Genomic DNA, 69294 nt, shown 5'->3' on the forward strand with positions numbered 1-69294 from the left:
GTAGGCGTGATCCAGGAAGTACCGATCGCTACTTGGTTATCGGTCAGCGCGGGTGGTGAGCAATTGCATTGTGCATCATTCATTATGTATATTTTATCATTATCATTATTATTTTCCCTTTTCTGTTCTATTAAACTGTCTTTACGTCAACCCACAAGTTTTTCTCACTCTTACCCTTCCGATTCTCTCCCCGTCTCGCTGGGGTGGGGGGGAGTGAGTGAGCGGCTGCGTGGTATTTGGCTGCCTGCCAGGTTAAACCACGACACTAATGTCCAATCTAAACGTCCCTTGGCGCAACTTGAGGCCATTTCCTCTCGTCCTATCGCTGTTACTTGGGAGAAGAGAATGACCCCCACCTCGCTACAACCTCCTTTCAGGTAGTTGTAGAGTGCGATGAGGTCTCCCCTCAGCCTCCTCTTCTCCAGCCTAAACAGTTCGAGTTCCTTCAGCCGCTCCTCACCAGACTTGTGCTCCAGACCCTTCACCAACTTCGTTGCCCTTCTCTAGACACGCTCCAGCACCTCAATGTCCTTCTTGTAGTGAGAGGCCCAAAACTGAACACAGGATTCGAGGTGCGGCCTCACCAGTGCCCAGTACAGGGGCACGATCACCGCCCTACTCCTGCTGGCCACACTATTTCTGATACAAGCCAGGATGCTGTTGGCCTTCTTGGCCACCTGGGCACACTGCCGGCTCATGTTCAGCTGGCTGTCAACCAGCACTCCCAGGTCCTTTTCCTCTGGGCACTTTCCAGCCCCTCTTCCCCAAGCCTGTAGCGTTGCATGGGGTTGTTGTGAACCTCATACAATTGGCCTCAGCCCATCGATCCAGCCTGTCCAGGTCCCTCTGCACAGCCTTCCTACCCTCCAGCAGATCAACACTTCAATTGCAATGACCCTTCAAAAACAATCGGGAGTGGCCTCTTCCAGAAGTCCTCCTTGTCTGAGTGCTTCCATGAGCTGGCAGCAGGGAGATGGCTTGGGTATCTGCAAGGGAGCTCCCTGCTACCTGAGTACCTGATGGGCCAGAAACCAGAAGATCCCTTGGATATTGACTGTGAGGTCACTTCTGGCTCAGCAGGTGATGGGTCAGCCACAGGAACACTGCTTGCGCTAGGTGCTTGTCTTCATTCCATAGTGGATAGCACTGCATGGTATATCTTTTTATATCTGAACACTTCTTGGTCCAAAGGAAAAGGACAGCCCATCAGAGGGAGAACTGAGACCATGCGGTTTTGACAGTGTCAGAAATGGCCGTCAGGCAATCACAAAGCAATATGAGAACCCATGGGGAATGACGCTGTCAAAAGTTGCCTCTTTGCACATTTAGTGAGTGGGGGCTTCCTTGCCTGATGTGCTTCTGGGTACACGGGTAGTGGTGGCTGGTCCTGACAGCCAATCACAGGTCTGCCTGAGAGTCGGTGGGTATGATGAGGTCAAGAAATGGCTGTCAGCCAATCACAGAGCAGTATGAAAACATCTTAGTTGCGGTGTTTAATAAGAAAATAGCAGCTGAAAGAAAATGGTACTCCCCGTGTCTGTAGGCAAAGGTAGGTCCTGGTTCGATGTACTTCTTCATTCATCAGTGCTGGCATGGGGATTCACCAAAGCAATCATCCACCACCAAAACCAGTAGCAGCACAAGGCAGATTTTAGCCCAGGAACAGGTAATGGGTAGAGCCCTGCAAAGCAAATTACTTACGGGCCTGCAACATGGAATGCAGCAGATGCTCTTATCCAACCAAGTTATATAGAGCAAGAAACCTGAGCTAGAAATGATCCACCTGCCCTATTTGCACATTATACAATAGGAATAATAATCATTATCCTAGCGTTGCCTGCTTTTCACTCACCGATTGCTGAGCTAATACTAGACAAGTGTATTAGATATGGACATATCCAGTGCCTTAGACGAAATCCAGGCTAGTTGTTGTGCCTTTTTAAGTCCACCAAAGCCCACACCATACAACCACACGTTAGCTCGGGACAACGTGAACGTGCCTCCGTCTGGGGCAGGTGGAGACCTGTGTTAGCTCAGTGTTATGCCCAATGGTATTGCCAATGGGCACTGTATTGGCTACACATGGCAAGGTGTTGGTAGTGGAGGGGTTAGGGGGTGCTGCAAAGTGGCCTCTGTGAGAGGAGGTAAGGGTCTGCCCTGTGTCAGACACAGCCAGTTCCAGCTCCACAGTGGACCCACCGCACGACACATCGTCAAAGTTTGTGGTCCCTCTGTGAAAACATATTCCAGAAAGGGCAGAAATTGCCGGGCAGAGAGAGGTGGAAGGAACAAAAAGAGTGGGAAAGAGCAGAGGGAAGATGCACCCTGCTTGGGCAGGTAAAAGGGTCTAGGAGTGAAGGAGTAAAGTTGAGCCTGGGACAGGGGAGAGGAAAGGTGGTGGTTTATGTTTGTCTTTTTGTTTCTCACTACGTGAATCTGTTTTAATTGGCAAAAAATTATTTGTTCCCAAGTCAAGCTTGCTTTGCTCACAACAGTTTTTCCTAAGCCATGTCCTTGTGTTTATCTTGACCCTGGAGCTTTGTCGTCCTATTTTCAATGCACTGTCCCCCACTGAAGGTGCGGAGAGTAGTGAGCAGCCGGGTGGGTGTTTGGCTGTGCTTATACCACCACACAAACGCACCTACACTTGCATACTACATGCACAGCTGGCACACGTATGAACGCAGATGGGGAGCGGCACCATTACCAACACCCAGCAGCTTGAGATTCCCTAGCCAACATCTCACGCACAGAGAAGCACACACACATCCCAGCAGCTTGATGTCATGTGTGTGCAGAGGCTGGAAAGAGGAGGCTGGCCAGTCTGTGAAGTAGAGGAGCAGGAGGCAGGCCAGTTTGTGAGCTGGAAGAGCGGAAGGTAGGTGAGGTTGGGAAGTGCAGGAGCAGGAGCGAGGCCAGGCTCTGGGCTGGAGGAGCAGGAGGCTGCAGTGCATCCAGGAGCGTTGGTGGTATAGTGGTGAGCATAGCTGCCTTCCAAGCAGTTGACCCGGGTTCGATTCCTGGCCAACGCAGACAAGCTTTTCTTCAGCCGGGCTCCACAGTGCCTTGCCTCTCCTGCTCCAAAACAGCCCAGCTTCCCTCAGCAAGTTCAGCTCCCTTAGGGCAGTCGAGCCACTCCCCTTGGCTCCCCCTGCAGCCTTGCCTCATGGCCAGGCCTTGGGGCACCTCCAAACCCAGCAGACACAGGCCTGGTTTTCAGCCAGGCCAGCCTTGGCAAAAGCAGACTGCGGGTGCTGCTTTGGGCCATACAGAGATTCTCAGGGAGTGTTGAAGCACTGGAGCAGGTGCCCAGAGAACTTTGGGATTCTCCATGCCTGCGTATCGCACTCAAGTTTCAATGGGGCTCAGGCACTGAGCAGCCTGCTCTAGCTTTGGGGCTAGCCCTGCTTTGAGCAGGCATTTGGACTAGTGACCTCCTGAGATGCCATCCATGAAGCAACAAGTCCCAGAGAGAGCTGTGCCCTCCTTCCTCTGCACCATGGGCAGTAAGTGAGCCTCTTCCCCACAGCAACTGGAGCTCAGCCGTTGCTCAGCACTTGGCGCATCTCCTGTCCTTTCGCCTTGACTCTCCAGCCCTTTTCCCACACACTGGCTCCTTGAGACTGGCACAGTGCTCGCCCAGGGGTTGGTGTGGCAGAGACCTCCTTGCCCAGCCTTCCCGGCCCCAGGCAGGGAAGAAGGAAGCACCCTTGTTGCCCCAAGGAACCATCCATGAGGCAGCACTGCCGACCAAGTGCTTGGCTTGCATATCCTGGGGCTCTGTAGGGAATGGAGGAAGTCATGGGAAAGGTACACGTGTGCCTGGAGCCCCTTGACCGGATGTTGGCAGGTGCAGAGCCGTAACTTGCTGACGGTTCCTTTGGTTGCTCCCGTGAAGGATTGCCTTGGGCTTTGTGAGACACATTGGAAGTGTGCTGCCCCTGCGCTGGGTACTCCTGTTCCACGTGGCCTGAAGTGCCTGGAGGTGCTGTGGTCACCTGCCAGCAGCCCTCGGTGGGGGTGGGCAAGGGTGCTCCCAGGCGCAGCTCCCCCTGCAGCAGTGCCAGGAGGAGGCTGGCTGAGCTGGGCTGGCTCTGGCAGCTGCAGGGGGAGGAACGGCAGCAGCCGAGGCAGCGCTAGCAGCAGCAGCAGAGGGTCAGGATGGCCGAGCGGTCTAAGGCGCTGCATTCAGGTTGCAGTCTCCCTGGGAGGCGTGGGTTCGAGTCCCACTCCTGACAGGCTCCTCTCTCTTGGTTTCCTGCCCTTTCCCTGCCTTGCTCCTCTAGGCACTCTGGATCAGGCCTTGCTGCATGTCCCAGCCACCACTAGCAGGGGGACTTAGAACAGAAACGTGGGTGGACAGGAGACTCCCTAGGCAATTCCACTTTTCCACTCTCCCCTATAAAACTCACATTCTGCATGCCTCTTGCTCTCAAAGGCGGCTCTTTGCATATTCTTCAAACACTCACCCACAAAATCCTCTCTCCCTGCTTCCACTTTACCCTCCAACGGTGGGCGGAAAGCATTTCAGGGTGTCTGAGAGTGCGTCCTCCTGCTCCAAGCAGGCTCACACCAGCTGACCAGTGCTTTGTCCTTTCAGGTCATAAAATACCTTGAGGACAGACGTTTCACAGCCTCTCTGGACCCCTGTTCCCATGCTTAGGCACCCTCAGGGTGATCATTTTTGTCCGTTCTGCTGGTTTTGGCTGCGGTAGAGTTAATTTTCTTCATGGTAGCTAGTATGGGGCTATGGTTTGGATTTGTATTGGAAACAGTGTTGATAACACAGGGAGGTTTTAGTCACTGCTGAGCAGGGCTTACACAGTCAAGGCCGTTTCTGCTTCTCACCCCACCCCACCAGCGAGTAGGCTGAGGGTGCACAAGAAGGTGGGACGGGACACAGCTGGGACAGCTGACCCCAACTGACCAAAGCGATATTCCACATCATATGATGTCATGCTCAGCATGTAGAGCTGGGGGAAGAAGAAAGAAGGGGGGACATTCGGAGTTATGGCATCTTGTCTTCCCACGTAGCCGTTACGCGTGATGGAGCCCTGCTTTCCTGGAGATGAGATGGCTGAACACCTTCCTGCCGAAGGGAAGTAGTGAATGAATTCCTTGTTTTGCTTTGCTTGCATGCGTGGCTTTTGCTTTACTTATTTAACTGTCTTTATCTCAACCCACGAGTTTTCTCACATTTACTCTTCTGATTGTCTCCCCCATCCCACCAGGGGGGAGTGAGAGGGCAGCCGTGTGGTGCTTAGTTGCCGGCTGGGGTTAAACCACGACATTTGTGTAGTCAGTCACAAAGTGCCTGTTCAATTTCTGACCACCGACTCTCATCCTCTGGCCATGGCAGTAATCTCCTTGTAGGCACGGGGAGGCTCCCATTAGATCCACACTAGGCCTTTTCTTCTGCCGGCTAAGCAAGCCTTGGGTGCTCAGCCTCTCCTCACAAGGCCAGAGCCCCCGGCCCCTGTCTATCCTAGGGATCCTGCGCAGAACTTGCTCCAGTTTATCATCACCTTTCCTTGCTTCCCCAGATAGTCCTTCTTTGCCTTTTTTGGAGACTAGGGCAATATTTCCCTCTCATCAGTCATCAGGGAGCTCCCCTGCCCTCAAGTCAACTCTCAAGTGCTTTCAGTGCAGACACTCAGGCTAACGCCGAGAGACATCCCTCCCCATTGGTCATTGCTGACACGCAGAATACAGTGGAGTAAGTTTAGGCAGAACATCCAGACTGCACAATCACGTATGGGAGAAGCTACTCGCCCCTCCAGGGATGAGGCAAAGCTCAATGGCAAGGATGACCATTGTGGGCTGGAGGGAGGGCCACGAGGGCCTTGCTTATCCTCATCAGGCTCTGCCACAGCCTGTTTTTTCCATCCATGAGCCCAGGCAGATTCGTAACAAGGAAGAGCAGATCAGAGGGTCAGGCAGGTCTCTTTCAAGTGACTTCTCCATGGGATCTCCATTGCCATGTCCCTTGATGACTTAACCAGGCCCTCACGCTTCTTCCAACCAGGGCTCTGGGCTCAGCTTGGGAAGTGGGGAACCTGTTGGAAAAGAGCACATTGAGGAGTAGGAGAAATGCCCGCATCCTTCCCTGAAAGAGACCCACACCCAAATTGACCTGTTTTGCGCAGCAAGGTCACCCCAAAGGCCAGAGGCCTGGATGGCCTGCTTTTGAGGAGAGGCTCAGGGCAGGGAGCCACAAGCTCACGGCTCTTTTTCCTGGGTCAGGGATGGGGTGGCCCATTCCATGCATTTCAAACTACAAAGGGACATCGGATCAGTGTCCCAGAGCACCTGGGAGTCATCGTGATGTGGAAGAGTTGGGAAAAACCCTGAGCTCCAGGCAAACATGAGTCACCCTGCCATGGACTTCAGTGAACATGGTGCCCTGGTCTCCGGCGTGCCAGGGATACCAGAGCTCATAGCCTCACTCCAGCTCTTCCAGGGCTACACCTTGCACCCTGTCACTTCTTTTACCAAAGAAACAGCTGACATTTCCTTTGTATCAACTTGTGAGTGACAAGATCACTTGCTGCATCTTATGACTGTTACCTCTTGCCTTTTTGCAGTGCAGCTCTCAGGAGAGTCTGTCTCCATCCTTTCCATAACCTCCTGTAGCTGCTGAGAGACAGCAGTTCCGTCCCCTTCTCCTCTCCTTGCCTCCGCTCCTCCAGGATCCACAAACCCTATTTATCTCACACGCATGGAAAAACACTCATACCCCAGCAGCTTGAGGTAGGGTGTGTGAAGGGGGCTGGAAGGAGGAAGCAGGCCAACTTGTAAACTGAAGGAACGGGAAGGAGGCAAGACTGGGAAGTGGAGGAGCAGGAGGCAGGCCAGGCTCTGCACTGGAGGAGCTGGAGGCTTCCCAGCCAGTGTTTGTCTTCCCATTTCTTCAGGCTCTGGAGGGAATGGGAGGAAGTCATGGGAAAGGTACACGTGTGCCTGGAGCCCCTTGACCAGATGTTGGCATGTGCAGAGCCGTAACTTGCTGACGGTTCCTTTGGTTGCCCCCGTGAAGGATTGCCTCGGGCTTTGTGAGACACATTGGAAGTGTGCTGCCCCTGTGCTGGGTACTCCTGTTCCACGTGGTCTGAAGTGCCTGGAGGTGCTGTGGTCACCTGCCAGCAGCCCTCGGTGGGAGCAGGGCAAGGGTGCTCCCAGGCGCAGCTCCCCCCGCAGCAGTGCCAGGAGGAGGCTGGCTGAGCTGGGCTGGCTCTGGCAGCTGCAGAGGAGGAATGGCAGCAGCAGTGACACCAGCAGTGGGTCAGGATGGCAAAGCAAAGGCGCTGCACTCAGGTTGCACTCTCCCTCAGAAGCGTGGGTTTGAGTCCCACTCCTGCCAGGCACTTCTCTCTTGGTGGCCTCCTCCATGGCTTCTCTCTCTTGGCCTCCTTCCCTCTCCTCAGTGGAGGCTCCTTGCTCCTCTGGGGGATCTGCTCAGCCTGCTGACCGGGTCTTCTTGCATGTCCCAGCTCCTGTGGACAAAAACAAAACTCACATTCTGCATGCCTCTCACCCTCAGATGCGTCTCTTTGGACATTCTTCAAACGTTCACCCACAAAATCCTCTCTCCCTGCTTCCACTTTAGCCTCCAACAACCCTTCTGGGCAGAAGGCATTTCAGGGAGTCAGAGGGTGCATCCTCCTGCTTCAAGCAGGCTCACACACCAGCTAATCACTGCTTTGCCCTTTTGTGTGATGAAATACCCTGAGGACAGACATTTCACATGGACCCCTGTTCCCATGCCTAGGCACCCTCAGGATGATCATTTTTGTTCGTGTAACCGGTCACAAAGTGCCTGTTAAATTTCTGACCATGGCTCTCATCCTCCAGCCATTGCAGTAACCTCCTTGTAGGCACGGGGAGGCTCCCATTAGATCCACGCTAGGCCTTTTCTTCTGCCGGCTAAGCAAGCCTTGGGTGCTCAGCCTCTCCTCACAAGGCCAGAGCCCCCGGCCCCTGTCTATCCTAGGGATCCTGCGCAGAACTTGCTCCAGTTTATCATCACCTTTCCTTGCTTCCCCAGATAGTCCTTCTTTGCCATTTTTGGAGACTGGGGCAACTTTTCCCTCTCATTAGTCATCAGGGAGCTCCCCTGCCCTCTGCTCCCAAAGCTGGAGACCTCCTGAGATGCGTCCTTCCCTCTTTCGGGCCCAGTGGCCCATTCTCTAGCTGCCAATCCAGGATGCAGCGTTGACCAGCAGGGTTCAACCCAGAAAGTTTCCCTGAACTGGCAGGTCTTCACCAGCAAACATGGACAGCACCAGTGGGAAGAGGGGCCGGTGGGAGTAAAGGCCCACCAGTAAGAGGCCAACAGGGACATCGCAGGCTCTGGGGCATTTCTCTCCAACACTGCTGACAGGAATCCCACCCCAGGTTGCACGAGCACTGGTGCCATTTTTCAGAAGGACCGCAGTCAGGAAGTATGAGCCACAGAAGAGGTCTTCCTGTGCACACAGGAAGAGGAAGAGGGGACGTGCACAAGGTGGTATCAGAGCATGCCGGAGCACGTTGTGATTGAGGGAGACGCTGAAGGAGCTGTGTTTGTTCAGCCTGGAGAAGAGAAGGTGAGGGGGCTTCCGCTATGTGAAGGTGTCTCTCTGGCTTGCCAAGACCTGCCCTCAGCCAGAAAGACCTCGGGAGTGCAGGAGTGTTGAACCTCATGCCCTGCCCTCTCTCTTGGTCACCTCATTCAGCAAGGTCAGGAGCTCGGCTAGGACTGCAACCAAGAGGAAGGATATCTGGTTAAGGGCTGCTTAGTGTGAGCCACAAGGTGAGAAACAGGAGAGGCAGTTACTTACCCAGGCAGATTGACAGGCTGTCCAACATGGGGGTGAAGGGAGGCAGCAGCCGACACTGAAAGTGCTCGCATCGAACCACCGATTGCTGGGCCATGAATGCACTCTGTGAGGTGCAATGTTGAAGAGGTTAAGCTGGAAAGTTCCTAACCAGGTGTAACTATGCAAAAGCAAGGTTACCAGCCTGGGTCTTGTAAGAAAGGGCATGCCCAGGCTTGCGCAAAGAGCTCTGCCAGTCCCCTGAAAGGCCCAGTGAGCAGAGAGTGCCCTGTGGCCCCAGAGGAAGGCTGCACTTGGTGGTGGTGAGGGAGATGGAGAGACTGTCAGGCTCAGCCAGGAGCATAGGGCTCAGCGAGGGTGGCCAGAGGGGAAAGACAGCAGGTGTCTAGGAGGTCCCATGGTGTAATGGTGAGCACTCTGGACTCTGAATCCAGCGATCTGAGTTCAAATCTCAGTGGGACCTTGACCTTTTGGCTCCCTCAGGGCTTTCCTCAGCATGCTTACACCTTAAGAGCCTAGCTGTTGAGTCAATTGTTTAATGCACTCTGATCATCCTTCCTTTCCTGTGCTCCCACCCCTGGGACTGACATCAGCGCCCCTTCTCCTGCCCTGTGCCCACCACACCTCTGCAGCTATCCTGAGCACTGGCCCCTGCCCCCTCTCTGCTCCCTTGTTCTTGATGGCTGCTCCTGGATGAGGGGATCCAGCGGCGGCTCAGCAAATCACACAACAGCTGAGGTGGAGATCATGCAGTCCAAGTCTGGCTCAAAGCAGAGTCAAGTAGAGGAGGCTATTGAGCACCTTGTCTGGTTGGATGTTGGACATCTCCGAAGATGGAGACTTACAACATTCCCTGGGCAACCCTTTCCCATGTGGGACAACAGCAAATCGGGGCAACTGTGTGGGGCATTACTTTCATTTCCACTCCCTCCATTGCTTCTTGCTCTCTCCATTTCTCTGAGGCTTTTCTGTCCCTCTTTTGCCTGCTTGTTTATTTTTGATCCTGTGGTATCACTTCAAGGGAGCTCTACCCACAACTAGCAGTGCTCCATGCTTGGGGTTATAGTTGATGCCATGGGAGAGGGCAGGATCTCCCTCTTCCTTGCAGAGCACGTGGCTAACTGAGGGAGGACGAGAACAAACCACCACGAGTCTCCAGTTATGCTGCACAAAGTCTTTAATGAGAAGGAGGAAATGCAGTGGCACAGGACAGAGACCAAGAAACACGTCTGCAGGATTCAGGGAGGCACAGAGAATGGCCCATTTCCCAACAACAAGCTCCACGCAGGGTGTTTGCCTTTCCAGTTTCCTGCTAGCAATCCCAGCCCACCAAGAATCGTTCGAACTCCAGCACCCACCTCCCATCAGCGGGATGTTCAGCAAAGCAGAAGAGAATGAGCCCTTTCTCGAGGAGCTCAGAGCAAGGCAGAGCCAGAGGAGACACAGCAAGGCCTGCCATGCAGCGAGGAGTAATGGGCACAGGTCCCTGCTGCCAGCTGGGATGAGGTCACCCAACCCGTCTGCAAGCCGTGGCCACGCTCCTGCTGCTGCAGGGTCCCCGTCTTCCTTCCTGCTCCAAAGGGGCTGATCCGCCGGCTTCAGCAGTTCAGACTGCAGTGGGGAGGAGGCAGACACAGCCCTGAGCCCCCCAGGCCAAGGGAGCCCCCAGAAGAGATGGGAACCCCCCCGGCGCTGAGGGAGCTCCCAACAGCAGCTGACAGAGAGGATCCCACGGCTGTGCTCTGAGGGAAAGAGGTGAGGATGGGGCCCGGCAGGGTCACCACCACCGGGGAGGCCTGGATGGCCACCGACGAGTCAGCGCAGCGGACGACACAGGGCTCACTGCAGCTGCTTGCGAGTGGGGTTGGGCCGGAGGCGCCGCAGGGGCGTTGGAGACAGGGTCTGAAGCAAGACATCTCTCGGTGAGGGAGGCAAAGCTGAAACACAGAGCACAGAGGAAACACGGACCCCAACGTCAGCCTGTCTATCGTTTACGCAGATCTCTCTGCTTCCACGGACACTCTTTGCTGCCCTTCATCTCCATTTCTAGCTCCATGTCCAGAAAGGGCCTGCACCTGATCTCGCTAACACGCACTACAGGCGTGACAGCTCACCTCAAGGCTAGATTTGAAGGACTGGGAGCAAAGATGTGCCTAACTGGCTGCTGATTCCACCAGGAGAGATGGCACTGATGTACTTGGCCCTTTGGTTAGAGACCATCTGCCTAAGGCAGAAATTCTGGTGGTCAGACCTCCCTGCAGCTGAGCCCCATTGATCCCCTTCTGCTTGAAAGAACGCCCCTCTTCCCAGCTCTCCCCAGCCACCTCCACCAAAAGGGAAAGGGGTCACAGCCCTTAAACAGTTCTATTGCGGGGCCAAGCGGAGGCAGCCCAAGTATCAACCTGAGTAGCCACCATGAGAGCAGTTCAGCCCACAGGGAGAGATGGAGCGGACTCAGGCTTACCTCGTTCCTGGAGGAAAGGGAGGCAAGAGAGGAGGATGCAGGGCCTGGAGCAGCGCAGGCTTTTATGCTGTGTCCTGAGCCCTGTGGGGCCACAAACATTCCTTGCTCATGAAACATCTGAACACCTCGTAGTTGCTGCTTGCTGAGGCCTTCCTGGTGATTAAGCCTCTGCCTCTTTCATCAGAACTGTTGTGCTCCCACTTCATACCATCTAGAATCACAGAATGAATCACAGAATGAATCATAGAATGGTTTTGGGGTGGAAGGGACCTTAAAGATGATCTACTTCCAACCCCCCTGCCATGGGCAGGGATACTTTCCACTGGCTCAGGTTGCTCAAAGCCCCAACCAACCTGGCTTTGAATACTACCAGGGAGGGGGCATCCACAACTTCTCTCAACGACCTGTTCCAGTGTCTCACCCCCCTCATACGAAAGAATTTCTTCCTCATATCTAATCTAAATCTACCCTCTCTCAGTTTAAAGCCATTACTCCTTGTCTTATCACTACACTCTCCCTCCTCATATTTCCTGAAGGTATCTCGGGAGCCTTCTCTTCTCTAGGCTAAACAATGCCAACTCCCACTGTCCATGTCCCTGACAAAGATGTTAAATAATAATGTCCCTGAGGGACTCCACTCGTCACTGGTCTCCATCCAGACATCGAGCTGTTGACTGCAACTCTTTGAGTGGGACCATCCAGCCAATTCCTTATTCACCGAGTAGTTCACCCGTCAAATCCACGTCTCTTCATTTTAGAGACAAGGATGTTGTGCGGGACAGTATCAAATGCTTTGCACAAGTCCAGGTAGACGACGTCAGTTGCTTTTCCCTTATCCACCAATGTTGTAACCCCATCATAGAAGACCACCAAGTTTGTCAGGCACAATTTCCCTTAGGGAAGCCCTGTTGGCTGTCATCAATCACCTCCCTGTTTTTCATGTGCCTTAGCATAGTTTCCAGGAGGATCCGCTCCATGATCTTGCTGGGCACAGAGGTGAGCCTGCAGTTCCCCATGTCTTCCTTTTTTCACTTTTTAAAAATGGGGGTTATGTTTCCTCTTTTCCAGTCACTGGGAATTTCACCAGTTGCCACGACTTTTCAAATTTGATGGATAGCGGCTTAGTCACTTCAGCTGCCAGTTCCTTCGGGACCCCTGGATGCATCTCGTCAAGTCCCATGGACGTGTGCACATTCAGGTTCCTTAGATGGTCTCGAACCTGACCTTCTCCTATAATGGGCGGTACTTCATTCTCCCAGTCCCTGCCTTTGGATTCTGTAAGTTGGGTGGCATGGCTAGAGCACTTGCCGGTGAAGACCGAGGCAAAAACTTGTTGAGTACCTCTGTCTTCTCCATGTTGGTTGTAGCCAGGTCTCCCATTCTGCTCATCCGGGGAGATGCAGTTTATTTCATGTTCCTATGCTGTCATAGGTACCTGAAGAAACCCTTGTTATTTTTCATGTCCCTAGCCAAGTTCAGCTCCAGCTTTGCCTTGGCTTTCCTGATCCCTCCCTTGTATTCCCAGGCCGTATCCCTATAATCTCCCTAGGATGTGTATCCCTGCCTCCACTGCCTATGCATTTTGGTTTTGTGTTTTAGTTTGGCTAAGAGGTGTTGACTGAGCCAAGCTGGCCCCTGCCTCCCCTGCCTGACTTCTTGCACGTTGGGCTTGAGAGCTCTAGCGCCCTAAAGAAAAATGTCTGTCAATATCGCCCAGCTCTCATTTGCTCCTTCGTCTCTGAGGGCAGTTTCCCAAGGGATCCCACGCAGTAGCGCAGCGCCCTAAACAGCCAAAAGTTTGCCTTTCTGAGGTTTAGGGTCCTGCCTCTACTTTATACCTGTCCTGTACTCCTCAAGATTGAGAATTCCACCAGGGCATGACCGCTGCAGCCCAGGCTACCTCCAATCTTGACCTCTCTGATAAGTTCTTCCGTACTAGTAAACAACAGGTCCAGCAGTGCCTCTCCTCTGGTCGGGCTCTCCATCACCTGTACTAGGAAGTTGTCCTCAACACACTCCAGTAGTTTCCTGGGCTGCTTGCAGTGCATTTGCCGCTTTGCCAGTAGATGTCTGTGTGGTTCAAGTCCCCTATCAGGATCAGGGCCTGGTGAGCATGATGCTTCCTATCATCGAACCGATTCATCGGTGTCCCAGATTCATAAGGCCATAAATCGGAGGTCTCAGGCTAATGTGAAGGAAGGTTTTAAGTGGGTTTGTGTCATACGGATTGCCTTCATCACACTGTCCTTTTCACGGCAAGTGTGGTGACCAGTGACGGTGAAACTCAGCCATGAGGGAAACCTCAAGTCAGCTCTCAGGTGCTTTGAGTGCAGGCACTCAAGCTAACCCTAAGAGACACTTCTCCAATGGGTCATCGTAGACACACGGGGACAGCAGGTAAGTTCAGGCAGAACGTCCAGACTGCACAATCCCATACAGGAGAAGAGATGCACCTCTCCAGGGATGTGGAAAAGCTCAATGGCAAAGACGGATGGTTGCGGGCTGGTGGGAAGGCCCTTGTGGGCAGGAGTGAGGGCCACGAGGACCTTGCTTACCCTCATCAGGCTCTGCCACAGCCTGTTTTTTCTGTCCATAAGCCCAGGCAACAAAGGCAGATTCATAACAATGAAGAGCAGACCAGAGGGTAAGGCAGGTCTACTTTCAAGTGACTTCTCCATGGGACCTCCATAGCTATGTCCCTTGATGACTTGAACAGGCCCTCACACTTCTTCCAACCAGGGCTCTGGGCTCAGCTTGGGAAGTGGGGAACCTGTTGGAAAAGAGCAAATTGAGGCGTAGGAGGGTGATCAAAGAAAGGCCCGTGTCCTTCCCTCAAAGAGACCCACACCCAAATTGACCTGTTTAGCTCAGCAAGAGAATGCCAGAGGCCTGGATGGCCTGCGTTTGAGGAGAGGCTCAGGGCATGGAGCCACAAGCTCACGGCCCTTTTTCCTGGGTCAGGGATGGGGTGGCCCATTCCATGCATTTCAAACTACAAAGGGACATTGGAACATTTTCCCAGAGCACCTGGGAGTCATCGTGATGTGGAAGAGTTGGGAAAAACCCTGAGCTCCAGGCAAACATGAGTCACCCTGCTGTGGACTTCAGTGGACACGATGCCCTGGTGTCAGGCGTGCCAGGGATAACAGAGCTCATAGCCTCATTGCTCCCAAAGTGCTGCTTTCTTCAAGGGCATTTCCACACATTGTAGCACCATTCCTGAAACAACTGGTGCTTCTGTGGAATTTCATGCTGCTGCTGCCTTCCAAGACGTTGCCTTTCAGCGGCTGATCAAGGGCCCATGAGACTCAGTGCACCCCAGAATAATGATGGTTAGTAGGGACCTCTGGAGGTTCTCTGGGACGACTTCCCGCTCCCAGCAGACCAAACTTCCTAGTTACCTCAGGAAGCTCTGGGTCTTGCCCCATCGACTTCTGAACACTGCCACTGTTCGGAGAGGTCACTGTCTCTTGGGCAGCTCTTCCAGGGCTGCGCCGTGGTGCCCCCTGTCACTTCTTCTCCCACAAAGACAGCTGGCATTTCCCTTGGTGCAACTTGTTAGTGTTGATCTTGCCCTTTTGCAGTGCACCTCTCAGGAGAGTCTGGCTCCATCCTTACACAACCTCCTGTAGCTGTTGGGAGACTGCAGTTCTTCACTTGCCTGGAATTTTCCTCTCATTGGCCCATCAGCTACTCAGGTACCAGTGACCTTGCAAGCAGCATCCAAGCCATGGGCCTCCTTCTTTCCTACCAGGTATTCAGGCACAAGTGACCTCACAAGCACCTAGTGCTGCCATGAGCCTACCCAGGCCCATCAGCTGCAGAGCCAGAAGTGACCTCACAGTCAACATCCAAGCCATGTTCTGGCTTCTGGCCAGTCAGGCCCTCAAGCAGCAGGGAGCTCACCTGCAGATACCCATGCTGTCTTCCCGTTGACAGCTTGTGAAGCACTCAGACCAGGAGGACTTCTGGAAGAGGAAACTCTGGATTGTCTTGGAAAGGTGACAACAATTGGGAGAGGTTCCTGAGGCCTGGAAGAAAGTCAGTGTCACTCCTATCTTCCAGAAGGGCACAAAAGAGGACCTGGGGACCTGCAGGCTGACTAGCTTCACCTCGATCCCTCGGAAGGGGAAGGAGCAACTCGTCCTGGAAACCCCGTCCAGCCAAATGAAGAATATGAAGGTGATTGTTTTTCTTATTACGCTATTCCTAGGCCATTTCTGTGTGACTGTGCTCTCCTCTTTTTGGGGGTGTGTGTGTTTGTGTGTGTGTGTGTGAGGTATTGGCCAGGGAACTTCAGCTTGCATCAAACCAAAATGGGCACACTAGTCCAGATGCGGCCTCTGCAGTGCCAAGGGAAGGGCAACGATCCTTCCCCTCAGCTTTCATCGATGAGCTTGTGTTGGAAAGGAGCTTTCGAGATGACCCACTCTAACCATGTATGCACCAACCAGGTACGCTTTCAGCTGAGCAGGGGCTTGAGGCCTGGTGCCCACCCCACCAGCCAGAGGCTCTCACAGCTGAGCCTCCCAGGCCCACAAGTGGGCCACCAGGAGATGGTAGTGAGGGTGCCAGCACTGGTGAGAAAATGCCAGGGGTATGGGGTAGGGTCTGGAGGTGGACGTGAAGTAAATACCAGGATTAGGAGTGAAGGCTCCCTCCGGGAATTGCAGGGAAAGCTGTGCTGGGACACAGACAGATGGAGCCAGACTCTCCTGAGAGGGGCACTGCAAAAGGCAGGAGGCCACAATCACAAGTTGCCACAAGGGAAATACCAGCTCTGTCTGTGGGAAAAGAAGTGAAAGGGGCGCGGTGTATTCCTGGGAGAGCTGCTCAAGAGACAGTGACCTCTCCGAACAGTGGCAGTGTTCAGGAGTTGAAGGGAGCCTTCTGAGGTAACTGGGAAGCTTGGTCTGCTTGGAGCGTGAGGTTGTCCCAGAGAAACTCCAGAAGTACCATCCATCCCAAATTATTCTGGGGTGCACCGGGTCTCATGGGCTCCTGAGCAGCCACTGAAAGGCAATGCCTTGGAAGGCAGCAGCGGCACAAGATCGCACAGAAGTACCAGTTGTTTCAGGAATGCTGCTAAGACCTGAGGAAATGCCCCTGAGGAAAGCGGCACTTTGGGGCTATGAGCTCTGGTATCCCTGGCACGCCTGAGACCAGGGCACTGTGTCAGCTGAAGTCCATGGCAGGGTGACTCGTGTGCGCCTGGAGCTCAGGGTTTTTCCCAACTCTTCCACATCACGATGACTCCCAGGTGCTCTGGGACACTGATCCAATGTCCCTTTGTAATTTGAAATGCATGGAATGGGCCACCCCATCCCTGACCCAGGAAAAAGAGCCGTGAGCTTGTGACTCTGTGTCCTGAGCCTCTTCTCAAAAGCAGGCCATCCAGGCCTCTGGCCTCTGGGATGACCTTGCCACGCAAAACAGGTCAATTTGGGTGTGGGTCTCTTTCAGGGAAGGACTTGAGCATCTCTTTGATCACAAAATCGGGCCGTGGTAGAGCCTGATGAGGTTAAGCAGGATCCTCGTGGCCATCACTCCTGCCCACAAGGGGCTTTCCTCCAGCCCACAATGGTCTTTCCTTGCCGTTGAGCTTTGCCACATCCCTGCTGAGGTGCGTCTCTTCTCCCATATGGGATTGTGCAGTCTTCACCTTCTGCCTGAGCTTACCCACTGTCTCCTGTGTGTCTACAAGGACTCGCAGGGAGAAATGTCTCTCAGGGTTAGCCTGAGTGCCTGCACTGAAAGCACTTGAAAGCTGCCTTGAGGTGTCCCTCATAGCTGAATTTCACCATGATTCGTGGACAAGCTCACCATGAAGAGGGCAAAGTGACAAAGGCAATCCGTGTGATACAAACCCACTTAAAATCTCTGCACAGCTAGCCTGAGACCTCCGAGTTAATTGGCCTTATGAAGCTGGGACACAGATGAATTGTTTCGATGTTTGATGCTGTGAAAAGTGAGTACAATATTTTGGATGAAAGAGGCAAGGGCTTAATCACCAGGAAGGCCTCAGCAAGCGGCAACTAGGAGGTGTTTAGATGCTTCATGAGCAAGGAATGTTTGTGGCCCCACGGGACACGGCATAAAAGCCTGCGCTGCTCCAGGCTCTGCATCTTCTTCACTTGCCTCCCTTTCCTCCAGGAACGAGGTAAGCCTGAGTCCGCTCCATCTCTCCCTGTGGGCTGAACTGCTCTCATAGTGGCTACTCAGGTTGATACTTGGGCTGCCTCCGCTTGGCCCCGCAATAGAACTGTTTAAGGGCTGTGACCCCTTTCCCTTTTGGTGGAGGTGGCTGGGGAGAGCTGGGAAGAGGGGCGTTCTTTCAAGCAGAGGGGATCAATGGGGCTCAGCTGCAGGGAGGTCTGACCACCAGAATTTCTGCCTTAGGCAGATGGGCTCTAACCAAATGGCCAAGCACATCCAGTGCCTTCTTCAACGCAGCAATGGTTGTTCTGGAGATGGGGTATGATCAGTCTTTCCACAGGTGCTTTAAACCCACTGTGCTGGGTCCTACCCCAAGAGTGGGTCAGCCTTCCTTTACCGTGCAACTGGCCGGGCACAATGAGTGCCGTGGCAGCTGTAGGCACACTGTGTGTTTTCAAAACAAAGGGTGACAACAGAGAGAACTTAGGAAAAGAAAGACCGACAGTTATTGAGGTTTGTGCTCCCTGCCTGCTCTGTGTTTCAGGTTTGCCTCCCTCACCGAGAGATGTCTTGCTTCAGACCCTGTCTCCCCCGCCCCTGCGGCGCCTCCGGCCCAACCCCACTCGCAAGCAGCTGCAGTGAGCCCTGTGTCGCCCGCTGCGCCGACTCAACAGTGGCCATTGAGGCCTCGCCCGTGGTGGTGACCCTGCCGGGCCCCATCCTCACCTCTTTCCCTCAGAGCACAGCCGTGGGATCCTCTCTGTCAGCTGCTGTTGGGAGCTCCCTCAGCGCCGGGGGGGTTCCCATCTCTTCTGGGGGCTCCCTTGGTCTGGGGGGCTCAGGGCTGTGTCTGCCTCCTCCCCACTGCAGACTGAACTGCTGAAGCCGGCGGATCAGCCCCTTTGGAGCAGGAAGGAAGACGGGGACCCTGCAGCAGCAGGAGCATGGCCACGGCTTGCAGACGGGCTGGGTGTCCTCATCCCAGCTGGCAGCAGGGACCTGTGCCCACTGCTCCTCGCTGCATGGCAGGCCTTGCTGTATCTCCTCTGGCTCTGCTTTGCTCTGAGCTCCTCGAGAAAGGGCTCATTCTCTTCTGCTTTGCTGAACGTCCTGCTGTTGGGGGGAGGGTGCTGGAGTTCGGGACTGCTCTTGGTGGGCTGGGAATGCCAGCAGGTAGAACAGAATGGGAAAAGGCAAGCGCTTTGCATGGGGCTTGTTCTTGGGAAATGGGCCATTCTCTGTGCCTCCCTGAACCCTGCAGACATGTTTCTTGGTCTCTGTTCTGTGCCACTGCATTTCCTCCTTCTCATTAAAGACTTTGTGCAGCACAGCTGGAGACTCGTGGTGGTTTGTTCTCCTCCTCCCTCAGTTAGCCACCTGCTCTGCAAGGAAGAGCAACTGCCTTCTCCCCTGAGCTTACCACCAGTTGTGGATGGAGCTCCCTGAACTGATACCACAGCACCAAAAATAAGCCAACAGGGAAGAGAAAGACCAAAAAGCCTCGAGGAAATGGAGTCTGTAGCCTTGTGATCACAACCCTATGATGTATCTCAGGGTCAGCCTTGAGACCTGTCGCTGAGAGCATTCAAGAGGTTATCTCATTTCTTCTGGCAGTGTACCCAGCGCGGCTTGGATGTATGCTCAGGAAGCAGTGACTTTTCACTGCCTGTCTTGAGTACCCCCTGGCAGAGGACAGAAGCAGGCTTATGAAGTGGGCTGAGATGACAACACGTGGGCTCAGCTGAGTTGTGGAGGATGCCTTCAGAACCATTCAGTTGCCTTTCTGAGCCTGAATCTCAGGTTTATGCCTCCTTTCCTTTTGGTGATGCACCTTGCTACTCCCAGTTGTTTTGGAGGAAAAAAGCACCTAAGCTGCTCAGCAGTAAGCCGAGGCATCTGCCATGCAAGCATGCAGGCAAGCACAAGGCTAAGTCCAGTGTCGTTGTTTGGTCTTCCAGATGATGCATGACTCTCCTCAATGCTGCACCACCAAAACCTCTCAGCAGTCAGTGCTGCTCCAGGTCCATGAACGTTGGGGCAGGTGCACGTCTTCCCCTGACTGACTGCTCTTCTTCTGTTTTCTCTCTTGGTGCAATCTGTTCCCGGCACCAAGTGGAAAGCCTTCTGCAAAGTGCACTTCCTCTGCGGGACACCTCCATGTCTGCATGCCAAGTGGCCTTATAGGGACTCCACCAGTGTCATTGTGCGGCTGATTCCCAGTTCTGCACTGCTAGGGGATCTGTCAGCCCTGCCAAAGGGACACTGAGGTGATTAAGGACTTGGCTCATCTGTCATGTGAGGACAGGCTGGGAGAGCTGGGGTTGGTTAGCCTGGGGAAGGGAAGGCTGAGAGTGCTGGAGAATAGGCAGGTGGATTAAAGGAGAGAGAGCCATCCTCTTGCCAGTGGTGCCCAGTGGGAGGTCAAGAAGCAGTGGACAGAGGTGGAAATACCAGAAACGTCACACACACTAACCCTGTTTTACTGTGAGGGTTGTCAGAGATGGGAACCAGTTTCCAGGGGAGAAGGTGTTTCAGCCAATTGTTCAGATGTGAATGTTAATTCAGACCTTTTGAATCTACTTCTCAGTCTTCTCAAATGTTCTTCAGAAACTTCATATGAAAAACAGTCCTGGCACTTCTCTCTTTCATTGGTGTTGTGGGAATAAAGTCCAGGGGATGGGTATGGAGTGGAAAGGAGGAAAGCGCTGGTTTTCAGCTCTGGACGTAGCCAGTGTGACTGCATGATGGGGTTAGGGTGGGCATTGCAGTAGGAACAGAGCATGCCCAATCACTATCCCCCTCTTGGTAACTCCAACAACTTGTAGCACTGCTATTGACAGAGTGGGAGTCTGTAAATACTGTGCTAACACAAACTTTTCGTACAACCCCCCAGCCCAGAATCAGTTTTGACTGTCAGCACAGCAAAGAACGTTGCTTTTTTCTTTAAGCAACCCTGGAATCAGAGACTCGAGAAGCTTCACCCCCTTGAGGTAGAGAGTCTAGTTATGAGAGGCTCCTTGTGTTTCCTTTGGCCATCAGGCCATAAGCTTCAAGAGAAATGAGGGGGTCTCAGGTCTTAGTTACCAGCAACAGCGTTCCATCCAGTTCCAGTAAACTTCCGGATGGCTCTGCAATGCTGGAGCCTTCACAGGGTAGGTCAGCGTCTCCAGGGTGACTTCAGCTCAGACAGACAGGCCTTTGAGCCATTACATAAAGAACAGGCCTCCTCCCACCGCACCCCCAAATTGCATACCTGGCCTCAGTGTGTCCCTTGACGACCACCTAGGCACTGTTGATCTTCTTTTGGACCCTGCCACAGCACATGCTTTTCCTGCCAGGTGCAGCTAGCAGCACCAGCAGTTCCTGGACAAAAATGCCTCTCTCCTGGCTCCTGTACCAGCACCGCAGTGAACAGTCAAGCCTGGTGGCCTCCCAGCAGGCAGAAAGCACTGGTCTCAGTTGGTCTCAAGGCTGCAGGGAGGTAAGGGGACTGGCCCGAAAGCCCAGGGGAAACCTGGGCATTGTTTGAACAGAAGAGCCTGGCTGCAGAACGTGTAAGACACCCACCCTGGAGCCAGGTTGATGAGACATTTGTCAGCATTGGCCAGGAATCGAAGCCGGGTCAACTGCTTGGAAGGCTGCTACGCTCATCACTATTCCACCAACGCACCCGTGGGCACTGCTGCCTCCTGCTCCTCCAGATCAGAGCCTGGCTGCCTCCTGCTGCTCCACTTCACAGACTGACCGGCCTCCTCCTTCGAGCCCCCCGCACACACACTTCCTCAAGCCGCTCCTCATGCTCACCCTCTCGACTGCAAACACCTCCCACCCTTGCTCTGCATGCAGACAGGCACTGCCAGATGCACCACCTCCATAGCAACCACTCAATGCCATTTTCCAAATATTCCTGCTCCAGAGCCAAAAGGCAATAAGGGCTACTTTCACCTAATAATGGAAATATTTGCTTTTGTGGATCGTTCAATATTCTGCTTTATACTCAGGAATTGGACAATGCTTGCCAGTGCTGGAAAAAAGTTCAGGACATACCTATTCCACCAAAACAAGCGCTCTCCTGTCTCCTTTTAAGTCTTCCATACCTCTCATTTATTCTCCCTTTCACCCTCCACACTTCTCCTCAGCCAGGCTACGCCCTTTCCATAGATCTCTCTCACTCTTACAAGCCATTCCCTCTACACACCAACAACCTGCAGGCAGTCGTGGTCTTTGTTCAAGGGTTGACACCACCCTACGTCCCCAAGAGGCTGGAGGTGCTGCCTGGAGGTCACCATCTTCCCTGCAGGAATGTCCCCACCCTAGTGCTCATAGCAGGTTTGGAGTCCCCCGCAGATAAATTTGAGAAGCAAAGCAGGGTCCCACAACTGCCACCATCCCTGGTTGTCTCCACATAGCTGCCTTCCCTTCTTCTCTGGAAGCAGTCAAGACCAGCTGGGGAGTGGAACCACCTGGCCGTGGCAGGGTAACCCAGATGCCCGGCTGAGGACAAGGTGCTGGGAGCTGCAGCCATAGCCCCTGTGGTTATGCCCCTAAAGGCCTCTGGAAGCCTGGTACCTGTCATGCTCAGTGCAGGTCTGAACTGCAGGGCTCCGAGTGAAGCCTGGCCCTGAAACTCCCAGGGAGCCGGGTGTCATTGCACAGGGCATGTGATGAGCAGGGCAGAGAGGGCTGGAGCAGGTAGTTGTGGCCGAGTGGTGAAGGCGATGGACTAGAAATCCACTGGGGTTTCCCTGCGCAGGCTCAAATCCTGCCAACTACGGGGCGCAGTCCTCTTTTGGGCTGCCTGCAATTAACCACCCTGCAGCTGTGGGACTCGGCTCCAAACTGTACCTGGTGCCCAGGGAGACAGTAAAACCCCCTGGCCTACAGCACTTGTCCTTGCCCACCCCCCACCCCCACCCCACAAATTCCTGGGTGAATGGGAAATCCTGCTCCCATTGAGAAGGTAGGTAAGTTGTGGGAAGAGAACGGACCAGTGCTGAGTATGAGCCATGAAAAGAGGTCCGCTGTTGTTGGTTGTTGAGCAGAACTTAAGAGCCTGATCTCACCTGACACCCCGAGCGGCACAGCCATACCAGCTGTCTTCCCTACACCTGAAACTACAGCAGCTCATCTCCAAAGAGAGTCTGCGCAACGTGGCCCTCATTGCTAACGAAGAAGGGAAGACACCTCATGGATCTGAGATCTTGCCAGCACTCCCAAAGTGCCCCTCAGCCAGGCAGACGGGTGCGTGTGGAGCAGCAGGCAGAGCACAGCACAGGGCTCCCCCCACAAGGCAGTGGGTGTCCTGGGGACACAGGTGTTTCTCCCTTCCCATCAGGCAGCTCAATCCCAACTTCCCAGCTGCAAGTGGGGACCTCCAGGGCTCTGCAGGTTTGGAAGAGGACAAGGCTGGTGCTACTTTGGGAAACACCAATGTGATCAACTTGACCATCTGGGGGTTTTCTCCATCCTAGGCTGTTTGCTGCCTTGCCCGCTCACAGGTCCAGCCAGGGCCAAGCAGGAATTCCCAATGGGTGCTGTATTGGCTACATGTGGCTAGGTGTTGGTAGTGGAGGGGAGAGGGGTGCTGCAGGGTGGCCTCTGTGAGAAGAGCTAAGGGACTGTCCTGTGCCAGCCACAGCTGGTTCCAGCTGCCTCCACAACACTGAGCCATCTGTGAAGTTTGTGGCATGGAGAGCACCTGTGATGGAGCTCCAGGATGAGTTGCTCCTTCCCTTGCCGGGCCATGACATTTCATAGAATCATAGAATCGTAGAATCATTAAGGTTGGAAAAGACCTCTAAGGTCATCGAGTCCAACCGTCAACCCAACACCACTATGCCCACTAAACCATGTCCCTAAGTGCCTCATCTACACGTCTTTTAAATACTTCCAGGGATGGTGACTCTACCACTTCCCTGGGCAGCCTGTTCCAAGGCCTGACCACTCTTTCAGTAAAGAAATTTTTCCTAATTGTCCTGGTTTCGGCTGGGATAGTGTTAAATTTCTTCCTAGTGCTATGTTTTGGATTTAGTATGAGCTGAATGTTGATAACACTGATGTTTTCGGTTGTTGCTAAGTGCCCTCCTAGTCCAAGGACAGCTCCCATGCTTACTGACTGAGCTACGTACACAAGATGGGAGGGAACATAATCAGGACAGACAGCCCAGCTGGCTAATGGCGTATTCCATACCATGTGACGTCATGCTCAGTATATGAACGGTAGGCGTGATCCAGGAAGTACCGATCGCTACTTGGTTATCGGTCAGCGCGGGTGGTGAGCAATTGCATTGTGCATCATTCATTATGCATATTTTATCATTATCATTATTATTTTCCCTTTTCTGTTCTATTAAACTGTCTTTACGTCAACCCACAAGTTTTTCTCACTCTTACCCTTCCGATTCTCTCCCCGTCTCGCTGGGGTGGGGGGGAGTGAGTGAGTGGCTGCGTGGTATTTGGCTGCCTGCCAGGTTAAACCACGACACTAATGTCCAATCTAAACGTCCCTTGACGCAACTTGAGGCCATTTCCTCTCGTCCTATCGCTGTTACTTGGGAGAAGAGAATGACCCCCACCTCGCTACAACCTCCTTTCAGGTAGTTGTAGAGTGCGATGAGGTCTCCCCTCAGCCTCCTCTTCTCCAGCCTAAAGAGTTCGAGTTCCTTCAGCCGCTCCTCACCAGACTTGTGCTCCAGACCCTTCACCAACTTCGTTGCCCTTCTCTAGACACGCTCCAGCACCTCAATGTCCTTCTTGTAGTGAGAGGCCCAAAACTGAACACAGGATTCGAGGTGCGGCCTCACCAGTGCCCAGTACAGGGGCACGATCACCGCCCTACTCCTGCTGGCCACACTATTTCTGATACAAGCCAGGATGCTGTTGGCCTTCTTGGCCACCTGGGCACACTGCCGGCTCATGTTCAGCTGGCTGTCAACCAGCACTCCCAGGTCCTTTTCCTCTGGGCACTTTCCAGCCCCTCTTCCCCAAGCCTGTAGCGTTGCATGGGGTTGTTGTGAACCTCATACAATTGGCCTCAGCCCATCGATCCAGCCTGTCCAGGTCCCTCTGCACAGCCTTCCTACCCTCCAGCAGATCAACACTTCAATTGCAATGACCCTTCAAAAACAATCGGGAGTGGCCTCTTCCAGAAGTCCTCCTTGTCTGAGTGCTTCCATGAGCTGGCAGCAGGGAGATGGCTTGGGTATCTGCAAGGGAGCTCCCTGCTACCTGAGTACCTGATGGGCCAGAAACCAGAAGATCCCTTGGATATTGACTGTGAGGTCACTTCTGGCTCAGCAGGTGATGGGTCAGCCACAGGAACACTGCTTGCGCTAGGTGCTTGTCTTCATTCCATAGTGGATAGCACTGCATGGTATATCTTTTTATATCCGAACACTTCTTGGTCCAAAGGAAAAGGACAGCCCATCAGAGGGAGAACTGAGACCATGCGGTTTTGACAGTGTCAGAAATGGCCGTCAGGCAATCACAAAGCAATATGAGAACCCATGGGGAATGACGCTGTCAAAAGTTGCCTCTTTGCACATTTAGTGAGTGGGGGCTTCCTTGCCTGATGTGCTTCTGGGTACACGGGTAGTGGTGGCTGGTCCTGACAGTCAATCACAGGTCTGCCTGAGAGTTGGTGGGTATGATGAAGTCAAGAAATGGCTGTCAGCCAATCACAGAGCAGTATGAAAACATCTTAGTTACGGTGTTTAATAAGAAAATAGCAGCTGAAAGAAAATGGTACTCCCCGTGTCTGTAGGCAAAGGTAGGTCCTGGTTCGATGTACTTCTTCATTCATCAGTGCTGGCATGGGGATTCACCAAAGCAATCATCCACCACCAAAACCAGTAGCAGCACACGGCAGATTTTAGCCCAGGAACAGGTAATGGGTAGAGCCCTGCAAAGCAAATTACTTACGGGCCTGCAACATGGAATGCAGCAGATGCTCTTATCCAACCAAGTTATATAGAGCAAGAAACCTGAGCTAGAAATGATCCACCTGCCCTATTTGCACATTATACAATAGGAATAATAATCATTATCCTAGCGTTGCCTGCTTTTCACTCACCGATTGCTGAGCTAATACTAGACAAGTGTATTAGATATGGACATATCCAGTGCCTTAGACGAAATCCAGGCTAGTTGTTGTGCCTTTTTAAGTCCACCAAAGCCCACACCATACAACCACACGTGAGCTTGGGACAGCGTGAACGTGCCTCCATCTGGGGCAGGTGGAGACCTGTGTTAGCTCAGTGTTATGCCCAACGGTATTGCCAATGGGCACTGTATTGGCTACACATGGCAAGGTGTTGGTAGTGGAGGGGTTAGGGGGTGCTGCAAAGTGGCCTCTGTGAGAGGAGGTAAGGGTCTGCCCTGTGTCAGACACAGCCAGTTCCAGCTCCACAGTGGACCCACCGCACGACACATCGTCAAAGTTTGTGGTCCCTCTGTGAAAACATATTCCAGAAAGGGCAGAAATTGCCGGGCAGAGAGAGGTGGAAGGAACAAAAAGAGTGGGAAAGAGCAGAGGGAAGATGCACCCTGCTTGGGCAGGTAAAAGGGTCTAGGAGTGAAGGAGTAAAGTTGAGCCTGGGACAGGGGAGAGGAAAGGTGGTGGTTTATGTTTGTCTTTTTGTTTCTCACTACGTGAATCTGTTTTAATTGGCAAAAAATTATTTGTTCCCAAGTCAAGCTTGCTTTGCTCACAACAGTTTTTCCTAAGCCATGTCCTTGTGTTTATCTTGACCCTGGAGCTTTGTCGTCCTATTTTCAATGCACTGTCCCCCACTGAAGGTGCGGAGAGTAGTGAGCAGCCGGGTGGGTGTTTGGCTGTGCTTATACCACCACACAAATGCACCTACACTTGCATAGTACATGCACAGCTGGCACACGTATGAACGCAGATGGGGAGCGGCACCATTACCAGCACCCAGCAGCTTGAGATTCCCTAGCCAACATCTCACACACAGAGAAGCACACACACATCCCAGCAGCTTGATGTCATGTGTGTGCAGAGGCTGGAAAGAGGAGGCTGGCCAGTCTGTGAAGTAGAGGAGCAGGAGGCAGGCCAGTTTGTGAGCTGGAAGAGCGGAAGGTAGGTGAGGTTGGGAAGTGCAGGAGCAGGAGCAAGGCCAGGCTCTGGGCTGGAGGAGCAGGAGGCTGCAGTGCATCCAGGAGCGTTGGTGGTATAGTGGTGAGCATAGCTGCCTTCCAAGCAGCTGACCCGGGTTCGATTCCTGGCCAACGCAGACAAGCTTTTCTTCAGCCGGGCTCCACAGTGCCTTGCCTCTCCTGCTCCAAAACAGCCCAGCTTCCCTCAGCAAGTTCAGCTCCCATAGGGCAGTCGAGTCACTCCCCTTGGCTCCCCCTGCAGCCTTGCCTCATGGCCAGGCCTTGGGGCACCTCAAAACCCAGCAGACACAGGCCTGGTTTTCAGCCAGGCCAGCCTTGGCAAAAGCACACTGCGGGCGCTGCTTTGGGCCATACAGAGATTCTCAGGGAGTGTTGAAGCACTGGAGCAGGTGCCCAGAGAACTTTGGGATTCTCCATGCCTGCGTATCGCACTCAAGTTTCAATGGGGCTCAGGCACTGAGCAGCCTGCTCTAGCTTTGGGGCTAGCCCTGCTTTGAGCAGGCATTTGGACTAGTGACCTCCTGAGATGCCATCCATGAAGCAACAAGTCCCAGAGAGAGCTGTGCCCTCCTTCCTCTGCACCATGGGCAGTAAGTGAGCCTCTTCCCCACAGCAACTGGAGCTCAGTCGTTGCTCAGCACTTGGCGCATCTCCTGTCCTTTCGCCTTGACTCTCCAGCCCCTTTCCCACACACTGGCTCCTTGAGACCGGCACAGTGCTCGCCCAGGGGTTGGTGTGGCAGAGACCTCCTTGCCCAGCCTTCCCGGCCCCAGGCAGGGAAGAAGGAAGCACCCTTGTTGCCCCAAGGAACCATCCATGAGGCAGCACTGCCGGCCAAGTGCTTGGCTTGCATATCCTGGGGCTCTGTAGGGAATGGAGGAAGTCATGGGAAAGGTACACGTGTGCCTGGAGCCCCTTGACCGGATGTTGGCAGGTGCAGAGCCGTAACTTGCTGACGGTTCCTTTGGTTGCTCCCGTGAAGGATTGCCTCGGGCTTTGTGAGACACATCGGAAGTGTGCTGCCCCTGTGCTGGGTACTCCTGTTCCACGTGGCCTGAAGTGCCTGGAGGTGCTGTGGTCACCTGCCAGCAGCCCTCGGTGGGGGTGGGCAAGGGTGCTCCCAGGCGCAGCTCCCCCTGCAGCAGTGCCAGGAGGAGGCTGGCTGAGCTGGGCTGGCTCTGGCAGCTGCAGGGGGAGGAACGGCAGCAGCCGAGGCAGCGCTAGCAGCAGCAGCAGAGGGTCAGGATGGCCGAGCGGTCTAAGGCGCTGCATTCAGGTTGCAGTCTCCCTGGGAGGCGTGGGTTCGAGTCCCACTCCTGACAGGCTCCTCTCTCTTGGTTTCCTGCCCTTTCCCTGCCTTGCTCCTCTAGGCACTCTGGATCAGGCCTTGCTGCATGTCCCAGCCACCACTAGCAGGGGGACTTAGAACAGAAACGTGGGTGGACAGGAGACTCCCTAGGCAATTCCACTTTTCCACTCTCCCCTATAAAACTCACATTCTGCATGCCTCTTGCTCTCAAAGGCGGCTCTTTGCATATTCTTCAAACACTCACCCACAAAATCCTCTCTCCCTGCTTCCACTTTACCCTCCAACGGTGGGCGGAAAGCATTTCAGGGTGTCTGAGAGTGCGTCCTCCTGCTCCAAGCAGGCTCACACCAGCTGACCAGTGCTTTGTCCTTTCAGGTCATAAAATACCTTGAGGACAGACGTTTCACAGCCTCTCTGGACCCCTGTTCCCATGCTTAGGCACCCTCAGGGTGATCATTTTTGTCCGTTCTGCTGGTTTTGGCTGCGGTAGAGTTAATTTTCTTCATGGTAGCTAGTATGGGGCTATGGTTTGGATTTGTATTGGAAACAGTGTTGATAACACAGGGAGGTTTTAGTCACTGCTGAGCAGGGCTTACACAGTCAAGGCCGTTTCTGCTTCTTACCCCACCCCACCAGCGAGTAGGCTGAGGGTGCACAAGAAGGTGGGACGGGACACAGCTGGGACAGCTGACCCCAACTGACCAAAGCGATATTCCACATCATATGATGTCATGCTCAGCATGTAGAGCTGGGGGAAGAAGAAAGAAGGGGGGACATTCGGAGTTATGGCATCTTGTCTTCCCACGTAGCCGTTACGCGTGATGGAGCCCTGCTTTCCTGGAGATGAGATGGCTGAACACCTTCCTGCCGAAGGGAAGTAGTGAATGAATTCCTTGTTTTGCTTTGCTTGCATGCGTGGCTTTTGCTTTACTTATTTAACTGTCTTTATCTCAACCCACGAGTTTTCTCACATTTACTCTTCTGATTGTCTCCCCCATCCCACCAGGGGGGAGTGAGAGGGCAGCCGTGTGGTGCTTAGTTGCCGGCTGGGGTTAAACCACGACATTTGTGTAGTCAGTCACAAAGTGCCTGTTCAATTTCTGACCACCGACTCTCATCCTCCGGCCATGGCAGTAATCTCCTTGTAGGCACGGGGAGGCTCCCATTAGATCCACGCTAGGCCTTTTCTTCTGCCGGCTAAGCAAGCCTTGGGTGCTCAGCCTCTCCTCACAAGGTCAGAGCCCCCGGCCCCTGTCTATCCTAGGGATCCTGCGCAGAACTTGCTCCAGTTTATCATCACCTTTCCTTGCTTCCCCAGATAGTCCTTCTTTGCCTTTTTTGGAGACTAGGGCAATATTTCCCTCTCATCAGTCATCAGGGAGCTCCCCTGCCCTCAAGTCAACTCTCAAGTGCTTTCAGTGCAGACACTCAGGCTAACGCCGAGAGACATCCCTCCCCATTGGTCATTGCTGACACGCAGAATACAGTGGAGTAAGTTTAGGCAGAACATCCAGACTGCACAATCACGTATGGGAGAAGCTACTCGCCCCTCCAGGGATGAGGCAAAGCTCAATGGCAAGGATGACCATTGTGGGCTGGAGGGAGGGCCACGAGGGCCTTGCTTATCCTCATCAGGCTCTGCCACAGCCTGTTTTTTCCATCCATGAGCCCAGGCAGATTCGTAACAAGGAAGAGCAGATCAGAGGGTCAGGCAGGTCTCTTTCAAGTGACTTCTCCATGGGATCTCCATTGCCATGTCCCTTGATGACTTAACCAGGCCCTCACGCTTCTTCCAACCAGGGCTCTGGGCTCAGCTTGGGAAGTGGGGAACCTGTTGGAAAAGAGCACATTGAGGAGTAGGAGAAATGCCCGCATCCTTCCCTGAAAGAGACCCACACCCAAATTGACCTGTTTTGCGCAGCAAGGTCACCCCAGAGGCCAGAGGCCTGGATGGCCTGCTTTTGAGGAGAGGCTCAGGGCAGGGAGCCACAAGCTCACGGCTCTTTTTCCTGGGTCAGGGATGGGGTGGCCCATTCCATGCATTTCAAACTACAAAGGGACATCGGATCAGTGTCCCAGAGCACCTGGGAGTCATCGTGATGTGGAAGAGTTGGGAAAAACCCTGAGCTCCAGGCAAACATGAGTCACCCTGCCATGGACTTCAGTGAACATGGTGCCCTGGTCTCCGGCGTGCCAGGGATACCAGAGCTCATAGCCTCACTCCAGCTCTTCCAGGGCTACACCTTGCACCCTGTCACTTCTTTTACCAAAGAAACAGCTGACATTTCCTTTGTATCAACTTGTGAGTGACAAGATCACTTGCTGCATCTTATGACTGTTACCTCTTGCCTTTTTGCAGTGCAGCTCTCAGGAGAGTCTGTCTCCATCCTTTCCATAACCTCCTGTAGCTGCTGAGAGACAGCAGTTCCGTCCCCTTCTCCTCTCCTTGCCTCCGCTCCTCCAGGATCCACAAACCCTATTTATCTCACACGCATGGAAAAACACTCATACCCCAGCAGCTTGAGGTAGGGTGTGTGAAGGGGGCTGGAAGGAGGAAGCAGGCCAACTTGTAAACTGAAGGAACGGGAAGGAGGCAAGACTGGGAAGTGGAGGAGCTGGAGGCTTCCCAGCCAGTGTTTGTCTTCCCATTTCTTCAGGCTCTGGAGGGAATGGGAGGAAGTCATGGGAAAGGTACACGTGTGCCTGGAGCCCCTTGACCAGATGTTGGCAGGTGCAGAGCCGTAACTTGCTGACGGTTCCTTTGGTTGCTCCCGTGAAGGATTGCCTCGGGCTTTGTGAGACACATTGGAAGTGTGCTGCCCCTGTGCTGGGTACTCCTGTTCCACGTGGCCTGAAGTGCCTGGAGGTGCTGTGGTCACCTGCCAGCAGCCCTCGGTGGGAGCAGGGCAAGGGTGCTCCCAGGAGCAGCTCCCCCTGCAGCAGTGCCAGGAGGAGGCTGGCTGAGCTGGGCTGGCTCTGGCAGCTGCAGAGGAGGAATGGCAGCAGCAGTGACACCAGCAGTGGGTCAGGATGGCAAAGCAAAGGCGCTGCACTCAGGTTGCACTCTCCCTCGGAAGCGTGGGTTTGAGTCCCACTCCTGCCAGGCACTTCTCTCTTGGTGGCCTCCTCCATGGCTTCTCTCTCTTGGCCTCCTTCCCTCTCCTCAGTGGAGGCTCCTTGCTCCTCTGGGGGATCTGCTCAGCCTGCTGACCGGGTCTTCTTGCATGTCCCAGCTCCTGTGGACAAAAACAAAACTCACATTCTGCATGCCTCTCACCCTCAGATGCGTCTCTTTGGACATTCTTCAAACGTTCACCCACAAAATCCTCTCTCCCTGCTTCCACTTTAGCCTCCAACAACCCTTCTGGGCAGAAGGCATTTCAGGGAGTCAGAGGGTGCATCCTCCTGCTTCAAGCAGGCTCACACCAGCTAATCACTGCTTTGCCCTTTTGCGTGATAAAATACCTTGAGGACAGACATTTCACATGGACCCCTGTTCCCATGCCTAGGCACCCTCAGGATGATCATTTTTGTTCGTGTAACCGGTCACAAAGTGCCTGTTAAATTTCTGACCATGGCTCTCATCCTCCAGCCATTGCAGTAACCTCCTTGTAGGCACGGGGAGGCTCCCATTAGATCCACGCTAGGCCTTTTCTTCTGCCGGCTAAGCAAGCCTTGGGTGCTCAGCCTCTCCTCACAAGGCCAGAGCCCCCGGCCCCTGTCTATCCTAGGGATCCTGCGCAGAACTTGCTCCAGTTTATCATCACCTTTCCTTGCTTCCCCAGATAGTCCTTCTTTGCCTTTTTTGGAGACTGGGGCAACTTTTCCCTCTCATTAGTCATCAGGGAGCTCCCCTGCCCTCTGCTCCCAAAGCTGGAGACCTCCTGAGATGCGTCCTTCCCTCTTTCGGGCCCAGTGGCCCATTCTCTAGCTGCCAATCCAGGATGCAGCGCTGACCAGCAGGGTTCAACCCAGAAAGTTTCCCTGAACTGGCAGGTCCTCACCAGCAAACATGGACAGCCCAGTGGGAAGAGGGGCCGGTGGGAGTAAAGGCCCACCAGTAAGAGGCCAACAGGGACATCGCAGGCTCTGGGGCATTTCTCTCCAACACTGCTGACAGGACAGAGGCATCCTCATGCAATCCCACCCCAGGTTGCACGAGCACTGGTGCCATTTTTCAGAAGGACCGCAGTCAGGAAGTATGAGCCACAGAAGAGGTCTTCCTGTGCACACAGGAAGAGGAAGAGGGGACGTGCACAAGGTGGTATCAGAGCATGCCGGAGCACGTTGTGATTGAGGGAGACGCTGAAGGAGCTGTGTTTGTTCAGCCTGGAGAAGAGAAGGTGAGGGGGCTTCCGCTATGTGAAGGTGTCTCTCTGGCTTGCCAAGACCTGCCCTCAGCCAGAAAGACCTCGGGAGTGCAGGAGTGTTGAACCTCATGCCCTGCCCTCTCTCTTGGTCGCCTCATTCAGCAAGGTCAGGAGCTCGGCTAGGACTGCAACCAAGAGTAAGGATATCTGGTTAAGGGCTGCTTAGTGTGAGCTACAAGGTGAGAAACAGGAGAGGCAGTTACTTACCCAGGCAGATTGACAGGCTGTCCAACATGGGGGTGAAGGGAGGCAGCAGCCGACACTGAAAGTGCTCGCATCGAACCACCGATCGCTGGGCCATGAATGCACTCTGTGAGGTGCAATGTTGAAGAGGTTAAGCTGGAAAGTTCCTAACCAGGTGTAACTATGCAAAAGCAAGGTTACCAGCCTGGGTCTTGTAAGAAAGGGCATGCCCAGGCTTGCGCAAAGAGCTCTGCCAGTCCCCTGAAAGGCCCAGTGAGCAGAGAGTGCCCTGTGGCCCCAGAGGAAGGCTGCACTTGGTGGTGGTGAGGGAGATGGAGAGACTGTCAGGCTCAGCCAGGAGCATAGGGCTCAGCGAGGGTGGCCAGAGAGGAAAGACAGCAGGTGTCTAGGAGGTCCCATGGTGTAATGGTGAGCACTCTGGACTCTGAATCCAGCGATCTGAGTTCAAATCTCAGTGGGACCTTGACCTTTTGGCTCCCTCAGGGCTTTCCTCAGCATGCTTACACCTTAAGAGCCTAGCTGTTGAGTCAATTGTTTAATGCACTCTGATCATCCTTCCTTTCCTGTGCTCCCAGCCCTGGGACTGACATCAGCGCCCCTTCTCCTGCCCTGTGCCCACCACACCTCTGCAGCTATCCTGAGCACTGGCCCCTGCCCCCTCTCTGCTCCCTTGTTCTTGATGGCTGCTCCTGGATGAGGGGATCCAGCGGCGGCTCAGCAAATCACACAACAGCTGAGGTGGAGATCATGCAGTCCAAGTCTGGCTCAAAGCAGAGTCAAGTAGAGGAGGCTATTGAGCACCTTGTCTGGTTGGATGTTGGACATCTCCGAAGATGGAGACTTACAACATTCCCTGGGCAACCCTTTCCCATGTGGGACAACAGCAAATCGGGGCAACTGTGTGGGGCATTACTTTCATTTCCACTCCCTCCATTGCTTCTTGCTCTCTCCATTTCTCTGAGGCTTTTCTGTCCCTCTTTTGCCTGCTTGTTTATTTTTGATCCTGTGGTATCACTTCAAGGGAGCTCCACCCACAACTAGCAGTGCTCCATGCTTGGGGTTATAGTTGATGCCATGGGAGAGGGCAGGATCTCCCTCTTCCTTGCAGAGCACGTGGCTAACTGAGGGAGGACGAGAACAAACCACCACGAGTCTCCAGTTATGCTGCACAAAGTCTTTAATGAGAAGGAGGAAATGCAGTGGCACAGAACAGAGACCAAGAAACACGTCTGCAGGGTTCAGGGAGGCACAGAGAATGGCCCATTTCCCAACAACAAGCTCCACGCAAGGTGTTTGCCTTTCCAGTTTCCTGCTAGCAATCCCAGCCCACCAAGAATCGTTCGAACTCCAGCACCCTCCCCCCAACAGCAGGACATTCAGCAAAGCAGAAGAGAATGAGCCCTTTCTCGAGGAGCTCAGAGCAAGGCAGAGCCAGAGGAGACACAGCAAGGCCTGCCATGCAGCGAGGAGTAATGGGCACAGGTCCCTGCTGCCAGCTGGGATGAGGTCACCCAACCCGTCTGCAAGCCGTGGCCACGCTCCTGCTGCTGCAGGGTCCCCGTCTTCCTTCCTGCTCCAAAGGGGCTGATTCGCCGGCTTCAGCAGTTCAGACTGCAGTGGGGAGGAGGCAGACACAGCCCTGAGCCCCCCAGACCAAGGGAGCCCCCAGAAGAGATGGGAACCCCCCCGGCGCTGAGGGAGCTCCCAACAGCAGCTGACAGAGAGGATCCCACGGCTGTGCTCTGAGGGAAAGAGGTGAGGATGGGGCCCGGCAGGGTCACCACCACCGGGGAGGCCTGGATGGCCACCGACGAGTCAGCGCAGCGGACGACACAGGGCTCACTGCAGCTGCTTGCGAGTGGGGTTGGGCCGGAGGCGCCGCAGGGGCGTGGGAGACAGGGTCTGAAGCAAGACATCTCTCGGTGAGGGAGGCAAAGCTGAAACACAGAGCACAGAGGAAACACGGACCCCAACGTCAGCCTGTCTATCGTTTACGCAGATCTCTCTGCTTCCACGGACACTCTTTGCTGCCCTTCATCTCCATTTCTAGCTCCATGTCCAGAAAGGGCCTGCACCTGATCTCGCTAACACGCACTACAGGCGTGACAGCTCACCTCAAGGCTAGATTTGAAGGACTGGGAGCAAAGATGTGCCTAACTGGCTGCTGATTCCACCAGGAGAGATGGCACTGATGTACTTGGCCCTTTGCTTAGAGACCATCTGCCTAAGGCAGAAATCCTGGTGGTCAGACCTCCCTGCAGCTGAGCCCCATTGATCCCCTTCTGCTTGAAAGAACGCCCCTCTTCCCAGCTCTCCCCAGCCACCTCCACCAAAAGGGAAAGGGGTCACAGCCCTTAAACAGTTCTATTGCGGGGCCAAGCGGAGGCAGCCCAAGTATCAACCTGAGTAGCCACCATGAGAGCAGTTCAGCCCACAGGGAGAGATGGAGCGGATTCAGGCTTACCTCGTTCCTGGAGGAAAGGGAGGCAAGAGAGGAGGATGCAGGGCCTGGAGCAGCGCAGGCTTTTATGCCGTGTCCCTGAGCCCTGTGGGGCCACAAACATTCCTTGCTCATGAAACATCTGAACACCTCGTAGTTGCTGCTTGCTGAGGCCTTCCTGGTGATTAAGCCTCTGCCTCTTTCATCAGAACTGTTGTGCTCCCACTTCATACCATCTAGAATCACAGAATGAATCATAGAATGGTTTTGGGGTGGAAGGGACCTTAAAGATGATCTACTTCCAACCCCCCTGCCATGGGCAGGGATACTTTCCACTGGCTCAGGTTGCTCAAAGCCCCAACCAACCTGGCTTTGAATACTACCAGGGAGGGGGCATCCACAACTTCTCTCAACGACCTGTTCCAGTGTCTCACCCCCCTCATACGAAAGAATTTCTTCCTCATATCTAATCTAAATCTACCCTCTCTCAGTTTAAAGCCATTACTCCTTGTCTTATCACTACACTCTCCCTCCTCATATTTCCTGAAGGTATCTCGGGAGCCTTCTCTTCTCTAGGCTAAACAATGCCAACTCCCACTGTCCATGTCCCTGACAAAGATGTTAAATAATAATGTCCCTGAGGGACTCCACTCGTCACTGGTCTCCATCCAGACATCGAGCTGTTGACTGCAACTCTTTGAGTGGGACCATCCAGCCAATTCCTTATTCACCGAGTAGTTCACCCGTCAAATCCACGTCTCTTCATTTTAGAGACAAGGATGTTGTGCGGGACAGTATCAAATGCTTTGCACAAGTCCAGGTAGACGACGTCAGTTGCTTTTCCCTTATCCACCAATGTTGTAACCCCATCATAGAAGACCACCAAGTTTGTCAGGCACAATTTCCCTTAGGGAAGCCCTGTTGGCTGTCATCAATCACCTCTCTGTTTTTCATGTGCCTTAGCATAGTTTCCAGGAGGATCCGCTCCATGATCTTGCTGGGCACAGAGGTGAGCCTGCAGTTCCCCACGTCTTCCTTTTTTCACTTTTTAAAAATGGGGGTTATGTTTCCTCTTTTCCAGTCACTGGGAATTTCACCAGTTGCCACGACTTTTCAAATTTGATGGATAGCGGCTTAGTCACTTCAGCTGCCAGTTCCTTCGGGACCCCTGGATGCATCTCGTCAAGTCCCATGGACGTGTGCACATTCAGGTTCCTTAGATGGTCTCGAACCTGACCTTCTCCTATAATGGGCGGTACTTCATTCTCCCAGTCCCTGCCTTTGGATTCTGTAAGTTGGGTGGCGTGGCTAGAGCACTTGCCGGTGAAGACCGAGGCAAAAACTTGTTGAGTACCTCTGTCTTCTCCATGTTGGTTGTAGCCAGGTCTCCCATTCTGCTCATCCGGGGAGATGCAGTTTATTTCATGTTCCTATGCTGTCATAGGTACCTGAAGAAACCCTTGTTATTTTTCATGTCCCTAGGCAAGTTCAGCTCCAGCTTTGCCTTGGCTTTCCTGATCCCTCCCTTGCATTCCCAGGCCGTATCCCTATAATCTCCCTAGGATGTGTATCCCTGCCTCCACTGCCTATGCATTTTGGTTTTGTGTTTTAGTTTGGCTAAGAGGTGTTGACTGAGCCAAGCTGCCTCCCCTGCCTGACTTCTTGCCCGTTGGGCTTGAGAGCTCTAGCGCCCTAAAGAAAAATGTCTGTCAATATCGCCCAGCTCTCATTTGCTCCTTCGTCTCTGAGGGCAGTTTCCCAAGGGATCCCACGCAGTAGCGCAGCGCCCTAAACAGCCAAAAGTTTGCCTTTCTGAGGTTTAGGGTCCTGCCTCTACTTTATACCTGTCCTGTACCCCTCAAGATTGAGAATTCCACCAGGGCATGACCGCTGCAGCCCAGGCTACCTCCAATCTTGACTTCTCTGATAAGTTCTTCCGTACTAGTAAACAACAGGTCCAGCAGTGCCTCTCCTCTGGTCGGGCTCTCCATCACCTGTACTAGGAAGTTGTCCTCAACACACTCCAGTAGTTTTCTGGGCTGCTTGCAGTGCATTTGCCGCTTTGCCAGTACATGTCTGTGTGGTTCAAGTCCCCTATCAGGATCAGGGCCTGGTGAGCATGATGCTTCCTATCATCGAACCGATTCATCGGGGTCCCAGATTCATAAGGCCATAAATCGGAGGTCTCAGGCTAGTGTGAAGGAAGGTTTTAAGTGGGTTTGTGTCATACGGATTGCCTTTATCACACTGTCCTTTTCACGGCAAGTGTGGTGACCAGTGACGGTGAAACTCAGCCATGAGGGAAACCTCAAGTCAGCTCTCAAGTGCTTTGAGTGCAGGTACTCAAGCTAACCCTAAGAGACACTTCTCCAATGGGTCATCGTAGACACACGGAGACAGCAGGTAAGTTCAGGCAGAACGTCCAGACTGCACAATCCCATACAGGAGAAGAGATGCACCTCTCCAGGGATGTGGAAAAGCTCAATGGCAAAGACGGATGGTTGCGGGCTGGTGGGAAGGCCCTTGTGGGCAGGAGTGAGGGCCACGAGGACCTTGCTTACCCTCATCAGGCCCTGCCACAGCCTGTTTTTTCTGTCCATAAGCCCAGGCAACAAAGGCAGATTCATAACAATGAAGAGCAGACCAGAGGGTAAGGCAGGTCTACTTTCAAGTGACTTCTCCATGGGACCTCCATAGCTATGTCCCTTGATGACTTGAACAGGCCCTCACACTTCTTCCAACCAGGGCTCTGGGCTCAGCTTGGGAAGTGGGGAACCTGTTGGAAAAGAGCAAATTGAGGCGTAGGAGGGTGATCAAAGAAAGGCCCGTGTCCTTCCCTGAAAGAGACCCACACCCAAATTGACCTGTTTAGCTCAGCAAGAGAATGCCAGAGGCCAGAGGCCTGGATGGCCTGCTTTTGAGGAGAGGCTCAGGGCATGGAGCCACAAGCTCACGGCCCTTTTTCCTGGGTCAGGGATGGGGTGGCCCATTCCATGCATTTCAAACTACAAAGGGACATTGGAACATTTTCCCAGAGCACCTGGGAGTCATCGTGATGTGGAAGAGTTGGGAAAAACCCTGAGCTCCAGGCAAACATGAGTCACCCTGCTGTGGACTTCAGTGGACACGATGCCCTGGTGCCAGGGATAACAGAGCTCATAGCCTCATTGCTCCCAAAGTGCTGCTTTCTTCAAGGACATTTCCACACATTGTAGCACCATTCCTGAAACAACTGGTGCTTCTGTGGAATTTCATGCTGCTGCTGCCTTCCAAGACGTTGCCTTTCAGCGGCTGATCAAGGGCCCATGAGACTCAGTGCACCCCAGAATAATGATGGTTAGTAGGGACCTCTGGAGGTTCTCTGGGACGACTTCCCGCTCCCAGCAGACCAAACTTCCTAGTTACCTCAGGAAGCTCTGGGTCTTGCCCCATCGACTTCTGAACACTGCCACTGTTCGGAGAGGTCACTGTCTCTTGGGCAGCTCTTCCAGGGCTGCGCCGTGGTGCCCCCTGTCACTTCTTCTCCCACAAAGACAGCTGGCATTTCCCTTGGTGCAACTTGTTAGTGTTGATCTTGCCCTTTTGCAGTGCACCTCTCAGGAGAGTCTGGCTCCATCCTTACACAACCTCCTGTAGCTGTTGGGAGACTGCAGTTCTTCACTTGCCTGGAATTTTCCTCTCATTGGCCCATCAGCTACTCAGGTACCAGTGACCTTGCAAGCAGCATCCAAGCCATGGGCCTCCTTCTTTCCTACCAGGTATTCAGGCACAAGTGACCTCACAAGCACCTAGTGCTGCCATGAGCCTACCCAGGCCCATCAGCTGCAGAGCCAGAAGTGACTTCACAGTCAACATCCAAGCCATGTTCTGGCTTCTGGCCAGTCAGGCCCTCAAGCAGCAGGGAGCTCACCTGCAGATACCCATGCTGTCTTCCCGTTGACAGCTTGTGAAGCACTCAGACCAGGAGGACTTCTGGAAGAGGAAACTCTGGATTGTCTTGGAAAGGTGACAACAATTGGGAGAGGTTCCTGAGGCCTGGAAGAAAGTCAGTGTCACTCCTATCTTCCAGAAGGGCACAAAAGAGGACCTGGGGACCTGCAGGCTGACCAGCTTCACCTCGATCCCTGGGAAGGGGAAGAGCAACTCGTCCTGGAAACCCCGTCCAGCCAAATGAAGAATATGAAGGTGATTGTTTTTCTTATTACGCTATTCCTAGGCCATTTCTGTGTGACTGTGCTCTCCTCTTTTTGGGGGGGTGTGTGTTTGTGTGTGTGTGTGTGAGGTATTGGCCAGGGAACTTCAGCTTGCATCAAACCAAAATGGGCACACTAGTCCAGATGCGGCCTCTGCAGTGCCAAGGGAAGGGCAACGATCCTTCCCCTCAGCTTTCATCGATGAGCTTGTGTTGGAAAGGAGCTTTCGAGATGACCCACTCTAACCATGTATGCACCAACCAGGTACGCTTTCAGCTGAGCAGGGGCTTGAGGCCTGGTGCCCACCCCACCAGCCAGAGGCTCTCACAGCTGAGCCTCCCAGGCCCACAAGTGGGCCACCAGGAGATGGTAGTGAGGGTGCCAGCACTGGTGAGAAAATGCCAGGGGTATGGGGTAGGGTCTGGAGGTGGACGTGAAGTAAATACCAGGATTAGGAGTGAAGGCTCCCTCCGGGAATTGCAGGGAAAGCTGTGCTGGGACACAGACAGATGGAGCCAGACTCTCCTGAGAGGGGCACTGCAAAAGGCAGGAGGCCACAATCACAAGTTGCCACAAGGGAAATACCAGCTCTGTCTGTGTGAAAAGAAGTGAAAGGGGCGCGGTGTATTCCTGGGAGAGCTGCTCAAGAGACAGTGACCTCTCCGAACAGTGGCAGTGTTCAGGAGTTGAAGGGAGCCTTCTGAGGTAACTGGGAAGCTTGGTCTGCTTGGAGCGTGAGGTTGTCCCAGAGAAACTCCAGAAGTACCATCCATCCCAAATTATTCTGGGGTGCACCGGGTCTCATGGGCTCCTGAGCAGCCACTGAAAGGCAATGCCTTGGAAGGCAGCAGCGGCACAAGATCGCACAGAAGTACCAGTTGTTTCAGGAATGCTGCTAAGACCTGAGGAAATGCCCCTGAGGAAAGCGGCACTTTGGGGCTATGAGCTCTGGTATCCCTGGCACGCCTGAGACCAGGGCACTGTGTCAGCTGAAGTCCATGGCAGGGTGACTCGTGTGCGCCTGGAGCTCAGGGTTTTTCCCAACTCTTCCACATCACGATGACTCCCAGGTGCTCTGGGACACTGATCCAATGTCCCTTTGTAATTTGAAATGCATGGAATGGGCCACCCCATCCCTGACCCAGGAAAAAGAGCCGTGAGCTTGTGACTCTGTGTCCTGAGCCTCTTCTCAAAAGCAGGCCATCCAGGCCTCTGGCCTCTGGGATGACCTTGCCACGCAAAACAGGTCAATTTGGGTGTGGGTCTCTTTCAGGGAAGGACTTGAGCATCTCTTTGATCACAAAATCGGGCCGTGGTAGAGCCTGATGAGGTTAAGCAGGATCCTCGTGGCCGTCACTCCTGCCCACAAGGGGCTTTCCTCCAGCCCACAATGGTCTTTCCTTGCCGTTGAGCTTTGCCACATCCCTGCTGAGGTGCGTCTCTTCTCCCATATGGGATTGTGCAGTCTTCACCTTCTGCCTGAGCTTACCCACTGTCTCCTGTGTGTCTACAAGGACTCGCAGGGAGAAATGTCTCTCAGGGTTAGCCTGAGTGCCTGCACTGAAAGCACTTGAAAGCTGCCTTGAGGTGTCCCTCATAGCTGAATTTCACCATGATTCGTGGACAAGCTCACCATGAAGAGGGCAAAGTGACAAAGGCAATCCGTGTGATACAAACCCACTTAAAATCTCTGCACAGCTAGCCTGAGACCTCCGAGTTAATTGGCCTTATGAAGCTGGGACACAGATGAATTGTTTCGATGTTTGATGCTGTGAAAAGTGAGTACAATATTTTGGATGAAAGAGGCAAGGGCTTAATCACCAGGAAGGCCTCAGCAAGCGGCAACTAGGAGGTGTTTAGATGCTTCATGAGCAAGGAATGTTTGTGGCCCCACGGGGCTCAGGGACACGGCATAAAAGCCTGCGCTGCTCCAGGCTCTGCATCTTCTTCTCTTGCCTCCCTTTCCTCCAGGAACGAGGTAAGCCTGAGTCCGCTCCATCTCTCCCTGTGGGCTGAACTGCTCTCATGGTGGCTACTCAGGTTGATACTTGGGCTGCCTCCGCTTGGCCCCGCAATAGAACTGTTTAAGGGCTGTGACCCCTTTCCCTTTTGGTGGAGGTGGCTGGGGAGAGCTGGGAAGAGGGGCGTTCTTTCAAGCAGAGGGGATCAATGGGGCTCAGCTGCAGGGAGGTCTGACCACCAGAATTTCTGCCTTAGGCAGATGGGCTCTAACCAAATGGCCAAGCACATCCAGTGCCTTCTTCAACGCAGCAATGGTTGTTCTGGAGATGGGGTATGATCAGTCTTTCCACAGGTGCTTTAAACCCACTGTGCTGGGTCCTACCCCAAGAGTGGGTCAGCCTTCCTTTACCGTGCAACTGGCCGGGCACAATGAGTGCCGTGGCAGCTGTAGGCACACTGTGTGTTTTCAAAACAAAGGGTGACAACGGAGAGAACTTAGGAAAAGAAAGACCGACAGTTATTGAGGTTTGTGCTCCCTGCCTGCTCTGTGTTTCAGCTTTGCCTCCCTCACCGAGAGATGTCTTGCTTCAGACCCTGTCTCCCCCGCCCCTGCGGCGCCTCCGGCCCAACCCCACTCGCAAGCAGCTGCAGTGAGCCCTGTGTCGCCCGCTGCGCCGACTCAACAGTGGCCATTGAGGCCTCGCCCGTGGTGGTGACCCTGCCGGGCCCCATCCTCACCTCTTTCCCTCAGAGCACAGCCGTGGGATCCTCTCTGTCAGCTGCTGTTGGGAGCTCCCTCAGCACTGGGGGGGTTCCCATCTCTTCTGGGGGCTCCCTTGGTCTGGGGGGCTCAGGGCTGTGTCTGCCTCCTCCCCACTGCAGTCTGAACTGCTGAAGCCGGCGGATCAGCCCCTTTGGAGCAGGAAGGAAGACGGGGACCCTGCAGCAGCAGGAGCGTGGCCACGGCTTGCAGACGGGCTGGGTGTCCTCATCCCAGCTGGCAGCAGGGACCTGTGCCCACTGCTCCTCGCTGCATGGCAGGCCTTGCTGTGTCTCCTCTGGCTCTGCTTTGCTCTGAGCTCCTCGAGAAAGGGCTCATTCTCTTCTGCTTTGCTGAATGTCCTGCTGTTGGGGGGAGGGTGCTGGAGTTCGGGACTGCTCTTGGTGGGCTGGGAATGCCAGCAGGTAGAACAGAATGGGAAAAGGCAAGCGCTTTGCATGGGGCTTGTTCTTGGGAAATGGGCCATTCTCTGTGCCTCCCTGAACCCTGCAGACATGTTTCTTGGTCTCTGTCCTGTGCCAGTGCATTTCCTCCTTCTCATTAAAGACTTTGTGCAGCACAGCTGGAGACTCGTGGTGGTTTGTTCTCCTCCTCCCTCAGTTAGCCACCTGCTCTGCAAGGAAGAGCAACTGCCTTCTCCCCTGAGCTTACCACCAGTTGTGGATGGAGCTCCCTGAACTGATACCACAGCACCAAAAATAAGCCAACAGGGAAGAGAAAGACCAAAAAGCCTCGAGGAAATGGAGTCTGTAGCCTTGTGATCACAACCCTATGATGTATCTCAGGGTCAGCCTTGAGACCTGTCGCTGAGAGCATTCAAGAGGTTATCTCATTTCTTCTGGCAGTGTACCCAGCGCGGCTTGGATGTATGCTCAGGAAGCAGTGACTTTTCACTGCCTGTCTTGAGTACCCCCTGGCAGAGGACAGAAGCAGGCTTATGAAGTGGGCTGAGATGACAACACGTGGGCTCAGCTGAGTTGTGGAGGATGCCTTCAGAACCATTCAGTTGCCTTTCTGAGCCTGAATCTCAGGTTTATGCCTCCTTTCCTTTTGGTGATGCACCTTGCTACTCCCAGTTGTTTTGGAGGAAAAAAGCACCTAAGCTGCTCAGCAGTAAGCCGAGGCATCTGCCATGCAAGCATGCAGGCAAGCACAAGGCTAAGTCCAGTGTCGTTGTTTGGTCTTCCAGATGATGCATGACTCTCCTCAATGCTGCACCACCAAAACCTCTCAGCAGTCAGTGCTGCTCCAGGTCCATGAACGTTGCGGCAGGTGCACGTCTTCCCCTGACTGACTGCTCTTGCTTCTGTTTTCTCTCTTGGTGCAATCTGTTCCCGGCACCAAGTGGAAAGCCTTCTGCAAAGTGCACTTCCTCTGCGGGACACCTCCATGTCTGCATGCCAAGTGCCCTTATAGGGACTCCACCAGTGTCATTGTGTGGCTGATTCCCAGTTCTGCACTGCTAGGGGATCTGTCAGCCCTGCCAAAGGGACACTGAGGTGATTAAGGACTTGGCTCATCTGTCATATGAGGACAGGCTGGGAGAGCTGGGGTTGGTTAGCCTGGGGAAGGGAAGGCTGAGAGTGCTGGAGAATAGGCAGGTGGATTAAAGGAGAGAGAGCCATCCTCTTGCCAGTGGTGCCCAGTGGGAGGTCAAGAAGCAATGGACAGAGGTGGAAATACCAGAAACGTCACACACACTAACCCTGTTTTACTGTGAGGGTTGTCAGAGATGGGAACCAGTTTCCAGGGGGAAGGTGTTTCAGCCAATTGTTCAGATGTGAATGTTAATTCAGACCTTTTGAATCTACTTCTCAGTCTTCTCAAATGTTCTTCAGAAACTTCATATGAAAAACAGTCCTGGCACTTCTCTCTTTCATTGGTGTTGTGGGAATAAAGTCCAGGGGATGGGTATGGAGTGGAAAGGAGGAAAGCGCTGGTTTTCAGCTCTGGACGTAGCCAGTGTGACTGCATGATGGGGTTAGGGTGGGCATTGCAGTAGGAACAGAGCATGCCCAATCACTATCCCCCTCTTGGTAACTCCAACAACTTGTAGCACTGCTATTGACAGAGTGGGAGTCTGTAAATACTGTGCTAACACAAACTTTTCGTACAACCCCCCAGCCCAGAATCAGTTTTGACTGTCAGCACAGCAAAGAACGTTGCTTTTTTCTTTAAGCAACCCTGGAATCAGAGACTCGAGAAGCTTCACCCCCTTGAGGTAGAGAGTCTAGTTATGAGAGGCTCCTTGTGTTTCCTTTGGCCATCAGGCCATAAGCTTCAAGAGGAATGAGGGCGTCTCAGGTCTTAGTTACCAGCAACAGCGTTCCATCCAGTTCCAGTAAACTTCCGGATGGCTCTGCAATGCTGGAGCCTCCACAGGGTAGGTCAGCGTCTCCAGGGTGACTTCAGCTCAGACAGACAGGCCTTTGAGCCATTACATAAAGAACAGGCCTCCTCCCACCGCCCCCCCAAATTGCATACCTGGCCTCAGTGTGTCCCTTGACGACCACCTAGGCACTGCTGATCTTCTTTTGGACCCTGCCACAGCACATGCTTTTCCTGCCAGGTGCAGCTAGCAGCACCAGCAGTTCCTGGACAAAAATGCCTCTCTCCTGGCTCCTGTACCAGCACCGCAGTGAACAGTCAAGCCTGGTGGCCTCCCAGCAGGCAGAAAGCACTGGTCTCAGTTGGTCTCAAGGCTGCGGGGAGGTAAGGGGACTGGCCCGAAAGCCCAGGGGAAACCTGGGCATTGTTTGAACAGAAGAGCCTGGCTGCAGAACATGTAAGACACCCACCCTGGAGCCAGGTTGATGAGACATTTGTCAGCATTGGCCAGGAATCGAAGCCGGGTCAACTGCTTGGAAGGCTGCTACGCTCATCACTATTCCGCCAACGCACCCGTGGGCAGTGCTGCCTCCTGCTCCTCCAGATCAGAGCCTGGCTGCCTCCTGCTGCTCCACTTCACAGACTGACCGGCCTCCTCCTTCGAGCCCCCCGCACACACACTTCCTCAAGCCGCTCCTCATGCTCACCCTCTCGACTGCAAACACCTCCCACCCTTGCTCTGCATGCAGACAGGCACTGCCAGATGCACCACCTCCATAGCAACCACTCAATGCCATTTTCCAAATATTCCTGCTCCAGAGCCAAAAGGCAATAAGGGCTACTTTCACCTAATAATGGAAATATTTGCTTTTGTGGATCGTTCAATATTCTGCTTTATACTCAGGAATTGGACAATGCTTGCCAGTGCTGGAAAAAAGTTCAGGACATACCTATTCCACCAAAACAAGCGCTCTCCTGTCTCCTTTTAAGTCTTCCATACCTCTCATTTATTCTCCCTTTCACCCTCCACACTTCTCCTCAGCCAGGCTACGCCCTTTCCATAGATCTCTCTCACTCTTACAAGCCATTCCCTCTACACACCAACAACCTGCAGGCAGTCGTGGTCTTTGTTCAAGGGTTGACACCACCCTACGTCCCCAAGAGGCTGGAGGTGCTGCCTGGAGGTCACCATCTTCCCTGCAGGAATGTCCCCACCCTAGTGCTCATAGCAGGTTTGGAGTCCCCCGCAGATAAATTTGAGAAGCAAAGCGGGGTCTAATAGGCCACCTCACAACTGCCATCATCCCTGGTTGTCTCCACATAGCTGCCTTCCCTTCTTCCCTGGAAGCAGTCAAGACCAGCTGGGGAGTGGAACCACCTGGCCGTGGCAGGGTAACCCAGATGCCCGGCTGAGGACAAGGTGCTGGGAGCTGCAGCCGTAGCCCCTGTGGTTATGCCCCTAAAGGCCTCTGGAAGCCTGGTACCTGTCATGCTCAGTGCAGGTCTGAACTGCAGGGCTCCGAGTGAAGCCTGGCCCTGAAACTCCCAGGGAGCCGGGTGTCATTGCACAGGGCATGTGATGAGCAGGGCAGAGAGGGCTGGAGCAGGTAGTTGTGGCCGAGTGGTGAAGGCGATGGACTAGAAATCCATTGGGGTTTCCCCGCGCAGGCTCGAATCCTGCCAACTACGGGGCGCAGTCCTCTTTTGGGCTGCCTGCAATTAACCACCCTGCAGCTGTGGGACTCGGCTCCAAACTGTACCTGGTGCCCAGGGAGACAGTAAAACCCCCTGGCCTACAGCACTTGTCCTTGCCCACCCCCCACCCCCACCCCACAAATTCCTGGGTGAATGGGAAATCCTGCTCCCATTGAGAAGGTAGGTAAGTTGCGGGAAGAGAACGGACCAGTGCTGAGTATGAGCCATGAAAAGAGGTCCGCTGTTGTTGGTTGTTGCGCAGAACTTAAGAGCCTGATCTCACCTGACACCCCGAGCGGCACAGCCATACCAGCTGTCTTCCCTACACCTGAAACTACAGCAGCTCATCTCCAAAGAGAGTCTGCGCAACGTGGCCCTCATTGCTAACAAAGAAGGGAAGACACCTCATGGATCTGAGATCTTGCCAGCACTCCCAAAGTGCCCCTCAGCCAGGCAGACGGGTGGGTGTGGAGCAGCAGGCAGAGCACAGCACAGGGCTCCCCCCACAAGGCAGTGGGTGTCCTGCGGACACAGGTGTTTCTCCCTTCCCATCAGGCAGCTCAATCCCAACTTCCCAGCTGCAAGTGGGGACCTCCAGGGCTCTGCAGGTTTGGAAGAGGACAAGGCTGGTGCTACTTTGGGAAACACCAATGTGATCAACTTGACCATCTGGGGGTTTTCTCCATCCTAGGTTGTTTGCTGCCTTGCCCGCTCACAGGTCCAGCCAGGACCAAGCAGGAATTCCCAATGGGTGCTGTATTGGCTACATGTGGCTAGGTGTTGGTAGTGGAGGGGAGAGGGGTGCTGCAGGGTGGCCTCTGTGAGAAGAGCTAAGGGACTGTCCTGTGCCAGCCACAGCTGGTTCCAGCTGCCTCCACAACACTGAGCCATCTGTGAAGTTTGTGGCATGGAGAGCACCTGTGATGGAGCTCCAGGATGAGTTGCTCCTTCCCTTGCCGGGCCATGACATTTCATAGAATCATAGAATCGTAGAATCATTAAGGTTGGAAAAGACCTCTAAGATCATCGAGTCCAACCGTCAACCCAACACCACTATGCCCACTAAACCATGTCCCTAAGTGCCTCATCTACACGTCTTTTAAATACTTCCAGGGATGGTGACTCTACCACTTCCCTGGGCAGCCTGTTCCAAGGCCTGACCACTCTTTCAGTAAAGAAATTTTTCCTAATTGTCCTGGTTTCGGCTGGGATAGTGTTAAATTTCTTCCTAGTGCTATGTTTTGGATTTAGTATGAGCTGAATGTTGATAACACTGATGTTTTCGGTTGTTGCTAAGTGCCCTCCTAGTCCAAGGACAGCTCCCATGCTTACTGACTGAGCTACGTACACAAGATGGGAGGGAACATAATCAGGACAGCCAGCCCAGCTGGCTAATGGCGTATTCCATACCATGTGACGTCACGCTCAGTATATGAACGGTAGGCGTGATCCAGGAAGTACCGATCGCTACTTGGTTATCGGTCAGCGCGGGTGGTGAGCAATTGCATTGTGCATCATTCATTATGCATATTTTATCATTATCATTATTATTTTCCCTTTTCTGTTCTATTAAACTGTCTTTACGTCAACCCACAAGTTTTTCTCACTCTTACCCTTCCGATTCTCTCCCCGTCTCGCTGGGGTGGGGGGGAGTGAGTGAGTGGCTGCGTGGTATTTGGCTGCCTGCCAGGTTAAACCACGACACTAATGTCCAATCTAAACGTCCCTTGGCGCAACTTGAGGCCATTTCCTCTCGTCCTATCGCTGTTACTTGGGAGAAGAGAATGACCCCCACCTCGCTACAACCTCCTTTCAGGCAGTTTTAGAGTGCGATGAGGTCTCCCCTCAGCCTCCTCTTCTCCAGCCTAAAGAGTTCGAGTTCCTTCAGCCGCTCCTCACCAGACTTGTGCTCCAGACCCTTCACCAACTTCGTTGCCCTTCTCTGGACACGCTCCAGCACCTCAATGTCCTTCTTGTAGTGAGGGGCCCAAAACAGAACACAGGATTCGAGGTGCGGCCTCACCAGTGCCCAGTACAGGGGCACGATCACCGCCCTACTCCTGCTGGCCACACTATTTCTGATACAAGCCAGGATGCTGTTGGCCTTCTTGGCCACCTGGGCACACTGCCGGCTCATGTTCAGCTGGCTGTCAACCAGCACTCCCAGGTCCTTTTCCTCTGGGCACTTTCCAGCCCCTCTTCCCCAAGCCTGTAACGTTGCATGGGGTTGTTGTGAACCTCATACAATTGGCCTCAGCCCATCGATCCAGCCTGTCCAGGTCCCTCTGCACAGCCTTCCTACCCTCCAGCAGATCAACACTTCAATTGCAATGACCCTTCAAAAACAATCGGGAGTGGCCTCTTCCAGAAGTCCTCCTTGTCTGAGTGCTTCCATGAGCTGGCAGCAGGGAGATGGCTTGGGTATCTGCAAGGGAGCTCCCTGCTACCTGAGTACCTGATGGGCCAGAAACCAGAAGATCCCTTGGATATTGACTGTGAGGTCACTTCTGGCTCAGCAGGTGATGGGTCAGCTACAGGAACACTGCTTGCGCTAGGTGCTTGTCTTCATTCCATAGTGGATAGCACTGCATGGTATATCTTTTTATATCCGAACACTTCTTGGTCCAAAGGAAAAGGACAGCCCATCAGAGGGAGAACTGAGACCATGCGGTTTTGACAGTGTCAGAAATGGCCGTCAGGCAATCACAAAGCAATATGAGAACCCATGGGGAATGACGCTGTCAAAAGTTGCCTCTTTGCACATTTAGTGAGTGGGGGCTTCCTTGCCTGATGTGCTTCTGGGTACACGGGTAGTGGTGGCTGGTCCTGACAGCCAATCACAGGTCTGCCTGAGAGTTGGTGGGTATGATGAGGTCAAGAAATGGCTGTCAGCCAATCACAGAGCAGTATGAAAACATCATCCACCTCAGCAAGTTCAGCTCCCTTAGGGCAGTCGAGCCACTCCCCTTGGCTCCCCCTGCAGCCTTGCCTCATGGCCAGGCCTTGGGGCACCTCCAAACCCAGCAGACACAGGCCTGGTTTTCAGCCAGGCCAGCTTTGGCAAAAGCACACTGCGGGCGCTGCTTTGGGCCATACAGAGATTCTCAGGGAGTGTTGAAGCACTGGAGCAGGTGCCCAGAGAACTTTGGGATTCTCCATGCCTGCGTATCGCACTCAAGTTTCAATGGGGCTCAGGCACTGAGCAGCCTGCTCTAGCTTTGGGGCTAGCCCTGCTTTGAGCAGGCATTTGGACTAGTGACCTCCTGAGATGCCATCCATGAAGCAACAAGTCCCAGAGAGAGCTGTGCCCTCCTTCCTCTGCACCATGGGCAGTAAGTGAGCCTCTTCCCCACAGCAACTGGAGCTCAGTCGTTGCTCAGCACTTGGCGCATCTCCTGTCCTTTCGCCTTGACTCTCCAGCCCCTTTCCCACACACTGGCTCCTTGAGACCGGCACAGTGCTCGCCCAGGGGTTGGTGTGGCAGAGACCTCCTTGCCCAGCCTTCCCGGCCCCAGGCAGGGAAGAAGGAAGCACCCTTGTTGCCCCAAGGAACCATCCATGAGGCAGCACTGCCGGCCAAGTGCTTGGCTTGCATATCCTGGGGCTCTGTAGGGAATGGAGGAAGTCATGGGAAAGGTACACGTGTGCCTGGAGCCCCTTGACCGGATGTTGGCAGGTGCAGAGCCGTAACTTGCTGACGGTTCCTTTGGTTGCTCCCGTGAAGGATTGCCTCGGGCTTTGCGAGACACATCGGAAGTGTGCTGCCCCTGTGCTGGGTACTCCTGTTCCACGTGGCCTGAAGTGCCTGGAGGTGCTGTGGTCACCTGCCAGCAGCCCTCGGTGGGGGTGGGCAAGGGTGCTCCCAGGCGCAGCTCCCCCTGCAGCAGTGCCAGGAGGAGGCTGGCTGAGCTGGGCTGGCTCTGGCAGCTGCAGGGGGAGGAACGGCAGCAGCCGAGGCAGCGCTAGCAGCAGCAGCAGAGGGTCAGGATGGCCGAGCGGTCTAAGGCGCTGCATTCAGGTTGCAGTCTCCCTGGGAGGCGTGGGTTCGAGTCCCACTCCTGACAGGCTCCTCTCTCTTGGTTTCCTGCCCTTTCCCTGCCTTGCTCCTCTAGGCACTCTGGATCAGGCCTTGCTGCATGTCCCAGCCACCACTAGCAGGGGGACTTAGAACAGAAACGTGGGTGGACAGGAGACTCCCTAGGCAATTCCACTTTTCCACTCTCCCCTATAAAACTCACATTCTGCATGCCTCTTGCTCTCAAAGGCGGCTCTTTGCATATTCTTCAAACACTCACCCACAAAATCCTCTCTCCCTGCTTCCACTTTACCCTCCAACGGTGGGCGGAAAGCATTTCAGGGTGTCTGAGAGTGCGTCCTCCTGCTCCAAGCAGGCTCACACCAGCTGACCAGTGCTTTGTCCTTTCAGGTCATAAAATACCTTGAGGACAGACGTTTCACAGCCTCTCTGGACCCCTGTTCCCATGCTTAGGCACCCTCAGGGTGATCATTTTTGTCCGTTCTGCTGGTTTTGGCTGCGGTAGAGTTAATTTTCTTCATGGTAGCTAGTATGGGGCTATGGTTTGGATTTGTATTGGAAACAGTGTTGATAACACAGGGAGGTTTTAGTCACTGCTGAGCAGGGCTTACACAGTCAAGGCCGTTTCTGCTTCTCACCCCACCCCACCAGCGAGTAGGCTGAGGGTGCACAAGAAGGTGGGACGGGACACAGCTGGGACAGCTGACCCCAACTGACCAAAGCGATATTCCACATCATATGATGTCATGCTCAGCATGTAGAGCTGGGGGAAGAAGAAAGAAGGGGGGACATTCGGAGTTATGGCATCTTGTCTTCCCACGTAGCCGTTACGCGTGATGGAGCCCTGCTTTCCTGGAGATGAGATGGCTGAACACCTTCCTGCCGAAGGGAAGTAGTGAATGAATTCCTTGTTTTGCTTTGCTTGCATGCGTGGCTTTTGCTTTACTTATTTAACTGTCTTTATCTCAACCCACGAGTTTTCTCACATTTACTCTTCTGATTGTCTCCCCCATCCCACCAGGGGGGAGTGAGAGGGCAGCCGTGTGGTGCTTAGTTGCCGGCTGGGGTTAAACCACGACATTTGTGTAGTCAGTCACAAAGTGCCTGTTCAATTTCTGACCACCGACTCTCATCCTCCGGCCATGGCAGTAATCTCCTTGTAGGCACGGGGAGGCTCCCATTAGATCCACGCTAGGCCTTTTCTTCTGCCGGCTAAGCAAGCCTTGGGTGCTCAGCCTCTCCTCACAAGGCCAGAGCCCCCGGCCCCTGTCTATCCTAGGGATCCTGCGCAGAACTTGCTCCAGTTTATCATCACCTTTCCTTGCTTCCCCAGATAGTCCTTCTTTGCCTTTTTTGGAGACTAGGGCAATATTTCCCTCTCATCAGTCATCAGGGAGCTCCCCTGCCCTCAAGTCAACTCTCAAGTGCTTTCAGTGCAGACACTCAGGCTAACGCCGAGAGACATCCCTCCCCATTGGTCATTGCTGACACGCAGAATACAGTGGAGTAAGTTTAGGCAGAACATCCAGACTGCACAATCACGTATGGGAGAAGCTACTCGCCCCTCCAGGGATGAGGCAAAGCTCAATGGCAAGGATGACCATTGTGGGCTGGAGGGAGGGCCACGAGGGCCTTGCTTATCCTCATCAGGCTCTGCCACAGCCTGTTTTTTCCATCCATGAGCCCAGGCAGATTCGTAACAAGGAAGAGCAGATCAGAGGGTCAGGCAGGTCTCTTTCAAGTGACTTCTCCATGGGATCTCCATTGCCATGTCCCTTGATGACTTAACCAGGCCCTCACGCTTCTTCCAACCAGGGCTCTGGGCTCAGCTTGGGAAGTGGGGAACCTGTTGGAAAAGAGCACATTGAGGAGTAGGAGAAATGCCCGCATCCTTCCCTGAAAGAGACCCACACCCAAATTGACCTGTTTTGCGCAGCAAGGTCACCCCAGAGGCTAGAGGCCTGGATGGCCTGCTTTTGAGGAGAGGCTCAGGGCAGGGAGCCACAAGCTCACGGCCCTTTTTCCTGGGTCAGGGATGGGGTGGCCCATTCCATGCATTTCAAACTACAAAGGGACATTGGAACATTTTCCCAGAGCACCTGGGAGTCATCGTGATGTGGAAGAGTTGGGAAAAACCCTGAGCTCCAGGCGCACACGAGTCACCCTGCCATGGACTTCAGTGAACATGGTGCCCTGGTCTCAGGCGTGCCAGGGATACCAGAGCTCATAGCCTCACTCCAGCTCTTCCAGGGCTACACCTTGCACCCTGTCACTTCTTTTACCAAAGAAACAGCTGACATTTCCTTTGTATCAACTTGTGAGTGACAAGATCACTTGCTGCATCTTATGACTGTTACCTCTTGCCTTTTTGCAGTGCAGCTCTCAGGAGAGTCTGTCTCCATCCTTTCCATAACCTCCTGTAGCTGCTGAGAGACAGCAGTTCCGTCCCCTTCTCCTCTCCTTGCCTCCGCTCCTCCAGGATCCACAAACCCTATTTATCTCACACGCATGGAAAAACACTCATACCCCAGCAGCTTGAGGTAGGGTGTGTGAAGGGGGCTGGAAGGAGGAAGCAGGCCAACTTGTAAACTGAAGGAACGGGAAGGAGGCAAGACTGGGAAGTGGAGGAGCAGGAGGCAGGCCAGGCTCTGCACTGGAGGAGCTGGAGGCTTCCCAGCCAGTGTTTGTCTTCCCATTTCTTCAGGCTCTGGAGGGAATGGGAGGAAGTCATGGGAAAGGTACACGTGTGCCTGGAGCCCCTTGACCAGATGTTGGCATGTGCAGAGCCGTAACTTGCTGACGGTTCCTTTGGTTGCTCCCGTGAAGGATTGCCTTGGGCTTTGTGAGACACATCGGAAGTGTGCTGCCCCTGTGCTGGGTATTCCTGTTCCACGTGGTCTGAAGTGCCTGGAGGTGCTGTGGTCACCTGCCAGCAGCCCTCGGTGGGAGCAGGGCAAGGGTGCTCCCAGGAGCAGCTCCCCCCGCAGCAGTGCCAGGAGGAGGCTGGCTGAGCTGGGCTGGCTCTGGCAGCTGCAGAGGAGGAATGGCAGCAGCAGTGACACCAGCAATGGGTCAGGATGGCAAAGCAAAGGCGCTGCACTCAGGTTGCACTCTCCCTCGGAAGCGTGGGTTTGAGTCCCACTCCTGCCAGGCACTTCTCTCTTGGTGGCCTCCTCCATGGCTTCTCTCTCTTGGCCTCCTTCCCTCTCCTCAGTGGAGGCTCCTTGCTCCTCTGGGGGATCTGCTCAGCCTGCTGACCGGGTCTTCTTGCATGTCCCAGCTCCTGTGGACAAAAACAAAACTCACATTCTGCATGCCTCTCACCCTCAGATGCGTCTCTTTGGACATTCTTCAAACGTTCACCCACAAAATCCTCTCTCCCTGCTTCCACTTTAGCCTCCAACAACCCTTCTGGGCAGAAGGCATTTCAGGGAGTCAGAGGGTGCATCCTCCTGCTTCAAGCAGGCTCACACCAGCTAATCACTGCTTTGCCCTTTTGTGTGATGAAATACCTTGAGGACAGACATTTCACATGGACCCCTGTTCCCATGCCTAGGCACCCTCAGGATGATCATTTTTGTTCGTGTAACCGGTCACAAAGTGCCTGTTAAATTTCTGACCATGGCTCTCATCCTCCAGCCATTGCAGTAACCTCCTTGTAGGCACGGGGAGGCTCCCATTAGATCCACGCTAGGCCTTTTCTTCTGCCGGCTAAGCAAGCCTTGGGTGCTCAGCCTCTCCTCACAAGGCCAGAGCCCCTGGCCCCTGTCTGTCCTAGGGATCCTCCACAGAACTTGCTCCAGTTTATCATCACCTTTCCTTGCTTCCCCAGATAGTCCTTCTTTGCCTTTTTTGGAGACTGGGGCAACTTTTCCCTCTCATTAGTCATCAGGGAGCTCCCCTGCCCTCTGCTCCCAAAGCTGGAGACCTCCTGAGATGCGTCCTTCCCTCTTTCGGGCCCAGTGGCCCATTCTCTAGCTGCCAATCCAGGATGCAGCGCTGACCAGCAGGGTTCAACCCAGAAAGTTTCCCTGAACTGGCAGGTCTTCACCAGCAAACATGGACAGCACCAGTGGGAAGAGGGGCCGGTGGGAGTAAAGGCCCACCAGTAAGAGGCCAACAGGGACATCGCAGGCTCTGGGGCATTTCTCTCCAACACTGCTGACAGGACAGAGGCATCCTCATGCAATCCCACCCCAGGTTGCACGAGCACTGGTGCCATTTTTCAGAAGGACCGCAGTCAGGAAGTATGAGCCACAGAAGAGGTCTTCCTGTGCACACAGGAAGAGGAAGAGGGGACGTGCACAAGGTGGTATCAGAGCATGCCGGAGCACGTTGTGATTGAGGGAGACGCTGAAGGAGCTGTGTTTGTTCAGCCTGGAGAAGAGAAGGTGAGGGGGCTTCCGCTATGTGAAGGTGTCTCTCTGGCTTGCCAAGACCTGCCCTCAGCCAGAAAGACCTCGGGAGTGCAGGAGTGTTGAACCTCATGCCCTGCCCTCTCTCTTGGTCGCCTCATTCAGCAAGGTCAGGAGCTCGGCTAGGACTGCAACCAAGAGGAAGGATATCTGGTTAAGGGCTGCTTAGTGTGAGCTACAAGGTGGGAAACAGGAGAGGCAGTTACTTACCCAGGCAGATTGACAGGCTGTCCAACATGGGGGTGAAGGGAGGCAGCAGCCGACACTGAAAGTGCTCGCATCGAACCACCGATCGCTGGGCCATGAATGCACTCTGTGAGGTGCAATGTTGAAGAGGTTAAGCTGGAAAGTTCCTAACCAGGTGTAACTATGCAAAAGCAAGGTTACCAGCCTGGGTCTTGTAAGAAAGGGCATGCCCAGGCTTGCGCAAAGAGCTCTGCCAGTCCCCTGAAAGGCCCAGTGAGCAGAGAGTGCCCTGTGGCCCCAGAGGAAGGCTGCACTTGGTGGTGGTGAGGGAGATGGAGAGACTGTCAGGCTCAGCCAGGAGCATAGGGCTCAGCGAGGGTGGCCAGAGGGGAAAGACAGCAGGTGTCTAGGAGGTCCCATGGTGTAATGGTGAGCACTCTGGACTCTGAATCCAGCGATCTGAGTTCAAATCTCAGTGGGACCTTGACCTTTTGGCTCCCTCAGGGCTTTCCTCAGCATGCTTACACCTTAAGAGCCTAGCTGTTGAGTCAATTGTTTAATGCACTCTGATCATCCTTCCTTTCCTGTGCTCCCAGCCCTGGGACTGACATCAGCGCCCCTTCTCCTGCCCTGTGCCCACCACACCTCTGCAGCTATCCTGAGCACTGGTCCCCGCCCCCTCTCTGCTCCCTTGTTCTTGATGGCTGCTCCTGGATGAGGGGATCCAGCGGCGGCTCAGCAAATCACACAACAGCTGAGGTGGAGATCATGCAGTCCAAGTCTGGCTCAAAGCAGAGTCAAGTAGAGGAGGCTATTGAGCACCTTGTCTGGTTGGATGTTGGACATCTCCGAAGATGGAGACTTACAACATTCCCTGGGCAACCCTTTCCCATGTGGGACAACAGCAAATGTGGGGCATTACTTTCATTTCCACTCCCTCCATTGCTTCTTGCTCTCTCCATTTCTCTGAGGCTTTTCTGTCCCTCTTTTGCCTGCTTGTTTATTTTTGATCCTGTGGTATCACTTCAAGGGAGCTCTACCCACAACTAGCAGTGCTCCATGCTTGGGGTTATAGTTGATGCCATGGGAGAGGGCAGGATCTCCCTCTTCCTTGCAGAGCACGTGGCTAACTGAGGGAGGACGAGAACAAACCACCACGAGTCTCCAGTTATGCTGCACAAAGTCTTTAATGAGAAGGAGGAAATGCAGTGGCACAGGACAGAGACCAAGAAACACGTCTGCAGGGTTCAGGGAGGCACAGAGAATGGCCCATTTCCCAACAACAAGCTCCACGCAAGGTGTTTGCCTTTCCAGTTTCCTGCTAGCAATTCCAGCCCACCAAGAATCGTTCGAACTCCAGCACCCACCTCCCATCAGCGGGATGTTCAGCAAAGCAGAAGAGAATGAGCCCTTTCTCGAGGAGCTCAGAGCAAGGCAGAGCCAGAGGAGACACAGCAAGGCCTGCCATGCAGCGAGGAGTAATGGGCACAGGTCCCTGCTGCCAGCTGGGATGAGGTCACCCAACCCGTCTGCAAGCCGTGGCCACGCTCCTGCTGCTGCAGGGTCCCCGTCTTCCTTCCTGCTCCAAAGGGGCTGATCCGCCGGCTTCAGCAGTTCAGACTGCAGTGGGGAGGAGGCAGACACAGCCCTGAGCCCCCCAGACCAAGGGAGCCCCCAGAAGAGATGGGAACGCCCCCGGCGCTGAGGGAGCTCCCAACAGCAGCTGACAGAGAGGATCCCACGGCTGTGCTCTGAGGGAAAGAGGTGAGGATGGGGCCCGGCAGGGTCACCACCACCGGGGAGGCCTGGATGGCCACCGACGAGTCAGCGCAGCGGACGACACAGGGCTCACTGCAGCTGCTTGCGAGTGGGGTTGGGCCGGAGGCGCCGCAGGGGCGTGGGAGACAGGGTCTGAAGCAAGACATCTCTCGGTGAGGGAGGCAAAGCTGAAACACAGAGCACAGAGGAAACACGGACCCCAACGTCAGCCTGTCTATCGTTTACGCAGATCTCTCTGCTTCCACAGACACTCTTTGCTGCCCTTCATCTCCATTTCTAGCTCCATGTCCAGAAAGGGCCTGCACCTGATCTCGCTAACACGCACTACAGGCGTGACAGCTCACCTCAAGGCTAGATTTGAAGGACTGGGAGCAAAGATGTGCCTAACTGGCTGCTGATTCCACCAGGAGAGATGGCACTGATGTACTTGGCCCTTTGCTTAGAGACCATCTGCCTAAGGCAGAAATTCTGGTGGTCAGACCTCCCTGCAGCTGAGCCCCATTGATCCCCTTCTGCTTGAAAGAACGCCCCTCTTCCCAGCTCTCCCCAGCCACCTCCACCAAAAGGGAAAGGGGTCACAGCCCTTAAACAGTTCTATTGCGGGGCCAAGCGGAGGCAGCCCAAGTATCAACCTGAGTAGCCACCATGAGAGCAGTTCAGCCCACAGGGAGAGATGGAGCGGACTCAGGCTTACCTCGTTCCTGGAGGAAAGGGAGGCAAGAGAGGAGGATGCAGGGCCTGGAGCAGCGCAGGCTTTTATGCTGTGTCCTGAGCCCTGTGGGGCCACAAACATTCCTTGCTCATGAAACATCTGAACACCTCGTAGTTGCTGCTTGCTGAGGCCTTCCTGGTGATTAAGCCTCTGCCTCTTTCATCAGAACTGTTGTGCTCCCACTTCGTACCATCTAGAATCACAGAATGAATCATAGAATGGTTTTGGGGTGGAAGGGACCTTAAAGATGATCTACTTCCAACCCCCGTGCCATGGGCAGGGATACTTTCCACTGGCTCAGGTTGCTCAAAGCCCCAACCAACCTGGCTTTGAATACTACCAGGGAGGGGGCATCCACAACTTCTCTCAACGACCTGTTCCAGTGTCTCGCCCCCCTCATACGAAAGAATTTCTTCCTCATATCTAATCTAAATCTACCCTCTCTCAGTTTAAAGCCATTACTCCTTGTCTTATCACTACACTCTCCCTCCTCATATTTCCTGAAGGTATCTCGGGAGCCTTCTCTTCTCTAGGCTAAACAATGCCAATTCGCACTGTCCATGTCCCTGACAAAGATGTTAAATAATAATGTCCCTGAGGGACTCCACTTGTCACTGGTCTCCATCCAGACATCGAGCTGTTGACTGCAACTCTTTGAGTGGGACCATCCAGCCAATTCCTTATTCACCGAGTAGTTCACCCGTCAAATCCACGTCTCTTCATTTTAGAGACAAGGATGTTGTGCGGGACAGTATCACATGCTTTGCACAAGTCCAGGTAGACGACGTCAGTTGCTTTTCCCTTATCCACCAATGTTGTAACCCCATCATAGAAGACCACCAAGTTTGTCAGGCACAATTTCCCTTAGGGAAGCCCTGTTGGCTGTCATCAATCACCTCCCTGTTTTTCATGTGCCTTAGCATAGTTTCCAGGAGGATCCGCTCCATGATCTTGCTGGGCACAGAGGTGAGCCTGCAGTTCCCCATGTCTTCCTTTTTTCACTTTTTAAAAATGGGGGTTATGTTTCCTCTTTTCCAGTCACTGGGAATTTCACCAGTTGCCACGACTTTTCAAATTTGATGGATAGCGGCTTAGTCACTTCAGCTGCCAGTTCCTTCGGGACCCTTGGATGCATCTCGTCAAGTCCCATGGACGTGTGCACATTCAGGTTCCTTAGATGGTCTCGAACCTGACCTTCTCCTATAATGGGCGGTACTTCATTCTCCCAGTCCCTGCCTTTGGATTCTGTAAGTTGGGTGGCATGGCTAGAGCACTTGCCGGTGAAGACCGAGGCAAAAACTTGTTGAGTACCTCTGTCTTCTCCATGTTGGTTGTAGCCAGGTCTCCCATTCTGCTCATCCGGGGAGATGCAGTTTATTTCATGTTCCTATGCTGTCATAGGTACCTGAAGAAACCCTTGTTATTTTTCATGTCCCTAGCCAAGTTCAGCTCCAGCTTTGCCTTGGCTTTCCTGATCCCTCCCTTGCATTCCCAGGCCGTATCCCTATGATCTCCCTAGGATGTGTATCCCTGCCTCCACTGCCTATGCATTTTGGTTTTGTGTTTTAGTTTGGCTAAGAGGTGTTGACTGAGCCAAGCTGGCCTCCTGCCTCCCCTGCCTGACTTCTTGCACGTTGGGCTTGAGAGCTCTAGCGCCCTAAAGAAAAATGTCTGTCAATATCGCCCAGCTCTCATTTGCTCCTTCGTCTCTGAGGGCAGTTTCCCAAGGGATCCCACGCAGTAGCGCAGCGCCCTAAACAGCCAAAAGTTTGCCTTTCTGAGGTTTAGGGTCCTGCCTCTACTTTATACCTGTCCTGTACCCCTCAAGATTGAGAATTCCACCAGGGCATGACCGCTGCAGCCCAGGCTACCTCCAATCTTGACCTCTCTGATAAGTTCTTCCGTACTAGTAAACAACAGGTCCAGCAGTGCCTCTCCTCTGGTCGGGCTCTCCATCACCTGTACTAGGAAGTTGTCCTCAACACACTCCAGTAGTTTCCTGGGCTGCTTGCAGTGCATTTGCCGCTTTGCCAGTAGATGTCTGTGTGGTTCAAGTCCCCTATCAGGATCAGGGCCTGGTGAGCATGATGCTTCCTATCATCGAACCGATTCATCGGGGTCCCAGATTCATAAGGCCATAAATCGGAGGTCTCAGGCTAGTGTGAAGGAAGGTTTTAAGTGGGTTTGTGTCATACGGATTGCCTTTATCACACTGTCCTTTTCACGGCAAGTGTGGTGACCAGTGACGGTGAAACTCAGCCATGAGGGAAACCTCAAGTCAGCTCTCAAGTGCTTTGAGTGCAGGCACTCAAGCTAACCCTAAGAGACACTTCTCCAATGGGTCATCGTCGACACACGGGGACAGCAGGTAAGTTCAGGCAGAACGTCCAGACTGCACAATCCCATACAGGAGAAGAGATGCACCTCTCCAGGGATGTGGAAAAGCTCAATGGCAAAGACGGATGGTTGCGGGCTGGTGGGAAGGCCCTTGTGGGCAGGAGTGAGGGCCACGAGGACCTTGCTTACCCTCATCAGGCTCTGCCACAGCCTGTTTTTTCTGTCCATAAGCCCAGGCAACAAAGGCAGATTCATAACAATGAAGAGCAGACCAGAGGGTAAGGCAGGTCTACTTTCAAGTGACTTCTCCATGGGACCTCCATAGCTATGTCCCTTGATGACTTGAACAGGCCCTCACACTTCTTCCAACCAGGGCTCTGGGCTCAGCTTGGGAAGTGGGGAACCTGTTGGAAAAGGGCAAATTGAGGCGTAGGAGGGTGATCAAAGAAAGGCCCGTGTCCTTCCCTGAAAGAGACCCACACCCAAATTGACCTGTTTAGCTCAGCAAGAGAATGCCAGAGGCCAGAGGCCTGGATGGCCTGCTTTTGAGGAGAGGCTCAGGGCATGGAGCCAAAAGCTCACGGCCCTTTTTCCTGGGTCAGGGATGGGGTGGCCCATTCCATGCATTTCAAACTACAAAGGGACATTGGAACATTTTCCCAGAGCACCTGGGAGTCATCGTGATGTGGGAGAGTTGGGAAAAACCCTGAGCTCCAGGCAAACATGAGTCACCCTGCTGTGGACTTCAGTGGACACGATGCCCTGGTGTCAGGCGTGCCAGGGATAACAGAGCTCATAGCCTCATTGCTCCCAAAGTGCTGCTTTCTTCAAGGGCATTTCCACACATTGTAGCACCATTCCTGAAACAGCTGGTGCTTCTGTGGAATTTCATGCTGCTGCTGCCTTCCAGGACGTTGCCTTTCAGCGGCTGATCAAGGGCCCATGAGACTCAGTGCACCCCAGAATAATGATGGTTAGTAGGGACCTCTGGAGGTTCTCTGGGACGACTTCCCGCTCCCAGCAGACCAAACTTCCTAGTTACCTCAGGAAGCTCTGGGTCTTGCCCCATCGACTTCTGAACACTGCCACTGTTCGGAGAGGTCACTGTCTCTTGGGCAGCTCTTCCAGGGCTGCGCCGTGGTGCCCCCTGTCACTTCTTCTCCCACAAAGACAGCTGGCATTTCCCTTGGTGCAACTTGTTAGTGTTGATCTTGCCCTTTTGCAGTGCACCTCTCAGGAGAGTCTGGCTCCATCCTTACACAACCTCCTGTAGCTGTTGGGAGACTGCAGTTCTTCACTTGCCTGGAATTTTCCTCTCATTGGCCCATCAGCTACTCAGGTACCAGTGACCTTGCAAGCAGCATCCAAGCCATGGGCCTCCTTCTTTCCTACCAGGTATTCAGGCACAAGTGACCTCACAAGCACCTAGTGCTGCCATGAGCCTACCCAGGCCCATCAGCTGCAGAGCCAGAAGTGACCTCACAGTCAACATCCAAGCCATGTTCTGGCTTCTGGCCAGTCAGGCCCTCAAGCAGCAGGGAGCTCACCTGCAGATACCCATGCTGTCTTCCCGTTGACAGCTTGTGAAGCACTCAGACCAGGAGGACTTCTGGAAGAGGAAACTCTGGATTGTCTTGGAAAGGTGACAACAATTGGGAGAGGTTCCTGAGGCCTGGAAGAAAGTCAGTGTCACTCCTATCTTCCAGAAGGGCACAAAAGAGGACCTGGGGACCTGCAGGCTGACCAGCTTCACCTCGATCCCTGGGAAGGGGAAGGAGCAACTCGTCCTGGAAACCCCGTCCAGCCAAATGAAGAATATGAAGGTGATTGTTTTTCTTATTATGCTATTCCTAGGCCATTTCTGTGTGACTGTGCTCTCCTCTTTTTGGGGGGGTGTGTGTTTGTGTGTGTGTGTGTGAGGTATTGGCCAGGGAACTTCAGCTTGCATCAAACCAAAATGGGCACACTAGTCCAGATGCGGCCTCTGCAGTGCCAAGGGAAGGGCAACGATCCTTCCCCTCAGCTTTCATCGATGAGCTTGTGTTGGAAAGGAGCTTTCGAGATGACCCACTCTAACCATGTATGCACCAACCAGGTACGCTTTCAGCTGAGCAGGGGCTTGAGGCCTGGTGCCCACCCCACCAGCCAGAGGCTCTCACAGCTGAGCCTCCCAGGCGCACAAGTGGGCCACCAGGAGATGGTAGTGAGGGTGCCAGCACTGGTGAGAAAATGCCAGGGGTATGGGGTAGGGTCTGGAGGTGGACGTGAAGTAAATACCAGGATTAGGAGTGAAGGCTCCCTCCGGGAATTGCAGGGAAAGCTGTGCTGGGACACAGACAGATGGAGCCAGACTCTCCTGAGAGGGGCACTGCAAAAGGCAGGAGGCCACAATCACAAGTTGCCACAAGGGAAATACCAGCTCTGTCTGTGGGAAAAGAAGTGAAAGGGGCGCGGTGTATTCCTGGGAGAGCTGCTCAAGAGACAGTGACCCCTCCGAATAGTGGCAGTGTTCAGGAGTTGAAGGGAGCCTTCTGAGGTAACTGGGAAGCTTGGTCTGCTTGGAGCGTGAGGTTGTCCCAGAGAAACTCCAGAAGTACCATCCATCCCAAATTATTCTGGGGTGCACCGGGTCTCATGGGCTCCTGAGCAGCCACTGAAAGGCAATGCCTTGGAAGGCAGCAGCGGCACAAGATCGCACAGAAGTACCAGTTGTTTCAGGAATGCTGCTAAGACCTGAGGAAATGCCCCTGAGGAAAGTGGCACTTTGGGGCTATGAGCTCTGGTATCCCTGGCACGCCTGAGACCAGGGCACTGTGTCCGCTGAAGTCCATGGCAGGGTGACTCGTGTGTGCCTGGAGCTCAGGGTTTTTCCCAACTCTTCCACATCACGATGACTCCCAGGTGCTCTGGGACACTGATCCAATGTCCCTTTGTAATTTGAAATGCATGGAATGGGCCACCCCATCCCTGACCCAGGAAAAAGAGCCGTGAGCTTGTGACTCTGTGTCCTGAGCCTCTTCTCAAAAGCAGGCCATCCAGGCCTCTGGCCTCTGGGATGACCTTGCCACGCAAAACAGGTCAATTTGGGTGTGGGTCTCTTTCAGGGAAGGACTTGAGCATCTCTTTGATCACAAAATCGGGCCGTGGTAGAGCCTGATGAGGTTAAGCAGGATCCTCGTGGCCGTCACTCCTGCCCACAAGGGGCTTTCCTCCAGCCCACAATGGTCTTTCCTTGCCGTTGAGCTTTGCCACATCCCTGCTGAGGTGCGTCTCTTCTCCCATATGGGATTGTGCAGTCTTCACCTTCTGCCTGAGCTTACCCACTGTCTCCTGTGTGTCTACAAGGACTCGCAGGGAGAAATGTCTCTCAGGGTTAGCCTGAGTGCCTGCACTGAAAGCACTTGAAAGCTGCCTTGAGGTGTCCCTCATAGCTGAATTTCACCATGATTCGTGGACAAGCTCACCATGAAGAGGGCAAAGTGACAAAGGCAATCCGTGTGATACAAACCCACTTAAAATCTCTGCACAGCTAGCCTGAGACCTCCGAGTTAATTGGCCTTATGAAGCCGGGACACAGATGAATTGTTTCGATGTTTGATGCTGTGAAAAGTGAGTACAATATTTTGGATGAAAGAGGCAAGGGCTTAATCACCAGGAAGGCCTCAGCAAGCGGCAACTAGGAGGTGTTTAGATGCTTCATGAGCAAGGAATGTTTGTGGTCCCACGGGACACAGCATAAAAGCCTGCGCTGCTCCAGGCTCTGCATCTTCTTCTCTTGCCTCCCTTTCCTCCAGGAACGAGGTAAGCCTGAGTCCGCTCCATCTCTCCCTGTGGGCTGAACTGCTCTCATGGTGGCTACTCAGGTTGATACTTGGGCTGCCTCCGCTTGGCCCCGCAATAGAACTGTTTAAGGGCTGTGACCCCTTTCCCTTTTGGTGGAGGTGGCTGGGGAGAGCTGGGAAGAGGGGCGTTCTTTCAAGCAGAGGGGATCAATGGGGCTCAGCTGCAGGGAGGTCTGACCACCAGAATTTCTGCCTTAGGCAGATGGGCTCTAACCAAATGGCCAAGCACATCCAGTGCCTTCTTCAACGCAGCAATGGTTGTTCTGGAGATGGGGTATGATCAGTCTTTCCACAGGTGCTTTAAACCCACTGTGCTGGGTCCTACCCCAAGAGTGGGTCAGCCTTCCTTTACCGTGCAACTGGCCGGGCACAATGAGTGCCGTGGCAGCTGTAGGCACACTGTGTGTTTTCAAAACAAAGGGTGACAACGGAGAGAACTTAGGAAAAGAAAGACCGACAGTTATTGAGGTTTGTGCTCCCTGCCTGCTCTGTGTTTCAGGTTTGCCTCCCTCACGAAGAAATGTCTTGCTTCAGACCCTGTCTCCCCCGCCCCTGCGGCGCCTCCGGCCCAACCCCACTCGCAAGCAGCTGCAGTGAGCCCTGTGTCGCCCGCTGTGCCGACTCAACAGTGGCCATTGAGGCCTCGCCCGTGGTGGTGACCCTGCCGGGCCCCATCCTCACCTCTTTCCCTCAGAGCACAGCCGTGGGATCCTCTCTGTCAGCTGCTGTTGGGAGCTCCCTCAGCGCCGGGGGGGTTCCCATCTCTTCTGGGGGCTCCCTTGGTCTGGGGGGCTCAGGGCTGTGTCTGCCTCCTCCCCACTGCAGACTGAACTGCTGAAGCCGGCGGATCAGCCCCTTTGGAGCAGGAAGGAAGACGGGGACCCTGCAGCAGCAGGAGCATGGCCACGGCTTGCAGACGGGCTGGGTGTCCTCATCCCAGCTGGCAGCAGGGACCTGTGCCCACTGCTCCTCGCTGCATGGCAGGCCTTGCTGTGTCTCCTCTGGCTCTGCTTTGCTCTGAGCTCCTCGAGAAAGGGCTCATTCTCTTCTGCTTTGCTGAACATCCTGCTGTTGGGGGAGGGTGCTGGAGTTCGGGACTGCTCTTGGTGGGCTGGGAATGCCAGCAGGTAGAACAGAATGGGAAAAGGCAAGCGCTTTGCATGGGGCTTGTTCTTGGGAAATGGGCCATTCTCTGTGCCTCCCTGAACCCTGCAGACATGTTTCTTGGTCTCTGTCCTGTGCCACTGCATTTCCTCCTTCTCATTAAAGACTTTGTGCAGCACAGCTGGAGACTCGTGGTGGTTTGTTCTCCTCCTCCCTCAGTTAGCCACCTGCTCTGCAAGGAAGAGCAACTGCCTTCTCCCCTGAGCTTACCACCAGTTGTGGATGGAGCTCCCTGAACTGATACCACAGCACCAAAAATAAGCCAACAGGGAAGAGAAAGACCAAAAAGCCTCGTGGAAATGGAGTCTGTAGCCTTGTGATCACAACCCTATGATGTATCTCAGGGTCAGCCTTGAGACCTGTCGCTGAGAGCATTCAAGAGGTTATCTCATTTCTTCTGGCAGTGTACCCAGCGCGTCTTGGATGTATGCTCAGGAAGCAGTGACTTTTCACTGCCTGTCTTGAGTACCCCCTGGCAGAGGACAGAAGCAGGCTTATGAAGTGGGCTGAGATGACAACACGTGGGCTCAGCTGAGTTGTGGAGGATGCCTTCAGAACCATTCAGTTGCCTTTCTGAGCCTGAATCTCAGGTTTATGCCTCCTTTCCTTTTGGTGATGCACCTTGCTACTCCCAGTTGTTTTGGAGGAAAAAAGCACCTAAGCTGCTCAGCATTAAGCCGAGACATCTGCCATGCAAGCATGCAGGCAAGCACAAGGCTAAGTCCAGTGTCGTTGTTTGGTCTTCCAGATGATGCACGACTCTCCTCAATGCTGCACCACCAAAACCTCTCAGCAGTCAGTGCTGCTCCAGGTCCATGAACGTTGGGGCAGGTGCACGTCTTCCCCTGACTGACTGCTCTTGCTTCTGTTTTCTCTCTTGGTGCAATCTGTTCCCGGCACCAAGTGGAAAGCCTTCTGCAAAGTGCACTTCCTCTGCGGGACACCTCCATGTCTGCATGCCAAGTGGCCTTATAGGGACTCCACCAGTGTCATTGTGCGGCTGATTCCCAGTTCTGCACTGCTAGGGGATCTGTCAGCCCTGCCAAAGGGACACTGAGGTGATTAAGGACTTGGCTCATCTGTCATGTGAGGACAGGCTGGGAGAGCTGGGGTTGGTTAGCCTGGGGAAGGGAAGGCTGAGAGTGCTGGAGAATAGGCAGGTGGATTAAAGGAGAGAGAGCCATCCTCTTGCCAGTGGTGCCCAGTGGGAGGTCAAGAAGTAATGGACAGAGGTGGAAATACCAGAAACGTCACACACACTAACCCTGTTTTACTGTGGGGGTTGTCAGAGATGGGAACCAGTTTCCAGGGGAGAAGGTGTTTCAGCCAATTGTTCAGATGTGAATGTTAATTCAGACCTTTTGAATCTACTTCTCAGTCTTCTCAAATGTTCTTCAGAAACTTCATATGAAAAACAGTCCTGGCACTCCTCTCTTTCATTGGTGTTGTGGGAATAAAGTCCAGGGGATGGGTATGGAGTGGAAAGGAGGAAAGCGCTGGTTTTCAGCTCTGGACATAGCCAGTGTGACGGCAAGATGGGGTTAGGGTGGGCATTGCAGTAGGAACAGAGCATGCCCAATCACTATCCCCCTCTTGGTAACTCCAACAACTTGTAGCACTGCTATTGACAGAGTGGGAGTCTGTAAATACTGTGCTAACACAAACTTTTCGTACAACCCCCCAGCCCAGAATCAGTTTTGACTGTCAGCACAGCAAAGAACGTTGCTTTTTTCTTTAAGCAACCCTGGAATCAGAGACTCGAGAAGCTTCACCCCCTTGAGGTAGAGAGTCTAGTTATGAGAGGCTCCTTGTGTTTCCTTTGGCCATCAGGCCATAAGCTTCAAGAGAAATGAGGGGGTCTCAGGTCTTAGTTACCAGCAACAGCGTTCCATCCAGTTCCAGTAAACTTCCGGGTGGCTCTGCAATGCTGGAGCCTCCACAGGGTAGGTCAGCGTCTCCAGGGTGACTTCAGCTCAGACAGACAGGCCTTTGAGCCATTACATAAAGAACAGGCCTCCTCCCACCGCACCCCCAAATTGCATGCCTGGCCTCAGTGTGTCCCTTGACGACCACCTAGGCACTGTTGATCTTCTTTTGGACCCTGCCACAGCACATGCTTTTCCTGCCAGGTGCAGCTAGCAGCACCAGCAGTTCCTGGACAAAAATGCCTCTCTCCTGGCTCCTGTACCAGCACCGCAGTGAACAGTCAAGCCTGGTGGCCTCCCAGCAGGCAGAAAGCACTGGTCTCAGTTGGTCTCAAGGCTGCGGGGAGGTAAGGGGACTGGCCCGAAAGCCCAGGGGAAACCTGGGCATTGTTTGAACAGAAGAGCCTGGCTGCAGAACGTGTAAGACACCCACCCTGGAGCCAGGTTGATGAGACATTTGTCAGCATTGGCCAGGAATCGAAGCCGGGTCAACTGCTTGGAAGGCTGCTACGCTCATCACTATTCCACCAACGCACCCGTGGGCAGTGCTGCCTCCTGCTCCTCCAGATCAGAGCCTGGCTGCCTCCTGCTGCTCCACTTCACAGACTGACCGGCCTCCTCCTTCGAGCCCCCCGCACACACACTTCCTCAAGCCGCTCCTCATGCTCACCCTCTCGACTGCAAACACCTCCCACCCTTGCTCTGCATGCAGACAGGCACTGCCAGATGCACCACCTCCATAGCAACCACTCAATGCCATTTTCCAAATATTCCTGCTCCAGAGCCAAAAGGCAATAAGGGCTACTTTCACCTAATAATGGAAATATTTGCTTTTGTGGATCGTTCAATATTCTGCTTTATACTCAGGAATTGGACAATGCTTGCCAGCGCTGGAAAAAAGTTCAGGACATACCTATTCCACCAAAACAAGCGCTCTCCTGTCTCCTTTTAAGTCTTCCATACCTCTCATTTATTCTCCCTTTCACCCTCCACACTTCTCCTCAGCCAGGCTACGCCCTTTCCATAGATCTCTCTCACTCTTACAAGCCATTCCCTCTACACACCAACAACCTGCAGGCAGTCGTGGTCTTTGTTCAAGGGTTGACACCACCCTACGTCCCCAAGAGGCTGGAGGTGCTGCCTGGAGGTCACCATCTTCCCTGCAGGAATGTCCCCACCCTAGTGCTCATAGCAGGTTTGGAGTCCCCCGCAGATAAATTTGAGAAGCAAAGCGGGGTCTAATAGGCCACCCCACAACTGCCACCATCCCTGGTTGTCTCCACATAGCTGCCTTCCCTTCTTCTCTGGAAGCAGTCAAGACCAGCTGGGGAGTGGAACCACCTGGCCGTGGCAGGGTAACCCAGATGCCCGGCTGAGGACAAGGTGCTGGGAGCTGCAGCCATAGCCCCTGTGGTTATGCCCCTAAAGGCCTCTGGAAGCCTGGTACCTGTCATGCTCAGTGCAGGTCTGAACTGCAGGGCTCCGAGTGAAGCCTGGCCCTGAAACTCCCAGGGAGCCGGGTGTCATTGCACAGGGCATGTGATGAGCAGGGCAGAGAGGGCTGGAGCAGGTAGTTGTGGCCGAGTGGTGAAGGCGATGGACTAGAAATCCATTGGGGTTTCCCCGCTCAGGCTCGAATCCTGCCAACTACGGGGCGCAGTCCTCTTTTGGGCTGCCTGCAATTAACCACCCTGCAGCTGTGGGACTCGGCTCCATACTGTACCTGGTGCCCAGGGAGACAGTAAAACCCCCTGGCCTACAGCACTTGTCCTTGCCCACCCCCCACCCCCACCCCACAAATTCCTGGGTGAATGGGAAGGTAGGTAAGTTGCGGGAAGAGAACGGACCAGTGCTGAGTATGAGCCATGAAAAGAGGTCCACTGTTGTTGGTTGTTGAGCAGAACTTAAGAGCCTGATCTCACCTGACACCCCGAGCGGCACAGCCATACCAGCTGTCTTCCCTACACCTGAAACTACAGCAGCTCATCTCCAAAGAGAGTCTGCGCAACGTGGCCCTCATTGCTAACGAAGAAGGGAAGACACCTCATGGATCTGAGATCTTGCCAGCACTCCCAAAGTGCCCCTCAGCCAGGCAGACGGGTGGGTGTGGAGCAGCAGGCAGAGCACAGCACAGGGCTCCCCCCACAAGGCAGTGGGTGTCCTGGGGACACAGGTGTTTCTCCCTTCCCATCAGGCAGCTCAATCCCAACTTCCCAGCTGCAAGTGGGGACCTCCAGGACTCTGCAGGTTTGGAAGAGGACAAGGCTGGTGCTACTTTGGGAAACACCAATGTGATCAACTTGACCATCTGGGGGTTTTCTCCATCCTAGGCTGTTTGCTGCCTTGCCCGCTCACAGGTCCAGCCAGGGCCAAGCAGGAATTCCCAATGGGCGCTGTATTGGCTACATGTGGCTAGGTGTTGGTAGTGGAGGGGAGAGGGGTGCTGCAGGGTGGCCTCTGTGAGAAGAGCTAAGGGACTGTCCTGTGCCAGCCACAGCTGGTTCCAGCTGCCTCCACAACACTGAGCCATCTGTGAAGCTTGTGGCATGGAGAGCACCTGTGATGGAGCTCCAGGATGAGTTGCTCCTTCCCTTGCCGGGCCATGACATTTCATAGAATCATAGAATCGTAGAATCATTAAGGTTGGAAAAGACCTCTAAGATCATCGAGTCCAACCGTCAACCCAACACCACTATGCCCACTAAACCATGTCCCTAAGTGCCTCATCTACACGTCTTTTAAATACTTCCAGGGATGGTGACTCTACCACTTCCCTGGGCAGCCTGTTCCAAGGCCTGACCACTCTTTCAGTAAAGAAATTTTTCCTAATTGTCCTGGTTTCGGCTGGGATAGTGTTAAATTTCTTCCTAGTGCTATGTTTTGGATTTAGTATGAGCTGAATGTTGATAACACTGATGTTTTCGGTTGTTGCTAAGTGCCCTCCTAGTCCAAGGACAGCTCCCATGCTTACTGACTGAGCTACGTACACAAGATGGGAGGGAACATAATCAGGACAGCCAGCCCAGCTGGCTAATGGGGTATTCC

At 53.9% G+C, this 69294-nt stretch overlaps 11 non-coding genes across 11 annotated transcripts; all 11 read left to right on the top strand.

Annotated features, from left to right (window-relative positions):
* The first annotated feature begins 2960 nt into the window (after window positions 1-2960).
* On the top strand, window positions 2961-3032 carry TRNAG-UCC (transfer RNA glycine (anticodon UCC)). Its single transcript has one exon. It is a non-coding gene; the product is annotated as a tRNA-Gly (tRNA).
* Window positions 3033-4155: 1123 nt separating this feature from the next.
* On the top strand, window positions 4156-4238 carry TRNAL-CAG (transfer RNA leucine (anticodon CAG)). The gene has a single exon. It is a non-coding gene; the product is annotated as a tRNA-Leu (tRNA).
* A 4969-nt stretch (window positions 4239-9207) lies between these two features.
* TRNAQ-CUG (transfer RNA glutamine (anticodon CUG)) lies at window positions 9208-9279 on the top strand. Its single transcript has one exon. It is a non-coding gene; the product is annotated as a tRNA-Gln (tRNA).
* Window positions 9280-22128: 12849 nt separating this feature from the next.
* TRNAS-AGA (transfer RNA serine (anticodon AGA)) lies at window positions 22129-22210 on the top strand. The gene has a single exon. It is a non-coding gene; the product is annotated as a tRNA-Ser (tRNA).
* A 4405-nt stretch (window positions 22211-26615) lies between these two features.
* Window positions 26616-26687, top strand: TRNAG-UCC (transfer RNA glycine (anticodon UCC)). Its single transcript has one exon. It is a non-coding gene; the product is annotated as a tRNA-Gly (tRNA).
* Window positions 26688-27810: 1123 nt separating this feature from the next.
* TRNAL-CAG (transfer RNA leucine (anticodon CAG)) lies at window positions 27811-27893 on the top strand. The gene has a single exon. It is a non-coding gene; the product is annotated as a tRNA-Leu (tRNA).
* Window positions 27894-32845: 4952 nt separating this feature from the next.
* TRNAQ-CUG (transfer RNA glutamine (anticodon CUG)) lies at window positions 32846-32917 on the top strand. Its single transcript has one exon. It is a non-coding gene; the product is annotated as a tRNA-Gln (tRNA).
* A 12848-nt stretch (window positions 32918-45765) lies between these two features.
* TRNAS-AGA (transfer RNA serine (anticodon AGA)) lies at window positions 45766-45847 on the top strand. Its single transcript has one exon. It is a non-coding gene; the product is annotated as a tRNA-Ser (tRNA).
* A 3987-nt stretch (window positions 45848-49834) lies between these two features.
* Window positions 49835-49917, top strand: TRNAL-CAG (transfer RNA leucine (anticodon CAG)). Its single transcript has one exon. It is a non-coding gene; the product is annotated as a tRNA-Leu (tRNA).
* Window positions 49918-54902: 4985 nt separating this feature from the next.
* Window positions 54903-54974, top strand: TRNAQ-CUG (transfer RNA glutamine (anticodon CUG)). Its single transcript has one exon. It is a non-coding gene; the product is annotated as a tRNA-Gln (tRNA).
* Window positions 54975-67819: 12845 nt separating this feature from the next.
* TRNAS-AGA (transfer RNA serine (anticodon AGA)) lies at window positions 67820-67901 on the top strand. The gene has a single exon. It is a non-coding gene; the product is annotated as a tRNA-Ser (tRNA).
* The last annotated feature ends 1393 nt before the right edge of the window (window positions 67902-69294 follow it).

This window comes from Calonectris borealis, chromosome 11 (genome assembly GCF_964195595.1).
Source record: "Calonectris borealis chromosome 11, bCalBor7.hap1.2, whole genome shotgun sequence".
In the NCBI taxonomy this organism is placed as follows: domain Eukaryota; kingdom Metazoa; phylum Chordata; class Aves; order Procellariiformes; family Procellariidae; genus Calonectris; species Calonectris borealis.